The 72,089-nt window shown below is 39.4% G+C and overlaps 1 protein-coding gene and 1 pseudogene across 1 annotated transcript; both read right to left on the bottom strand.

The window, feature by feature from the left end:
- Positions 1 to 4,093: 4,093 nt before the first annotated feature.
- LOC135270149 (olfactory receptor 4A15-like) lies at positions 4,094 to 5,011 on the bottom strand. The gene has a single exon (XM_064365465.1). The coding sequence runs from the start codon at positions 5,009 to 5,011 to the stop codon at positions 4,094 to 4,096; it is 918 nt and encodes a 305-aa protein (XP_064221535.1).
- Positions 5,012 to 46,931: 41,920 nt separating this feature from the next.
- LOC105724358 (steroid transmembrane transporter SLC22A24-like) lies at positions 46,932 to 69,673 on the bottom strand (annotated as a pseudogene).
- Positions 69,674 to 72,089: the final 2,416 nt, after the last annotated feature.

Here is a 72,089-nt window from a genome sequence, read left to right as displayed (position 1 = left end):
TTTTTGTATTGTTTGAAATAGTTTCAGAAGAAATGGCACCAGCTCCTCTTTGTACATCTGGTAGAATTCAGCTGTAAACTCATCTGGTCCTGGACTTTATTTGGTTGGTAGGCTATTAATTGCTGCCTCAATTAATTCAGACCTTGCTATTGGTCTATTCAGGAATTCAACTTTTTCTTGGTTTGGTCTTGGGAGGATGTTAAGTGTCCAGGAATTCATCCATTTCTTCTAGATTTACTGATTTTCTGCATAGAGGTGTTTATAGTATTCTCTGATGGTAGTTTGTATTTCTGTGAGATCAGTGGTGATACCCCCTTTATCATATTTATTTTCTATTTGAATCTTCTCTCTTTTCTTTTTTATTAGTCTGGCTAGTGTTCTATCTATTTTGTTAACCTTTTCAAAAAACCAGCTACTGGATTTATTGATTTTTGAAGGGTTTTTTGTGTCTCTATCTCCTTCACTTCTGCTTTGATCTTAGTTATTTCTTGCCTTCTGCTAGCTTTTGAATTTGTTTGATCTTGCTCCTCTAGTTCTTTTAATCGTGACGTTAGGATGCCAATTTTATATCTTCCCTCGCTTCTCTGGTGGGCATTTAGACAAACCTGACAAAAACAATCAGTGGAGAAAGGATTCCTTATTTAATAAATGGTGTTGGGAAAACTGGCTAGCCATGTGCTGAAAGCTGAAACTGGATCCCTTCCTCACACATTATACTAAAATTAACTCTAGATGGATTAAAGATTTAAACATCAGGCCTAACACCATAAAAACTCTAGAAGAAAACCTAGGCAATACCATTCAGGACATAGGCATGGGCAGGACTTCATGACTAAAACACCAAAAGCGATGGTAACAAAAGCCAAAATAGACAAATGGGATCTAATTAAACTTAAGAGCTTCTGCACAGCAAAAGAAACTCTCAATAGAGTGAACCAGCAACTAACAGAATGGGAAAAAAATTTCTGCAAGCTATCCATCAGACAAAGGGCTAATATCCAGAATCTACAGAGAACTTAAACAAATTTACAAGAAAAAGACAAACAACCTCATCAAAAAGTGGGCAAAGGGTATGAACAGAAACTTTTCAAAAGAAGACATTTATGCAGCCAACAAACATATGAAAAAAGGGCTTATCATCACTGGTCATTAGAGAAAGGCAAATCAAAACCCCATTGAGATACCGTCTCACATAGTGAGAATGGCAATCATTAAAAAAGCAGGAGACAACAGATGCTGGAGAGGATGTGGAGAAATAGGAATGCTTTTACATTTTGGTGGGTGTGTAAATTAGTTCAACCATTTTGGAAGACAGTGTGGTGATTCCTCAAGGATCTAGAAATAGAAATACCATTTGACCCAGTAATCCCATTACTGGGTATATACCCAAAGGTTTATAAATCATTCTATTATAAAGACGCATGCACAGGTATGTTTCTTGTGTCACTGTTCACAATAGCAAAGATTTGAATCCAACCCAAATGCCCATCAATGATAGACTGGATAAAGAAAATGTGGCACATATACACCATGGAATGAATACTATGCAGCCATAAAAAAGTATGAGTTCATGTCCATTGCAGGGGCATGGATGAAACTGGAAATCATCTTTCAAGCAGACTGACACAAGAACAGAAAACCAAACACCACATGTTCTCACTCATAAGTAGGTGTTAAACAATGAGAATACATGGACACAAAGAAGGGAACATCACATACGGGGTCTGGGGGCTGGGGGGCTGGGGGAGAAATAGCAGAGGATGGGGAGATTGGGGAGTATTAGCATTAGGAGAAATACCTAATGTAGATGACCAGTGATGGATGCAGCAAACCACCATGGCACGTGTAAACCTATGTAACAAACCTGCACAATCTGCACATGTACCCCAGAACTTAAAGTATAATAATTAATTAAAATTAAAAGGTTAAAAAGATAAAACATTTGTATATAAAAACATCCATAATTGTAGCATCAGTAACAGAGTATGGTAAATATTTATAGCAAATATTAAAAAATGGTATGAACATATATGCATCTTTGACACAGAAAAAAGTTTATCAGAATATATCAGTAAAGATTCTGACTCCAAAAGATTAAGAATTCAATGATACAAATAATAATTGAAAAAGTTTATGTAGTGGGTTCTATGTGACAGACATTGTGCAAGGAACAGAGAGCACAAAGAGAAATGATTTTCCCTGACTTCAGGAAACTTTCAGACCAATAAACATAAGCAGACAATTAACCACAATTTTTTTTATTTCATCACTCAATAGAACCATACAAATTTGAAAATTAAATACATGCCAAAAAACGCAGGACCTAGGTATGTAAACTCTGGTACTACCAAATGCTTGATATTATTTGGAGAATAGTGCTATGTTTTGGAAAAGCTTGGATGAGATAAGAAATCTCCATGTAATAATAATAAAGATAAAAATAAATAATGCAAAATGAACTCATATAGTATGGTTTACCAGTGAAATTGACTTATTTTTTTCCCTAGCCTTAGTCCCTCATGAATCCAGACTACACAGAAGCAGGAACAATGAGTTTCTTTGACTACATGTTTTCTATGTGTAGTCAGGGGCAGATAAAATTTTATTTCAAGCCTGATTCAAAAGAAATTTTCACAAGGATTTTATAAATGAAGTTTCTTTCCAATGAAACAATATGTTTTAGTCCTTTTATTACCTAATAATCTGGATTCTATCAATAAAGAAAGTAAGAATAGAAGCACCATATATTGTCAGCATCTTTCTTTTCTTTTTCTTTCTTTTTTTTTTCTCAGCCTTGCTCTGTCACCCAGGTTAGAGTGCAGTAGCATGATCATGGCTCACTTCAGTCTTGACCTCCCAGGCTCAAGAGATCCTCCCACCTTAGCCTCCTGTGGAGATGAAACCAAGACATGCACCACCACGCCTGCCTATCTTTCTTGACAGTGATGTATTCCAAAATATTGCTAACAAGCTCTGCAATGCATATTTAAAGCTCACAGATTATAGATTATGCTATTTTTACATATGAAAAATAGAGCCTGGCTCTTTTTTAGAAGGCCATGAGATTATAAATTGTTCTATTATAAGGACACATGCACACAATGTTCACTGCAGCACTGTTTACAATAGCAAAACTTGGAACCAACCCAAATGTCCATCGATGATAGACTGGACAGGAAAAACGTGGCAGATAAACACCATGGAATACTATGTAGCCATAAAAAACTGTGAGTTCGTATCCTTTGTAGGGACATGGATGAACCTGGAAACCATCATTCTCAGCAAACTGACACAAGAACAGGAAATCAAACACTGCATGTTCTCACTCATAGGCGGGTGTTGAACAGTGAGAACACATGGACACAGGGAGGGGAGCATCACACACTGAGGAGATTAATAGATCATCTTTATAAAAATATGGCACCAAATCAAGCTGCTTCACCTGAGGACTTAATATGACTTCTCATTTGGAAAAATAAGATTTAGTTATTTTCCTGCATGTCTCCTTTTTTCATTCAGATTCTTTTTGTATACTCAGTCTCCTTATGATTAGCATTATACTTCATAATAAAAGCAGCATTATTCCTCTTCAACCTTAATATGCTAAAAACCATGAACAAAAGTATATATGTAAAGTATCTTACAAATACAAAAATAAAATATACACTTCAAATATTAATATGTTCTGTATTTTTGTGAGGAGGACTAAACAAAGTTTTTATGTCTTATTTCTTAATTCATTCTTCTGAAATCTCTAATGAGCACTATTAATTCTGAAGAAGGATTAACTTTACTTAAAAGATAAACATGAGAAAACCTTTCATAAACTAAAATAAATTTACAGTATTAATAACACATAAATTTATCTCAAGAGCCATTCTGCAGACAAAAAGTAAATACATATTTTCCTAATAAATTATGAAAATCTTCCAAATATATTTTGATCATTGCAAGTATTCACGTAATAAATGATTTTCACTGCATACAAGTTATTAAACCTGAGCAAAATTTTACTACAATTAAATAATCACACATGGCTTTCCTGAAGGGAGCAACTCTTCACTGAAAATAGATAATACATTTGTCTGTCACTTCATTTTCTTTTTCTAGTCCAGAGCTTCTTCATAGCATTTTTCATCTCTGCATTTCTTAAAGTATAGATTAGAGGGTTCAACATAGGGGTGATAACAGTGTAAAACACAGTCAAGGATTTATCAATGGGTAAGGTCAAAGGGGGTCTCACATACATGAAAATACAAGGGACAAAGAAGAGGATCACCACAGTGATGTGGGAGCCACAGGTAGATAAAGCTTTGCGCCTCCCTTCCTGACTAAGGTTCTTCAAGGAGTGCAGAATGATCCCATAGGAGATGAGTAAGAGCATAAAGATGACCACACAGATTGCCCCATCATTGGCAACCACGGTGAGGCCAATAACGTAGGTGTCAGTGCAGGCAAGTTTTAATAAAGGGTACATGTCACAGATGAAATGGTCAATGACATTGGGGCCACAGAAGGGAAGGTTGTAGACAAAAAGAAGTTGAACCACAGCATGCAAGAAACCTCCAACCCAGGCCAACAGCAGCAGTAAAATGCACACTCTTTGGTTCATAATGGTCAAATAATGCAGGGGTTTGCAAATGGCCACATAGCGGTCATAGGCCATCACAACCAGGAGTAAAATCTCAGCACCACCAAACAAGTGTCCTATAAAAAGCTGGGTCATGCAAGCTTGGAACGAAATGGTTTTCTTCTCATAGAGTAAGTCTATAATCATATTTGGGGTAACCGTAGTAGAATAAACAGCATCCATAAATGATAAGTAGCCAAGGAAGAAGTACATAGGGGCATCCAAAGTTGGGCTGACCACCACGGTCACAACGATGAGTGTATTGCCTACCATTGTCACAATGTAGATGAGCAAGAACACAACAAATAATATTTTCTGTCCCTGGGGGTTCTGAGTGAGTCCCACAAGCACAAACTCAGTCACATTGTTCCTTTGTTCCATATGTCTTTCTCTATGTCATTTATTTCAATGTTCAGGACAAAATCACCTGCAAATACAATTATTCCTGGTAACTTCATGAAATTTTAGGATAATCTGTTTGTTTATTCAACATATAGGTGCTACGAGTTATTATGTTCCAGAATTGCAAGACATTATAAGAATACAAGGCTGATTAAAGTATGGTCCCTAACCTCAGCAATCTTACAGATTAATGGAGAGAGAAATAAGTAATTTGAGATGTATATGAAAAAAAGATTGTTAAATAAATGAGTTTGCCAAAACTAGTTTTCCATCTGGAAGATCATGAAACTATACATATAGCTAATACCAATAAAAAAAATTTTTAATGAATTAAAGGTTTAATATAAAACTAAAGCTAGATTTACTTTATATTTACTTTCCAGTTAATAAAGGAGATGATTTTCTACATTCTGTGGATGGGAGAATCTTATTAACTAATAATTGAAATCCAAAGTAAACACATTTGACTACTCCAAAATTGTTTAAGAAATTGCAAAAAGATACCATTTAAAAAGATTTACATTTTTGAGGACATAGACAGAGTTAATATTTAAAATAGACAAAGTGCTCTAAGCAATTAATAAATAAAACACAAACAAACCAATAGCAAAGTGGGAAAATGATAGAAACCAGCAATTTAAAAAAAAACAGTACATCCAAATGGCCAAAATATAATATAATAGGATGCTGGGGTTCACCTATAAACAGAAAAATGCAAAATAAAAAACAAATGTCACCTTATATTTATCAAACTGACAAAAACATTTTAAAAGCAATAGTAGCTAGATAGTAAAAATAAAAAAGAGTATTTTCTTACACTGATAGTGAAAATGCGAATTTTATAATATTTTTGGAATGAAAGTTAGCAATCTCTAATGAAAGTAAAAATAATTTTCAACACAATTGCTGCCTTCAAAAGCTATCCCACAGAAATTAAAGCCCTAGTACCTAAGGAAAGACGCATGGCACGTTTTTGTGACATTATTTATAATCGCATTAAACAAACAGAAAAATAAAACATGAAATACAGACAGTTAAAAGAATTAATTACAACCATTTCAGTATAATAATATGATTCATCAAACAAAATAAAATACTATACATGTATCCATTTATAAATGTTTCTGTATGATTATATAAGCATGGGAAAATAAGGAAGGATATATGTTTTTTGTTGTAAGCAGAATTTACATTTGCATTGTTGATGTCGGGAGAGGTGAGAAGTTGTGTGTGAAAGAATAAAAATAACAGAGAGGAAGGAAGGGTGGAAGGGAGGGAGGAAGGAAGGGAGGGAGGGAGGGAGGGAGGGAGAGAGGGGAAGGGAGGGAGGGAGAGGGGAAGGAAGGGGAGGGGAAGGGAGGGAGGGAGGGAGGGGAAGGAAGGAAGGGAGGGAGGGAGGGAGGGAGGAGATGGAGGAAGCTAGAAGAAGAGAGGAAGGGAAAGAAATAGGGTAGAAGGAAGGGTGGGAAGAAAGAAGAGAGAGAGACAGGAAAAGAAGCCTTCACATACACACCAAAAAAAAACTACTTCATATCTAGTATCAATATTCACTAGTCCAGCTATCTTTTAAAATAATCCTAGTAATGACAACTAGTCACTCTCTAAGTCTCTGCTGACCTTTACTTCAATCTGACCTCATAGTGTCTCATCTGCTCTTCAAATACACAATTGTCTGTGTTGCTAACTATGGCCAACTTCTATTAATGCACTAGGTCGCATGCTCTTTACCACTCTTAAGAACAGTACTCCTGCAATTTTCTCCTCTACTTCCAACAACAACAAGTTTCCTCCATATATTGCATCATTCTTCCAGCATATTTGTATGATCTATCCCCATGTTAGGAAAAGAAAATCCATCCTTTGACCCCATATCTCTTTCAAGCAACCACCTCATCTTGATTATCTGTTATTCTTTCTAAATGACACCTTCACTTTACTAAGTCCAATGGTCAATTTCAGTTCTCTTCTTACTTGACCTATCATTCTTATGAATTGAAGTAACACCTTACTTACTTAAGTCTTACCTAGGTTTCTTGAAAGTCACTTATTCAACTTCTACAGATACTATATCATCTAATTTTTAGCATATTAATCAATGCTTAGAGAACACATTGTTTGATACTATAAAGAGATTTATAAATACCTGCCCATTAAAATATCTCCCAAATGTTTACACTTGAAATTAGTTTCTAAAAACACTGATTTAGAGAAAGTAAATTTATTATGAGTTTTCATAATTTTAAAATATCCAAAATGTGAATTGAGTCAATTCACATTTAGTTTATCAATCATGAAGAACCACTAATGTGGCTTATTATCAGAATCACTTAGGAAAACTATTGAAAGACAGAATTCTCACATCATCAGTGTTATTGCATAATGTAAACCCTAGTTCAGAATCTTATGTATAAATACACTTCCTGAGTTACCTGCATAAGAAGACAGTCATTCAGTCCAAGTTCTGATGGTGATATCTTTTCTCTTGTCCTAAAAAAAAATAACAGTTGTGTACATTGACACCATCTCTGTGAGCACAGAGAGCAAAATAACATATGAACCATCACTGGACCTTGAAATGCTTCCATGTGACCAACACTTTCCATGCTTGCAGGAAGTCTGATTTATCTCAGACTTTCATAGAGAAAAAAAAAAGTTACCTTTTAAATTGTTGGGATTTTCAAAATGAGTATCAAGAATGTTCTGTAACTTAAAGAAATCTGAATCTTGATTGTGAACTGACACCCAAAATCTTCATTGCTGCCAAAATTTGTCCTAATAACAAACACATTTTAAATAAATATTTTTTATTTATATGTACACATTAAATTGTACATATTTATGGGGTACACATGATATTTTGACAAAAGCTCACAATGTGTAATGATCAAATCTGGATAACTGGGATAGCCATCACCTCAAACATTTATCATTTCCTTATGATGAGAAAATCTCTTCTAGCTGTTTTGAAATATACAGTTAACTCTATTCACTACTGCCATGAGGTCAATTTTTTTATCTCCCACATAAGTGAACACATGCAATATTTGTCTTTCTGTGTCTGCCACATTTTACTTGATATCCTCTAGTTCCATCCACATTGCTGCAAATGGCAGAATTTTATCCTTTTTATTACATTACCAACTCACTCCCGTTAAAATGGCTATTATGAAAATAACAGAAAATAAATACTGATGAGGATGTAGAGAAAGGGGAATGATCATCTTCTGTTGGTAGGAATGTAAATTAGTACAGCCACTATGGAAAACAGTATGGAGGTTCCTCAGAAAATTAAAAATAGAACTAGCATATATCTAGCAATCCCACTGGTAATTACATATCCAAAAGAAATGAAAGCAGTATATCAAAGAGATATCTACATTCCCATAACTTTTGGAGCACTATTCACAATAGCCAAGATATGGAATCAACCCAACTGTTCATCAAAAGATGAATAGGTTAAATAAGCATTTTGAAGTTAAAAAAAAAACTCAAATTTGTGGGAGAGAGAATTGAGACTTTTTAATATAAATATTTGTATTTTATGCCAATAAAAATAAAATAATGAAATAGCCTTTACAACATATTGATTCTCAATCAGTTATACAAACCTGTATTCATGCTGCATAGTTGGACCTTGGGTAATCTGAAGGATGAAGAATAATTTAAATCCATATTTTATCATGTTTTGAGCCTATCATTTTAATTCCTAAAAAAAATCAGCCATGTTAATACTGATATAGACAATGCTCTTCAAAGTAAGGGCAGAAGTCTGTGGATGCTTTATCTGCATTTGAACAACAGCACATATTGTTAAGTCATTCAACTGGTGCATTTCCAAAAGTGATTCTTCTCTAATTAAATTCATTGGGACCTTTATCATAATTCTGAGGGTAGACTCTGTATCTCCAGAGATGCCACAAGGATAATAACTATGTATAACAAGATTTATAGAACCATGTCCTCTAGGGAAAAAATTACAAAAGAATAACTTGAGGTCAAATCACCAAAAGGAAAAAGTCCAGTCTGAGCATAATGAAATCTACAAAACCTATTATTTACATCATGACCTGCAAAATAGGCAACCCTGTTCAGTGTATAGTCACAGACAAGCTTCACTAAGGAGTACATGTCACAGATAAAATGACCAACAACATTGGGGTCATAAGATGGGAGCCCATACATAAGACCAACTTGAATTACTATGTGCAAAAGTCCTCCAGCCCAGGACACCACAAGCAGCACAACACACAGCCATTGCTTCGTGACAATCAAATACTGCAAGGACTTGCAGATGGCCCTACAGTGATCATAGACCATCACCAACAGAAGAAAAGCCTGTGACCCACCAAGAAAAATATGTGCTGTAAAAAGCTGGGTGCTGGGTCACCCAAGATTGTAGAGAGATGATATTTTTCCCAAAGAACAAGTCTGAAATCAATTGGGGGAAAATGGTTGAGAAATAAGTGACATTCATAAATGATAGGCTAGCAAGAAAGAAGCACATCAGCAAACCCAGGGTCTCACTGACAGTTACAGTCATGATGATGAACAGGTGTCTCCCTGAATCAAAATTTAGAAGAGCAAGAATACAACAAAAAGTACTTTCTGTTCCTTTGGATTCTGGGTAAGCCCAAGAGCACAAAGTAAAGTTACACTGTTTCTTACTTCTGTCTATTCATTACAGGTGCTAACTCCAGATCATGGAAGCGCTTTATCCACAAAACAAGGAGAAAAACTTTAAGTGTATTACTATTTTAATCTTTTATTTACTCATTCAATTTTAAAAGCGTGTATGAAGTGTCTATTTATGTCAGATTTGTCATAGACTTTGGAATTGCCAAGTTGAAAAAGATACTGTTCCCTACCTTCAATGATTTGATACATAATGCTGGGATCAAACAGTTACAGACCAAAGTCATCAGTGCCATTTTAAAAATATTCACAAGATACTAAGGGTCATAATGCGGGAATATATAACTGAAACTGTAATCAGAGAAGTTTTCCCAGAGGAAGAAATACATTAGCTGAGTTTTAAACAGAAAGGGAAAGAATAAGAGACAATGGAAAGGGAATTCCATTATAAGGTGTACCATTTATAAAATCACAAAAGTGTAATACTTGAGATTCATTTAAGATAATTTACATACTCAAAGTCAGTAGAACAAATTACAAATGAAAGACTACTGTCTTGGTTTGCCTCCTACCTCACTGGGATCTCTCTTAAGCTCTTTAGTCAAATCTTGCTTTTCCTGACCAATAAATAAATGCTGACGCACTCCAATTTTATGTATCCAACTCCTATATTTCTCCTAATTTTCAAACTTATATAGGCAATATCTCCAATGAAGAACATCTCTAACTATGTATCAATTTATCATTTATAAAACTAAGTGTTTAATTTTCCACAAGACACCTAGGTATTCCCAATCCATTAAATAAGACTATCTCCATGTTATTGTTTGGGGTAAAAAAACATATTTCTCACATTACCCTTCACTCTTTTTGTGCTCTCATATTATATTACTGTTCTGTGCAGGAGACACATGAGGGGAGAAGAAAAAACACACACACACACACACCACCTTTAAGGGTAAACAACCTTTATCCCATGTAAATGACAATGCAGATGTAATAAGGAAATTGCAATGGGAAGGGGAGAAGGGAAAGATATATATATATTTACACTCACCAGACTATGGAGTATTCACCATCAGACTAGGAAGCAACAGCCTGGGCTCCAGAGTTGGCCACTGCACAGATTAGGAGAGGTCTCATGAAGCTTCAGCACAGTCTGGGACCCTAGCTCTTTTTGTGATGAGTTGTTTGACATAAGACCCAGTCACGAGGGGCCTTCGTGACTGGGCTCAAGGAGCACAAAAATGTCAACTTGTTTTTTGCAACTGTCTATTGTTTTTCAATAACTAATATATAGGAATGGATTGAAACAGAGAGTTCTCCAAAACAGCACTGGAAACACCTCAAGGGGCTCACACAACCTGTTCTAGGACTTGGTGACCGTTGTTCGTGTCCATGTTTAATTGAGTTCAAATTAAATATTTAACTTTTTCTCCACAATTACTTATTGGTATCTTTAATAATTCCTACTGAATCTACTTTCAAAATACATCACAAATTTTATATTTTCACTAAAAGGGTGCATTCTTGTTACCTTTTGGTCCACAACAATAGCCTACTACCAAGTCTCTCTGCTTTTATTCTAGCCTCCAACAATCTGTTCTCATAAGCAGCCCAAGTGATCCTTTTAAAATCTTATTTCTGATGTTCTTTCCATGAATCATTGTGGTGGTATAGATGGAGTTTTGTAATGGGAATAAAACAGTTCTTTCTGAAAAGGAGGTATCTAGCAATGGATAGATATTACTGAATGAAATTAAAAGTTGATTACAAACTGATTTAAGGCTTAAAAAATATTTTATTAGCAGCAAGATTGCTTTAACTTTTAAAATAAAGCTTTGGTTGTCTGATTTGTAATGAGTACCTGGATATGTCAATCAAAATGCCCATTTGTGATGCTTACTCAATAAAACTTTAAATCATCAAAAAATAATCTTATTCCATTTATATCACTCTTCCATTCAAAACCCCTAGGATAAATTCCAATTACATTCCCACGTTTAATTTCTCACATTTAAATTTTCCCATAAAAAGTACTGTAATCCCCATTTCAGAGCTGAAGAAACTGAGAATCAGAAGAACTAATTAATTATTACCAGGTCACACATCTTTTCATTATAACACAGGAAATGGAATCTAAGTTTGGTTTATTTCAAAACTAATATGTAATAAAGAAATTTGCACAATTGTGAAACCTGACTCCTACTGTCTTCTGTCAAAATCTTAGACTTTGAAGGCATGTTCATGATCTGAAGGACGATTTTATTCACTTGTAAAAACGTGGAATTCCTCTTCCATCCAGTGTGACAATAGGGGACAAGAAATGCATTACTTTTTGAGGATATAGTTGATTTGATTCAGTTATGTCTGCCCATTTTCTCCATAGAGTCTTCAGAATGTCCTATTATTCAGAAGATTGTTTTTATCCGGACTGTAAATTATAAAGAGAATTCCATAATGCAACAGAAAACAAAATTTAACAGGTCTGAGGGCAAGAATGAGGTCAATGCAGCTGGAGCACAGTGAACAAGGGAGGAGTAGTGCCAGATAAGGTCAAAGAAATGCATGTTTGAGTATGGAGTGGTTGTACGTAGTCTTACAGTCCATGAAAAGGCCAATTAGCTTTAGTGTAAATTTGGTTAATCAGATATCTTACTTTATACCAGTCAATTTAATAAGAGTACTAATTAGGTTTAACCTAGCTTTTCTTCTGAAATCAGAGATTGGGTGTGTTTAGCATGGTAGGCCATAGACAAATGAAAAGGTATTTCATGTTCATGGATAGAAAAAAAATCAATATTGTTAAAATGTCCATGCCATCCAAAGTGATATACAGATTCAATGTAATCTGTTTCATTGTAATCATGTAAAAATTCCAGTGACATTTTAGAAAGTTTAGACATTTTTTAATAAATAAATAAAATTCAAATGGAACCACAAAAGAGCTCATATAGCCAAAGCAATCTTGAGGAAAAAGAAGTTGGAGGCATCATACTTCCTGATTAACAACTATGTCACAAAGCAGCTGGGTGTGATGGCTCACACCTATAATCCTAGCACTTTGGAAGGCTGAAGCAGGTGCATCACTTGAGGCCAGGAGTTTGAGACTAGCCCGGCTAATATGGCAAAACCTCTTCTCTACTAAAAATATAACAATTACCCAGGCATGGTGGTACACACCTGTAATCCTAGCTACTCGTGAGGCTGAGACACAAGAATCTCTTGAACCTGTGTGGCAGAGGCTACAGTGAGCCATGATTACATCACTGTACTCCAGCCTGGGTGACAGAAAGAGACTGTTTCAAAAAAATTAAATAAAGCAAATAAAAAATAAAAATTATGTCACAAAACTATTATAATCAAAACAATGTGATTATAAAAACAGTATGAACATAAAAACAGACACATAGACCAAAGGAACAGAATAGAAAGCCCAGAAATAAGGCCACACATATACTTTTTTTCTTGAACTCCTGACCTCAGGTGATCAACCCGCCTCAGCCTCCCAAAGTGCTGGGATTACAGGCATGAGCCACTGCACCTGGCACCAGGGATACACTTTTTTTTTTTTTTTTTTTGAGACGGAGTTTCACTCTTGTTACCCAGGCTGGAGTGCAATGGCATGATCTCGGCTCACCGCAACCTCCGCCTCCTGGGTTCAGGCAATTCTCCTGCCTCAGCCTCCCGAGTAGCTGGGACTACAGGCGCGTGCCACCATGCCCAGCTAATTTTTGTATTTTTAGTAGAGACGGGGTTTCACCTTGTTGGCCAGGATGGTCTCGATCTCTTGACCTCGTGATCCACCCGCCTCGGCCTCCCAAAGTGCTGGGATTACAGGCGTGAGCCACCGCGCCCGGCAGCATATACTATTAATTGATCTTTGACAAAAGCACCAAGAAGAAAACTTAGCAAAAAAGATACTTTTAAATTAATGGTGTTGGGAAAACTAGATATCCACATACAAAAGAATAAAACTGGACCCTTATCTTATACCATAAACAAAAATCAAATCAAAATGAATTAAAGAACTAAACACAAGACTATAACTATAATACTATTTCTCCTGGGAGAAAACAGTGTAAAGCTTCATGAAATTGGTCTTCCCAATGATTTTTTGGATAGGACACCAAAGACACAAGAAATAAAAGCAAAAACTAAAAGTGGGATTACATCAAGCCTAAAAGCTCTGCATATCAAACAGAATTAAAAGACAGCCTAGAAATTGAGAGAAAATATTTGTAAACCATAAATCTGTTAACAGATTAATATCCAAAATATATAAGGAATTCACATAACCCAACAGCAAAAAAATTAATAACTCAAATATTAGCAAAGAACCTGAATGGATATTTCTCCAAAAAAACAAAAACTTGGCCAATAGATAAAAGAAAAGATTATCAATATTACTAATCATCAGATAAATGCAAATTAACATCACAATGAGACATCACCTCACACTTGTTAGGATGGATTTGTCAATAAGACAAGATAGTAAGTGTTTCTGAGGACATGGAGATGAGACAACACTGGAATACTGTTGGTGGAAATGTAAATTGGAACAGCCGTTATGGAATACAGTATGAGGGTTCCTTGAAAAATTAAAAAAAGAACTACCATATGGATCAGCAATGCCTCTTCTGGGTATATACCCAAAGGAAATGAAAGTAGTACCTTGCAGATATATCTGCACTCACATGGTCATTGCAGCATTATTCACAATAACCACCATATAAAAAAAAGCTAATGTTCCTCAACAGATGACTAGATTTTTAAAAAGAATAATAAAATATGAATAATGTGAATATTAAAATGAATTATATTAATATAGTATATTAATATAATGATAATGTAATAACATGTTGGTTGTAATATATTAATAATGTAATGGTATATTAATTATATATTAATATAAGAGGAATATAAGTAATAATTTTTATATTAAAATATAGTATATGTCATATTATTCATATAAAAATGAATAATATTCATGTATACAAATATTATATCGATTTTAAAAGTAAGGAGATTCTGCCATTTGCAACAATATGAATGAATCTGGAGGACATTATGTTGAGTGAAATAAGCCAGCCTTAGAAAAATACTGCATAATTGCTCTTATATGTGGAATCTAAAAAAATATAAATAAATAGCTGAATATGTAGAAACAGAAAACAGAACAACAGTGGTTACCAGAGGCAGAGGGTGGGGGAAATGGAAAGATATGTGGATGAATAAATCTAAGTATCTAAATAAAGTACACTATGAAGACTATAGTTAATAATATTGCATTGTATACTGTAAATTTTCTGAGAGAGTAGGTTTTGGATCCTCTTACCAAAAAAAAATTTTAAGACAAAAAAAGATAACTATGTGAGATGATAGATACGTTAAAGTGCATACCTGTAGTAATAGTTTCAACATGTACATGTATATCAAAACATTATGTTGCATACCTTAAATGTATACAATAAAAAATAGATATATTGTGTAAAAATGAAAGTAAGAGAATCATTTTTTCAACTGAGGGAATTTTCCATTAATAAACATATCAGAGGGGGAGGATCCAAGATGGCCGCTTAGGAGGAAGTCAGAATTGCAGCTCCGAGAGAAGGCGCAGAGGGTGAGTGGACGCCGCATTTCCAGACGGATTTTTACTGCCCACAGACCAGGAGATTCACAGGAGTAGAAGCCCCACGGGTCGCCAGCACCGCTGGTTTGAGCTGAGTGGCCGCTCAGCCTACACCCTGGGGCGGGGGGCAGTGGCTTCTTATGCAGAGCGAGAGAGACAGAGTTCCCTCTGAGCCAGCAAGGGGAGCTGAAGCAGGGAGCCAAGCCAGGAGACCCCCGGGCAAGGACGCACCACGAATCTCAGAGCCGCTGCTTCGGCTGACGCAGCGGCACACAGGGCAGAGGATTTTAACTGCCCACAGACCAGGAGATTCACAGGCGGAGAAGCTCCATGGGTTCCCAGTGCCGCTGGTTGGACCAGAGCAGCCGCTCAGCCTGCACCGGGGGCGGGGAGCAGCGGCGCCTTGAGCAAAGTGAACGAGACTGTGTCCCCTCTGGGCCAGCAAGGGGAGCTGAGGCAAGGAGGCAAGCCAAGAGATTCCCGGGCAAAGAGGGCCCCTCTGGAAACACAGCTGAACCAGGGACGGTCCAGCTCTGTGGGGGAGGGGCGTCCTCCATCGGGAAACACCCTGCAGTTCCCGGGGCAATTTGCCGTAACCAAGACAACCCGCCACTACAGAGACTCCGTCACTACAGGGGCGGGCCAGCATAGCGGAAGCAGTTCTAACTACACCCATATAAACAGGACTGCAAGGAAGCTCACACGGAAGCTGGGCGGAGCCCACAGCAGCTCAGCGAAGCCTCTGCAGGCTGAGTGTGACTAGACTGTCACCTTGTGGGCAGGGAAAACGGTAGCAACACAGTTGAAAAGCATAAAGTGCTAACCCCCTGGGTCAGAACACCTGGGGGGAAGAAAAGGGGGTTTATGAGTTCAGCTGCTGCAGACTTAAAATTACCAAAATCAGAAAGACAGCAACTACAAAGTCAATAGGTGGATAAATCCACAAAGATGGGAAGAAACCAGCGCAAAAAGGATGAAAACACCCAAAACCAGAACACCTCTCCCCCTACAAGGCAGCATAACTCCTCACCAGCACAGGAACAAGACTGGACAGAGAATGAGTGTGATGAAATGACAGAATCAGCTTTCAGAAAATGGATAATAAGAAACTTCTGTGAGCTAAAAGAACATGTTCTAACCCAATGCAAAGAAACTAAGAACCTTGAAAAAAGACTTGATGAAATGCTAACGAGAATGGACAACTTAGAGAGGAATATGAGTGAATTGATGGAGCTGAAAAACACAACACGAGAACTTCGCGAAGCATGCACAAGTTTCAACAGCCGAATTGACCAAGCAGAAGAAAGGATATCAGAAGTCGAAGATCAACTCAATGAAATAAAACGAGAAGGCAAGATTAGAGAAAACAAGGTAAAAAGGAATGAACAGAGTCAACAAGAAATATGGGACTACGTGAAAAGACCTAATCTATGTTTGATAGGTGTACCTGAATGTGACGAAGAGAATGCATCCAAGCTGGAAAATACTCTTAGGGATATTATCCAGGAAAACTTCCCCAACCTAGCAAGGCAGGCCAATATTCAAGTCCAGGAAATACAGAGAACACCACAAAGATATTCCTCTAGAAGAGCAACCCCAAGGCACATAATCATCAGATTCGCCAGGGTTGAAATGAAGGAGAAAATACTAAGGGCAGCCAGAGAGAAAGGTCGGGTTACCCACAAAGGGAAACCCATCAGACTCACAGCAGATCTCTCAGCAGAAACCCTACAGGCCAGAAGAGAGTGGGGGCCGATATTCAACATCCTTAAAGAAAAGAACTTTCAACCCAGAATTTCATATCCAGACAAACTAAGCTTCATAAGTGAAGGAAAAATAAAATCCTTTGTGAACAAGCAAGTACTCACAGATTTCATCACCACCAGACCAGCTTTACAAGAGCTTCTGAAGGAGACACTACACATAGAAAAAAACAACCAGCACCAGTCACTCCAAAAACGCACGAAACTGTAAAGAGCAGCAACACAATGAAGAATCTGCATCAACCAATGGGCAAAACAGCCAGCTAGCATCAAAATGACAGGATCAAACTCACACATAACAATAGTAACCCTAAATGTAAATGGACTAAATGCCCCAATCAAAAGAAACAGACTGGCAAATTGGATAAAAAGCCAAAACCCATCAGTGTGCTATATCCAGGAAACCCACCTCAAATGCAAGGATACACAAAGGCTCAAAATAAAGGGATGGAGGAAGATTTACCAAGCAAATGGAGAGCAAAAAAAAGCAGGAGTTGCAATTCTCATCTCTGATAAAATAGACTTTAAAGCAACAAAGATCAAAAGAGACAAAGAAGGACATTACATAATGGTAAAAGGATCAATGCAACAAGAAGAGCTAACGATCCTAAATATATATGCACCTAACACAGGAGCACCCAGATACATAAGGCAAGTTCTTAAAGACTTACAAAGAGACTTAGACTCCCACACATTAATAGTGGGAGACTTCAACACACCATTGTCAATATTAGACAGATCAACAAGACAGAAAATTAATAAGGATATCCAGGACTTGAACTCAGACCTGGAACAAGCAAATCTAATAGACATTTACAGAACTCTCCAGCCCAAATCCACAGAATATACATTCTTCTCAGCACCACATCACACCTACTCTAAAATTGACCACATAATTGGAAGTAAATCACTCCTCAGCAAATGCAAAAGAACAGAAACCATAACAAACAGTCTCTCAGACCCCACAGTGCAATCAAGTTAGAACTCAGAATTCAGAAGCCAACCCAGAACCGCACAGCCTCATGGAAATTGAACAACGTTCTCCTGAATGTTGACTGGATAAACACTGAAATGAAGGCAGAAATAAAGATGTTCTTCGAAACCAACGAGAATGAAGACACCACGTACCAGAATCTCTGGGACACATTTAAAGCAGTCTCTAGAGGAAAATATATAGCAATAAGTGCCCACATGAGAAGAAAGGAGAGAACTAAAATTGACACCCTATCATCAAAATTGAAAGAGCTAGAGGAGCAAGATCAAAAAAACTCAAAACCTAGCAGAAGACAAGAAATAACTAAGATCAAAGCAGAATTGAAGGAGATAGAGACACGAAAAACCCTACAAAAAATCAATAAATCCAGGAGCTGGTTTTTTGAAAAGATCAACAAAATAGACAGACCACTAGCCAAACTAATAAAAAAGAAAAGAGAGAATAACCAAATAGATGCAATAAAAAATGATAAAGGGTATATCACCACAGATGCCACAGAAATTCAAACCATCATCAGAGATTATTACAAACAACTCTATGCACATAAATTAGAAAACCTGGAAGAAATGGATAAATTCCTGGACAGTAGCCTCCTCCCATGCCTAAACCAGGAAGAAGTCGAAACCCTGAATAGACCAATAGCAAGGTCTGAAGTCGAGGCAGCAATTAAGAGCCTACCACCCAAAAAAAGCCCAGGCCCAGATGGTTTCACAGCCGAATTCTACCAGACATACAAAGAAGAACTGGTACCATTCCTACTGAAACTATTCCAAATAATCCAAAAAGAGGGAATCCTTCCCAAATCATTTTATGAGACCAACATCATCCTAATACCAAAACCCGGCAGAGACTCAACAAGAAAAGAAAACTACAGGCCAATATCCATGATGAACATAGATGCAAAAATTTTCAATAAAATACTGGCAAGCCGATTACAACAGCACATCAAAAAGCTTATCCACCATGATCAAGTAGGATTCATCCCGGGGATGCAAGGCTGGTTCAATATACGCAAGTCTATAAATGTAATTCACCGCATAAACAGAACCAAAGACAAAAACTACATGATTATCTCAATTGATGCAGAGAAGGCCTTCGACAAAATTCAACAGCCCTTTATGCTAAAAACTCTCAATAAACTAGGTATCGACGGAACGTATCTCAAAATAATAAAAGCTATTTATGACAAACCAACAGCCAATATCATACTGAATGGGCAAAAACTGGAAGCATTCCCTTTGAAATCGGGCACTAGACAAGGATGCCCTCTCTCACCACTCCTATTCAATATAGTACTGGAAGTTCTAGCCAGAGCAATCAGGCAAGAAAAAGAAATAAAGGGTATTCGATTAGGAAAGGAGGAAGTCAAATTGTCTCTATTTGCAGACGACATGATTGTATATCTAGAAGACCCTATCACCTCAGCTCAAAATCTCCTGAAACTGATAAGCAACTTCAGCAAAGTCTCAGGATACAAAATCAATGTGCAAAAATCACAAGCATTCCTATACACCAATAACAGACTTAAAGAGAGCCAAATCAAGAACGAACTGCCATTCACAATTGCTACAAAGAGAATAAAATACCTAGGAATACAACTAACAAGGAACGTAAAGGACCTCTTCCAGGAGAACTACAAATCACTGCTCAACGAAATAAGAGAGGATACAAACAGATGGAGAAACATTCCATGTTCATGGTTAGGAAGAATTAATATCGTGAAAATGGCCATACTGCCCAAAGTAATTTACAGATTCAATGCTATCCCCATCAAGCTACCAATGACCTTCCTCACAGAACTGGAAAAAACCACCTTAAACTTCATATGGAACCAAAAGAGAGCCCGCATAGCCAAGTCAATTCTAAGCAAAAAGAACAAAGCGGGAGGCATCACACTACCGGACATCAAACTCTACTACAAGGCTACAGTAATCAAAACAGCATGGTACTGGTACCAAAACGGAGATATAGACCAATGGAACAGAACAGAGGCATCGGAGGCGACACAACATATCTACAACCATCCGATCTTTGACAAACCTGAAAAAAACAAGCAATGGGGAAAGGATTCCCTGTTCAATAAGTGGTGTTGGGAAAACTGGCTAGCCATATGCAGAAAGCAGAAACTGGACCCCTTCCTGACACCTTATACCAAAATTAACTCCAGATGGATTAAAGACTTAAACATAAGACGTAACACCATAAAAACACTAGAAGGAAACCTAGGCAAAACCATTCAGGACATAGGCATAGGCAAGGACTTTATGACCAAAACACCAAAAGCATTGGCAACAAAAGCCAAAATAGACAAATGGGACCTAATCAAACTCCACAGCTTTTGCACGGCAAAAGAAACAGTCAATAGAGTGAATCGGCAACCAACAGAATGGGAAAAAATTTTTGCAGCCTACCCGTCTGACAAAGGGCTGATATCCAGAATTTACAACGAGCTAAAAAAGATTTACAAGAAAAAAACAAACAAGCCCATTCAAAAATGGGCAAAGGATATGAACAGATACTTTACAAAAGAAGACATACATGAGGCCAACAAACATATGAAAAAATGCTCATCATCACTGGTCATTAGAGAAATGCAAATCAAAACTACATTGAGACACCATCTCACGCCAGTTAGAATGGCGATCATTAAAAAATCTGGAGAAAACAGATGCTGGAGAGGATGTGGAGAAATAGGAACACTTTTACACTGTTGGTGGGAGTGTAAATTAGTTCAACCACTGTGGAAAACAGTGTGGCGATTCCTCAAGGACCTGGACATAGAAATTCCATTTGACCCAGCAATCCCATTACTGGGCATATATCCAAAGGATTATAAATCGTTCTACTATAAGGACACATGCACACGAATGTTCATTGCACCACAGTTTACAATAGCAAAGAACTGGAACCAGCCCAAATGCCCATCGATGATAGACTGGACAGGAAAAATGTGGCACATATACACCATGGAATATTATGCAGCCATTAAAAACGAGGAGTTCACATCCTTCGTAGGGACATGGATGAACCTGGAAACCATCATTCTCAGCAAACTGACACAAGAACACAAAATCAAACACCACATGTTCTCACTCATAGGTGGGTGTTGAACAAGGAGAACACATGGACACAAGGAGGGGAGCACTATACACGGGGGTCTGTTGTGGGGGAAGGGGGATAGCCGGTGGGGGTGGGGAGTTGGGGAGGGATAGCATGGGGAGAAATGCCAGATATAGGTGAAGGGGAGGGAGGCAACAAATCATACTGCCACGTATGCACCTATGCAACAACCTTGCATGTTTTTCACATGTACCCCAAAACCTAAAATGCAATAAAAAAATAAAAATAAATAAAATAAAATAAATAAACATATCAAAATTAAGTTAGAAGAGTTACTTGAGATTTGGTACCAAATTATATGCTTGTACTATGCTAGTCCCGGAAGGTTAAACATGTGACTTGAGTGATACAAATCAGGAGCCTCTATGCAAGTCTTTGAGTTGAAACTTAGTTATCGGAGGCTGGGTTCTGACTATGTCAACAGAGTTGGAGTGGTTCTGAGGTCAGAGAAGCAGCAGCATCTGTGGAGGTATGCCCATGGCAGCATAACATGGTGTCAGAAGCAGCGGCTCCTTTGGAGCACCTGTCGTAACAGATGTGCTTCTGAAAGTTATTCCTGGTCACCCATATCAGACAGTGTAATTGTAACCCTTCCAAAGGTTCTTTAAACAACTTAATTGCATATAACAAATCCCTTCTACTTAAACTAGCTACAGATAATTCTGTGTCATCACCTAAGAACCATGGCTGATATACCAAGCTGGTCTAAAATTCTCTATTTCAATTTATCACCAAGAATGGAAAGACATCAGTTGCAGAAGCATTCTGGTCAACAAGGGTCCCTTGGAAAACTGCATTTAATCATAAGAGCCCATTCTTGGTACAGAATAGGCTTGGCGCAGAATAAATTCTTGTGCTGGAAATGCAATCGTGAACAAAACAGCCAATACCTCTACTTGCATGGATTTTACATTCTAACCAGGAAAAATGAACAAAAAGAAATAAACCCAATAATCACATGGTGAAATGTTGTAGATAAAATGTAACAGAATAATGTGATAAAAGATAACTCAAAGAGATAGAGAATGGCTTTACATGGATGGTTAAAGAAGACTTCTAAGGAGGAGAAGTTGAGCTGAAAACTGAGTGATGACAAGGACCTAGCCTTGTGAAGATCTAGAAGATGAGCATTTGGGGAATAAAGAAGCAGCTAGTACAATGGCCCAAGAGCAAGTATGAGGCCACCGCAGCTGCAGCACACTGAACAAGCGAGAGAGCAGTGCTGGATCAGATCAAACAAATACATGTTTGAGTGGGGAACAGTTGTACAGACTCTGACAGGGTGTGAAAACATCAATTACAATTGGTTAAATATTTAGCTTTCTTTTTACCAATCAGCCTAGCTCAACTTCACTAAGTGAATTTTTTATATCGGGAAAAAAAGATAGAAATTAATTTTAAAACAATAGTCACACAGAGGCAAAATGGAGATCAATGTCATTGACAAAACCAGAAAGTCCATCAAAAAGAGCAAGTGCCAGGAGGTACACACAAAGGTTTCTGGGAAAAAGTGGTTGCTTGGATACATATGCTTCAGCCTGATTTTAATTAGAGATGAATTAATTATAATACGATAAATTTAGTTCATTATATTAGACTCAAAAGAGAAGACAGTAATTAAAGACAAGAGTTGCATCCCATCAGATAGAATTCCCCTTCTACATACATAAATTTCTCTCTACTGTTTTACTTATGACTTTCAGTTCATTGTGTAACCCTGGATAGGTTACACACTAAATTCTTGCACTTAAATCTTTTTCAACACCCAATCTGAAGTGACCCCCACACTTCTTTCTGAGTTGTTCTCTATCACACCACAGGTTTCAACTTTTTAAGCCCTTTTCACTCTGAATTTATCCTTCCTTAAAAATATGTTGATTTATTTATTGCCCAGCTCCCTGACTAGAAAATTTTTCTTTATTCCAATGTGTGTCACTTTTATGGTATATATCATAGTGTCTAAAAGTGTAAATTCTAAAGCAAAACTACTTGAGTTCAAATCCTACCTCAAGTATTTTCTACCTCTCTGACTAAAGTAACAATGAAATTTTTCGGGCTTCATCTAATTGTGTTGGAAATCAGGAAAAATAGTATTTCATAAGGCTCTGCAGATTAACAAGACAATGACTTTCTAGCATGAACCACATTGTAGTAAATAATAGTAAACTTTATTATAATTGATTATTATAACTTTCTTATTTGTCATAAGGAGTCTATTAAATTTTATGTCTTCTTTAGCCTGATTTTGATTTTGGAGATATTCAGACTTTTAAGGTGAATTGTTAAGACTTAATCTCATCCATCCTGTAAGGTGAATTGTTCAGACTTAATCTCATCCATCCTGCATTAATTTTGGGAGGTTGACTCTCAGAAATCAGAAAGTGTCTCATGATTTCCTAATATAATACCTACGCACAGTTGAATATCTATAAATCATGTAGTTTACAAAGCAGACAGAAATGAGATACTGTTGATGAAGTAAAGGCAACAAACACAGTGACATTTATTAAGCATCCACTGAATGACAAGCACTATTACAGATACTTTGCACATAGTGTCTCATCTAAGGCTTAAAATAACCCTATGAAATATGTGCTACCATTTCTTTGTACATATAAACAAAGGTTAAAATAAGATATTGACAGATGTGAAATACATACGACATTACATAAACTAGTAAGATAGAATTCCATCCTAGCTCTATTGACACCATGGCCAAATTATTCCACACCATCCAAAACTCTGCTGTTAACAGGACTTCCAGAGGCTAAATAATCACCCTACAAGTCAATCATGTTCTTGCCTGAAGTCCAAGGAAAAAGTTATATGACATAGTATTGGTCATACGGAAAGGCAAGATGAGGACCAGGGCAAGACTTATAGCGATCTTGATCCAGACATAACGAACATCCTGCTAGTTCTGGAAGAGATAAAAGGCAATATTGGCCCCAACTAGAAGTTGGGTCAGCACTAGTCAATATATTTGGCTTTTAAAAAACACTTTTAGGCTGATTCCTGTAATCCCAGCACTTTGGGAGGCCAAAGTGGACAGGTCACTTGAGCCCAGGAGTTTGAGACTAGCCTAGGCAAGATGGTGAAACCTCCTCTCTACTAAAAACACAAAAATTAGTCAGCTGTGGTGGCTCACACCTGTAGGCTGAGGTGGGAAAATGGCTTGAGCCTGGGAAGTCAAGGTTGCAGTGAGCTGAGATCATGCCACTGCACTCCAGCCTGGGTGACAGGGCAAGACCTTGTCTCAAAAAAACAAACAAAAAAATACTTTTATTATGTTTACCATTCATACTGTTACAAACACTTAACAAATACTAAGTCATTTTAAATGGCCCAACAAAATTTTGAGAGAGGTACTATCATTACCATTTTTACACATGAAGAAAATGTGAGAGTAGACTAGTTAAATAACTTTCCTAGATCACATTCAAACTCGGGAAACTGACTCTAGAATCTGTTCTTACCTCTGCACCATACTACCTTTTCTAAACAAATGCCTCACTTTATTTTGTCTATTCATATTCTACTTGCCTGCTTGGTTGACCTCAGATTTATAATAAAGTCACCCTTTGGTCCTTGAAACAGGGTTTGTCATGATAAAATTAGACTGACAAATGGATCAGCCTCAAGGACTAGGAGACAAAGGGCCAAAGGAGATCAGAAGACCAGGAGGAGAGAGATACAATAATGACCACATTAGGAGGTACTCCAGCCCCCAAAAATCCTACAGCCCCCAATCAGTTCAGAGTATTATATATCACAGCAGTGACAGAGAAATTACATATTAACCCTGAGCAACTTCATAGCATTTTTCACCTCTGCATTTCTAAGAGTGTAGATTAAAGGGTTTAACATAGGAGTTATCATGGTATAAAACACAGCTACTGCTTTGTCAATGGAGAAGGTGGTCGCTGGATGTAGATCCACAAATATGCAGAGTACAAAGAACAAGATGACTATGGTGATATGAGATACACAGGTGGAGAGGGCTTTGCGCCTCCCCTCCAAGCTGTGAGATTTCAGAGTATATAAGATGACCACATAAGAGACAATAAAGAGGAGAAAGTTTAACAGGCAGACAAACCCACTGTTGGCAGCAACAAAGAGACTAAAGGTATGAGTGCCCATGCAGATGAGTTTCAACAGAGGGATCAAGTCACACATGAAGTGGTCTATGACACTGGGGCCACAGAAGGGCAGCCAGACTGTGAAGAGGATCCGAATTGTTGTATGAACAAAGCCTCCAATCCAGACTGCTCCCACAAGGATTCTACACAGCTGTTGATTCATGATGGTCATGTAGTACAGGGGTTTACAGATGGCCACATAGCGGTCATAGGCCATCACCGTGAGAAGCATAACCTCAGCAGAACCAAAAAAGATGCCCAGCAAAGACTTGAGTCATGCATCCCCTAAAAGAAATGGTTTTTTTCACAGAAAGAGTAACCGCTAGCATTTTGGGGGTCATGCATGAAGAACAGCAGCCATCCATAAAGGATAAGTAAAACAGGAAAAAGTACATGGGGGATGCCAGGGACCTGCTGGTGCTAATGGTAAGGATGATGAGCAGGTTGCCTGCCAAGGTGACCAAGTAGACAATCAAAAACACAACAAATGAAAGTTTCTGAAGCTCCACATTTTGAGTCAAGCCCAGGAGAATAAACTCAGTCACATTATTCATCTTCATCAATTGTGTCCAGGTGACAGGTGACTGCTCTGAAAAATAAGTCATATTCATCCTCAAAAATAAGACTTTTACTTAGTGAATACATTCTTTGCTGTCTTGTTTGTCTACCTTTACAGGAAGTAAAAACAAACACAAAACCACGTCAATTTTTTTTATATTTGACATTTGACAATGTATTAATAGTATGTATTTTGTTCTTTATAATTTTCTGCGTTTTTTTTAAATTTCTACAGTAAAAGTGTATAATTTTTACAATCAGGAAATAAAAATAACAAACATCAAGTTTCAAGAGCCATTCCACAATATGGCCATATGTGTAACACATTTACAGATACACCAAGATGGATATACTTCACCTGAAAACAGGTGCACGCACTTACCAGAGAAAATTCTAACTTGCTCTGCTAATTTTAAGTCATACAAAATGACCAAGCACATAGAGAGATTCTTTCTTTCATGAGCCATCCCTTTTTCCATTTTGCCTATCTGGAAGCTTCCTGATGTTCTTGAGACTGAAAATGGTGTTGCTACACTTGTCCAGCCTCAGAGGCCATGTTGAACGGCCATTACAGTACATGCCACTTATGGTCATCTCTCTGTGTTCAATACTATGGGTTCTTGGAGCAAAAGTCTTGCTGTACTACAAATTAGTCATATTAATTTTTGTATCCCCAGTGCTAGCCAAAACATAAATACTTATAAAGCATTAACTGAGAGAGAAAGAAGGAAAAAAATAGAAGCAAAAGAAAAAAAGTGCAGGAGAGAAAAAGGAGAAGGGGAAATTAGAAAGTACAAAAGACCAAAGAAAGAGAAATGGACACGAAATCCAAAGACATTGTTTACAGTCCTGAATCTAACCACTTTTAACTAAGTAACATTAATGGGTTTTTTTGTTTTTTTTTTTTTTTTTGAGACGGAGTTTTGCTCTTGTTACCCAGGCTGGAGTGCAATGGCACGATCTCGGCTCACTGCAACCTCCGCCTCCTGGGTTCAGGCAATTCTCCTGCCTCAGCCTCCTGAGTAGCTGGGATTACAGGCACGCGCCACCATGCCCGGCTAATTTTTTGTATTTTTTAGTAGAGACGGGGTTTCACCATGTTGACCAGGATGGTCTCGATCTCTTGACCTCGTGATCCACCCGCCTTGGCCTCCCAAAGTGCTGGGATTACAGGCGTGAGCCACCGCGCCCGGCCTCATTAATGGGTTTTATGTCTCTGTGTTCCCGTGTTTTTCATCTGCTAAAAAGGAGGATTAAATATACCTTCTAGGATTGTTGTGAAAATTAAAACAATTTCAAACTTACTATTATTGTTGTCATATGATTTTATTGTTTCATGGAAGTATCACTGAAGAAAACGTTAAAATTTGTTTCTGAACATCTCCAAAAGTCAAAGATTCTGAAAACTTAAGCTAACCGATTGAAGACAAACAGAACAAGAAAAACAAGAATATTTTTAAAAGTCATCAAATTAAAAAAGAAAAATACAGCAAGCTATTAAAGAATATTTAATAAGATAATTTCATAATTATTTACTTTCCTGCTTGTTTGTGGGATTTGTTACCTATTTTTTCATTAATTAATTAGTTAAGTCCATTTTTCAATACATAGAAAACTTACTTCTTCCAGAATTGACTCTTATGACTGAGTGTGAGGATTTCCAGGAAATATTAAACCCATTTCACTATTAAAATAAATGCTTTGAGACTGCATTTTCATATCTACAAGGCTAACCAATATTAGGCATTATAAAGCATTTATAACGCTTTATTTAAAAAAGGCATGGGGAGAGGAAGTAAAAGGAAGAGGGAGAAGGGAAGAAGAAAAGGGAGAAGGAGACAGAGACAGAAACAGAGATGGAGAAGAAGAAGGAAGAGGAGAGGAAGAGGAGAGATGAAGAAGGAATAGGATGAGGAGAAAAGGTGAAACAGAAAAAAGGGGAAAGAACAAAATGAAAGAGGAGAAGCTGGGTACTCATGCCTGTAATCCCAACATTTTGGGAGGCCAAGGCAGGTGGATCAGTTGAGATCAGGAGTTTGAGACCAGCCTGACCAACATGGTGAAACCCTGTCCCTACTAAAAATACAGAAATTAGCTGGGCATGGTGGCACACACCTGTAAACCCAGCTACTCAGGAGGCTGAGGCAGGAGAGTCTCTTGAAACCAGGAGGCAGAGGTTGCAGTGAGCCGAGCTCATGCCACGGTGCTTCAGCCTGGGTGACACAGCAAGACTCTGTTTCAAAAAGAAAAAAGAAAGAAGAGAAAGATGGACATACACACAATCACCTAAGAAAGATTGTTTTTTGAATAGGTATGTTATAATATTTCAAACAAGTGCTGTACTTGAAATCTAAACTTTTTAGCAAACTCACTTGCTGACCGTGGCCCTTAGGATCAACAAGGGCCTACCTACAATTATATAAGTCACAAGTTGTTCTTACATACAAACTCGTCAGGAAAAGTTTGCACAACTACTATTAAGGGCTATAAACTATTGACTTGTCATCAGTTAATTTTTTGCAAACTCAACAATACTTAAACTCAATCAGAATTTTCTTCAATCTAGTGTGTGTGCAATTAGTGGTCATGTTAATTTACCATAAATTTACTGTAAATTCATATTTTAAAAAATTAAAGTGTTTCCAGAAAAAAAAAAAACCTGAAGTAAAATTTAAAAGGAGAAAAATTGTGCTTCTCCTACATATCAATTCTACGTGTGTCTAGGACTTCTCACCCTGGTGTGAACTTGTTTGGATAAAAAATTATCACAGATAGTAAACACATTCATGTTGTGTTTAAATGGAATTTGGATTCTGGAAAGAGTGGGATGATTGCAGTAGTAATTCCTGCCCCTTTGCATTTCTATGGGACTCACAGAAATCTTAGCGGCATCATAGAATTTTAGCTAATAGCCTTAGACTGCCATTTTTAAAGCTAGAAAAATGAATCCAATTACCAAGACAGCAGTTTATTAAAGGTCTCCTGGATGAGAAATCTCCTGAAGCCAATCCTTCCAAGTATTTTTTCAGAGCATCAATTCTCAGAGCTGAGCCACACAGTTCATTCCTTGAGATTCAGCCTCCCTTCTCCCCAAATTTCAGTAGAACCCATCTCAAGACCCAGAGTATGTCAGGGAGAGGCAATGACTTTGTGATTAGCTCTGCCCAGAAATCTTCACAGCTACTACCTCCTCAACTTCCTTCAGTTCTCACAATATAGAGACACCAGCATCATTCAAGTGGGAAACTCCCATCTGTGCTGTTTACTCAAGGAAAGAGCAATTAATTTCAGTGGCCTTTGCCAAAATAGCAACTACACACTTATCCCTTCTTTCAACTATACTTCTTGCCAGTCAAACATTTCTGACAAGGGTTAGAATTCATCTAAGATTATCATCTGGCTTCATTCAGAACACAAATGCTTTCTTTTTTTTGTTTTTCAACAAATGTCCATTCAAAATCAAAAATGTACAAGGCACAATGTTGTTCATTAATAATGACAGTAACCGATTCTTGAGTGCCAAATATCAACCCCTATATTAGACACATTATATGGGGTATGCTTTGTGATGAGTACTATTATTATTCCTATTTTACATATGAGGAAATTGAGGCAATATGAGTTTAAGTAAAAATACAAGAGCAAAAAGAATAGGTGGCACAACTGATGTTTAAATTAAATGTGTATATCTCAGCAACCCAGAAATTGTGTCTGTCCTCACAATGCAAGAATATAACTATTTTTAAAAAAAAGAATGGTAAGGACTATCAAAAAGGACACAGCACTATACATCTGTGTAATGGGGATATGGTTTAAACTGGGGTGAGGTGGAGCAGTCAAAGATTTTCTTCAGGAAGTAATATTGAATTTGAAACAAAAACTACTGTTGAAAGCCTACATTAGCTAGGAAAGTAAGGGCTTTTGATGGCTAATATATTTAAGAATTAAGCTCGACTATATCATTTGAACAAGGAGCAGGGAATCTATGTGAGTCCACCATTTACACTGTAGTTCATGCATTTGTAGTTCCACCCTGTGTTGAGCTAAATCTAATCAATTGCAGTTTTCCCAAGGCAGCTTCAAGTGCACAAGAGTGACTTCATTGTTACTCTCACCAGACTTTTGGCATTATGTCTGAATAAGAGCTAGCAGCTCCAACTTACCGAGGCTGCTCACTCTTCAGCAGTCCCCTACCCACTCTTTCACTGGATACTTGTATTGGAATACTCCTTGCATCCATCACTCAGCCAGGGTCTGCAGGACAGACCTGGCACAATCAGGTATGAGAAAGAAATAAGGACATTCAAATAGGAAGAGAGGAAGTCAAACTATGCTTGTTTGCAGATAACATAGTACTATATCTAGAAAATCTCATCATTTCAGTCTAAAAGCACACCCAGTAATGGGATTGCTGTGTAAACAACATACACAAATCAATAAGCTGATAAATAACTTCAGCAAAGTCTCAGGATACAAAATCAATATGCAAAGCCAGGCACAATTGCTCACACCTGTAATCCCAGCACTTTGGGAGGCCAAGGAGGGCAGATCACCTGAAGTCAGGAGTTGAAGACCAGCATGGACAACAAGGTGAAACCCCTTCTCTACTAATAATCAAAATTAGGTGGGCATGGTGATGGGTGTCTGTAATTCCAGTTACTTGGGAAGCTGAGGCAGGAGAATTGCTTGAACCTGGAAGGCAGAGGTTGCAGTGAGCCAAGATCACACCAGTGCACTCCAGCTTGGGCAACAGAGTGAGACTCTGTCTCAAAAAAAAAAAAAATCAATGTGAAAAAATCACTAGCATTCCTATACATCAACAGTCAAGCTGAAAGCCAAATCATGAAAAAACTCTGATTCACCCAATTGTCACAAAAAGAATAAAATACCTAAGAATATAGCTAACTAGGGAGGTAAAAGATCTCTACCTGGAGAACTACAAACCACTGCTCAAAGAAATCAAACATGACAAAACAAATGGAAAAACATTCCATGCTCATGGACAGAAATAATTAATATCATTAAAATGGTCATACTGCCCAAAGCAATTTATAGATTCAATGCTATTTTAAACTACCATTGACATTGTTCATAGAAATAGAAAAAAAACTATTTTAAAATAACCAAAAAAGAGCCCAAATACCCAAGGCAATTCTAAGCAAAAAGAACAAAGCTGGAGATATCACAATTCCCAACTTCAAACTATACTAGAAGGCTACAGTAACCAAAATAGCATGGTACTGGTACAAAACAGATACATGGACCAATGGAAGAGAACAGAGAGCCCAGGAATAAGACTGCACACCTACAACTATCTGATCTTCAACAAACCTGACACAGACAACAAAGACAAGCAATGGGGAAAGGGTTCCCTAATCAATAAATGGTGCAGGGATAACTGGCTATCCATATGCTAAAGATTGAAACTGGAGCCCTTCCTTATACCATATACAAAAATTAATTCAAATGGATTAAAGACTTAAATATAAAATCAAAAACTATAAAAACCGTGAAAGACAATCTAGGCAATATCATTCAGGACATGGGCATGGGATAAGATTTCATGAAAAAGATGCCAAAAACAATTGCACCAAAAGCAAAAATTGACAAACTGGATCTAATTAAACCAAAGAGCTTCTGCACAGCAAAAGAAACTAGCAACAGAGTAAACAGACAATCTACAGAACAAGAGAAAATTTTTGTGAACTATGCATCCAACAAAGGTCTAATATTCAGCATCTGTAAGAAACTGTATTAGTCAGGGTTCTCTAGAGGGACAAAACTAATAGGATGTATATAGGGAAGTTTATTAAGTATTAAATCACATGATCACAAGGTCCCACAACAGGCTGCCTGCAAGCTGAGGAGGAAGGAGAGCCGTCCAAGTCCCAAAAGGCAGGAAGCATCCAGCACAGGAGAAAGATGTAGGCAGGGAGTCTATCCCAGTCTGGTCTTTTCATGTTTTTCTGCCTGCTTTACATTCTAGCCATGCTTACAACTAATGGCATGGTGCCCACTCAGATTAAGGGTAGGTCTGCCTTTCCCAGCCCACTGACTCAAATGTCAATCTCCTTTGGCAACACTCTCACAGACACACCAAGGATCAATACTTTGCATTATTCAGCCCAATCAAGTTGACACTCAGTATTAACCATAAAAGAAACTTAAACAAGTTTACAAGAAAAAAAATCCCCATTAAAAAGTGGGTAAAGGTCATGAACAGACACTTTTCAAAAGAAGACATACATGTGGCTAATGAATGCATAGAACAAAGCTCAAAATCATTGATCATTAGAGAAATGCAAATCAAAACCATAATGAGATACCATCTCACACCAGTCAGAATGGCTATTAGTAAGAAGTCAAAAAATAACAGATGCTGGTGAGGTTGTGGAGAAAAGGGGATGCTTATACACTGTTGGTGGAGGTGTAAATTAATTCAGTCATTTTGAAAGCAGTGTGGCCATTCCTTAAAGACCTAAAGACAGAAATACCAGCAACCCAACTACCTCATTACTGGTTATATTCCCAGGACTATAAATCATTCCATTATAAAGATACATGCATGCATAGGTTCGATGCAGCACTATTCACAATAGCTAAGATACAGAATCAACCTAAATGTCCATCAGTGATAGACTGGATAAACAAAATGTGGTACATATATACCATAGAATACTATGCTGCCATAAAAAAAAATGAGACAATGTCCTTTGCAAGGACATGGATGGAGCTGGAAGCCATCATCCTTAGCAAACGAATGCAGGAACAGAAAACCAAAAACCACGTTTCCACTTGTAAGTGGGAGCTAACCAATGTGAACACACAGACACAGGGAGAGGAACAACACATACTGGGTTCTGTCTTGGGGGCAATGGGGAGGGAGAGCATCCGGTAAAATAGCTAATGTATTCTGGGCTTAATAGCTAGGTGATAGGTTGATAGGTGAAGCAAATCACCATAGCACACGTTTACCTATGTAACAAACCTGCACATCCTGCACATGTATTTGGAAACTTAAAATAAAATAAAAATAAATACATGAAAGCAAAAAAGAAAATGTGGTACATATACAACATGAAATCCTATGCAGCCATAAAAAAGAATGAGATCATGTCCTTTGCAGGAACATGGATGGAGCTGGAGGCCATTATCATTAGCAAACTAAGGCAGAAACAGAAAAATACCACGTCCTTACTTATAAGTGGGAGCTGAATGATGAGAAAATATGGACACATAGAAAGGAATAACACACACTGGGGCCTTTCAGAGGGTGAAGGGTGGAAGGAGGGAGAGGATCAGGAAAAATAACTAATGGGTACTAAGCTTAATACCTGGGTAATGTAATAATCAGTACAACTGTCCCCCATGACACAAGTTTACCTGTGTAACAAACCTGCACCTGTACCCCTGAACTTAAAATAAAAGTTTAAAAAACTTACTTTTATTCAAAGTGGTATATCTTCACTAGTATATAAATGCTATTAGTGCTGGCACTTTAGTGCTGGGTACAAGATCAACATCATACAAAAAACAGTAGTATTTCTATACACTAGCAATGAACAATGTGAAGATGAAATAAAACAATTCCACTTTGGGAGGCCGAGGCAGGTGGATCACGAGGTCAAGAGATTGAGACCATCCTGGTCAACACAGTGAAACCCTGTCTCTACTAAAAATACAAAAAATTAGCTGGGCATGGTGGCGCGTGCCTGTAATCCCAGCTACTGGGGAGGCTGAGGCAGGAGAATTGCCTGAACCCAGGAGGCAGACGTTGCGGTGAGCCAAGATCGCGCCATTGCACTCCAGCCTGGGTAACGAGAGCGAAACTCCGTCTCAAAAAAAAAAAAAAAAAAAAAATTCCATTTGAATTAGCATCAGAAAGAATAAAATACATAAGAACTGATAAATAAGGGGTTGATATAGTTTGAATGTTTTTTTCCTCCAAAATTCAGGTTGAAAATTCTGAATGCAATAGTATTAAGAGGTAGGACTTTTAGGTGATTAGGTTATAAGAGTTTTGCCCTTGTGAGTGGGATTTATACCCTTATAAAAGAGTGTTTACATGGTGTTCTTCTCTTTTTTGCTCTCTGCTATGTAAACACAAAGCAACAAAGCACTATCTTGGAAGCAGAGACTGGGCCTTCACCAGACACCAAATCTTCTGCTACCTAGATCTTCGACTTCCCAATTTTTAGAACTGTGAGACATAAATTTCTGTTTTTTATAAATTAGTCTGTGGTATTTTGTTATAGCAGCACAAATGAAGTAAGACAAAGACAAAAATAAACAGACACTCATCCACTGTTCACAGATGGAAGACTTAATATAATTAAGGTGACAATAGTAGTAGTCAAGAACATTCAGCATAAAATGAATTATTATCTCTTCAGATTGTTGATGCTGGGACAACTGGATACTCAAATACAAAAGAATGAATTTGGGGGAGTGGTTTTCAAGATGGCCGATTAGGAGGAAGTCAGGATCGCAGCTCCGAAAGAAGGCGCAGAGGGTGAGTGGACGCCGCATTTCCAGACAGATTTTTACTGACCACAGACCAGGGGATTAACAGGAGGAGGAGCCGCACGGGTCACCAGCGCCGCTGGTTTGAGCGGAGCGGCGCGCCGCTCGGCCTACGCCCTGAGGTGGGGGGTGGCGGATCCACATACAGAGCGAGAGAGACTGAATCACCTCTGAGCCAGCAAGGGGAGCTGAAGCAGGGATTCAAGCCAGGACACTCCCGGGCAAGGGCGCGCCACGAATCTCAGAGCCGCTGCTTTGGCTGATGCAGCGGCTCACAGGGCAGCGGATTTTTACTGCCCACAGACCAGGAGATTCACAGGTGGAGAAGCTCCACGGGTTGCCAGCGCCGCTGGTTGGACTGGCGCGGCTGCTCTGCCTGCACCTGAGGCAGGGAGCAGCGGCCCCTTGTGCAGAGTGAGCGAGACCGGATCCCCTCTGGGCCAGCAAGGGGAGCTGAGGCAGGGACTCAACCCAAGAGTTTCCTGGGCAAAGAGGACGCCTCCGGAAACACGGCTGAACACGGGACGGTCCAGCTCTGTGGAGGAGGGGCGTCACCCACCGGGAAACACCCTGCAGTTCCCAGGACAATTTGCCCACAGCAGCTCAACGAAGCCTCTGCAGGCTGAGTGTGACTAGGCTGCCACCTTGTGGGCAGGGAAAACCATTGCAACAGCGGAAAATCATAACGCCCTAATTCCCTGGGACAGACCACCTAGGGGAAGAAAAGGGGGTTTATGAGTTCAGCTACTACAGACTTAAAATTACCAAAATCAGAAAGACAGCAACTACAAAGTCGATAGGTGGATAAATCCACAAAGATGGGAAGAAACCAGTGCAAAAAGGATGAAAACACCCAAAACCAGAACACCTCTCCTCCTACAAGGGAGCACAACTCCTCACCAGCAAGGGAACAAGACTGGATGGAGAATGAGCGTGATGAAATGACAGAATCAGCTTTCAGAAAGTGGATAATAAGAAACTTCCGTGAGGTAAAAGAACATGTTCTAACCCAATGCAAAGAAACTAAGAACCTTGAAAAAAGACTTGACGAAATGTTAACGAGAATGGACAACTTAGAGAGGAATATGAGCGAATTGATGGAGCTGAAAAACACAACACGAGAACTTCGCGAAGCATGCACAAGTTTCAACAGCCGAATTGACCAAGCAGAAGAAAGGATATCAGAGGTCGAAGATCAACTCAATGAAATAAAACGAGAAGGCAAGATTAGAGAAAACAGGGTAAAAAGGAATGAACAGAGTCAACAAGAAATATGGGACTATGTGAAAAGACCTAATCTACGTTTGATAGGTGTACCTGAATGTGACGAAGAGAATGCATCCAAGCTGGAAAATACTCTTCAGGATATTATCCAGGAAAACTTCCCCAACCTAGCAAGGCAGGCCAATATTCAAGTCCAGGAAATACAGAGAACACCACAAAGATATTCCTCTAGAAGAGCAACCCCAAGGCACATAATCGTCAGATTCGCCAGGGTTGAAATGAAGGAGAAAATACTAAGGGCAGCCAGAGAGAAAGGTCGGGTTACCCACAAAGGGAAGCCCATCAGACTTACAGCAGATCTCTCAGCAGAAACCCTACAGGCCAGAAGGGAGTGGGGGCCGATATTCAACATCCTTAAAGAAAAGAACTTTCAACCCAGAATTTCATATCCAGCCAAACTAAGCTTCATAAGTGCAGGAAAAATAAAATCCTTTGAGAACAAGCAAGCACTCAGAGATTTCATCACCACCAGAGCAGCTTTACAAGAACTCCTGAAGGAGGCACTACACATAGAAAAAAACAACCAGTACCAGCCACTCCAAAAATGCACGAAATGGTAAAGAGCATCAACACAATGAAGAATCTGCATCAACCAATGGGAAAAACAGCCAGCTAGCATCAAAATGACAGGATCAAATTCACACATAACAATATTAACCCTAAATGTAAACGGACTAAATGCCCCAATCAAAAGACACAGATTGGCAAATTGGATAAAAAGCCAAAACCCATCAGTGTGCTGTATCCAGGAAACCCACCTCACAAGCAAGGATACACAAAGGCTCAAAATAAAGGGATGGAGGAAGATTTACCAAGCAAATGGAGAACAAAAAAAAGCAGGAGTTGCAATTCTCATCTCTGATAAAATAGACTTTAAAGCAACAAAGATCAAAAGAGACAAAGAAGGACATTACATAATGGTAAAAGGATCAATGCAACAAGAAGAGCTAACGATCCTAAATATATATGCACCTAATACAGGAGCACCTAGATACATAAGGCAAGTTCTTAAAGACTTACAAAGAGACCTAGACTCCCACACAATAATAGTGGGAGACTTCAACACCCCATTGTCAATATTAGACAGATCAACGAGACAGAAAATTAACAAGGATATCTAGGACTTGAACTCAGACCTGGACCAAGCAAACCTAATAGACATTTGCAGAACTCTCTACCCCAAATCCACAGAATATACATTCTTCTCAGCACCACATCACACCTACTCTAAAATTGACCACATAATTGGAAGTAAATCACTCCTCAGCAAATGCAAAAGAACGGAAACCATAACAAACAGTCTCTCAGACCACAGTGCAATCAAGTTAGAACTCAGAATTCAGAAGCCAACCCAGAACCACACAGCCTCACGGAAACTGAACAACTTTCTCCTGAATGTTGACTGGATAAACACTGAAATGAAGACAGAAATAAAGATGTTCTTCGAAACCAACGAGAACGAAGACACCACATACCAGAATCTCTGGGACACATTTAAAGCAGTCTCTAGAGGAAAATATATAGCAATAGGTGCCCACATGAGAAGAAAGGAGAGATCTAAAATTGACACTCTATCATCAAAATTGAAAGAGCTAGAGGAGCAAGATCAAAAAAACTCAACACCTAGCAGAAGACAAGAAATAACTAAGATCAAAGCAGAATTGAAGGAGATAGAGACACGAAAAACCCTTCAAAAAATCAATAAATCCAGGAGCTGGTTTTTTGAAAAGATCAACAAAATAGACAGACCACTAGCCAGACTAATAAAAAAGAAAAGAGAGAATAACCAAATAGATGCAGTAAAAAATGATAAAGGGGATATCATCACAGATGCCAGAGAAATTCAAACCATCATCAGAGATTATTACAAACAACTCTATGCACATAAACTAGAAAACCTGGAAGAAATGGATAAATTCCTGGACAGTTGCCTCCTCCCAAGCCTAAACCAGGAAGAAGTCGAAACCCTGAATAGACCAATAACAAGGGCATAAGTTGAGGCAGAAATTAAGAGCCTACCACCCAAAAAAAGCCCAGGTCCAGACGGGTTCACAGCCAAATTCTACCAGACATACAAAGAGGAGCTGGTACCATTCCTTCTGAAACTATTTCAAACAATCCCAAAAGAGGGAATCCTTCCCAAATCATGTTTATGAGATCAACATCATCCTGATACCAAAACCCAGCAGAGACTCAGCAAGAAAAGAAAACTTCAGGCCAATATCCATGATGAACATAGATGAAAAAATCTTGAATAAAATACTGGCAAACCGATTACAACAGTACATCAAAAAGCTTATCCACCATGATCAAGTAGGATTCATCCCGGGGATGCAAGGCTGGTTCAACATACACAAGTCTATAAACATAATTCACCATGTAAACAGAACCAAAGACAAAAACCACATGATTATCTCAATTGAGGCAGAGAAGGCCTTTGACAAAATTCAACAGCCCTCTATGATAAAAACCCTCAATAAATTAGGTATTGATGGAACGTATCTCAAAATAATAAAAGCTATTTATGACAAACCAACAGCCAATATCATACTGAATGGGCAAAAACTGAAAGGATTCCCTTTGAAATCTGGCACTAGACAAGGATGCCCTCTCTCACCACTCCTATTCAATATAGTATTGGAAGTTCTAGCCAGAGCAATCAGGCAAGAAAAAGAAATAAAGGGTTTTCGAATAGGAAAGGAGGAAGTCAAATTGTTTCTATTCAGACAACATGATTGTATATCTAGAAGACCCAATCATCTCAGCTGAAAATCTCCTGAAACTGATAAGCAACTTCAGCAAAGTCTCAAGATACAAAATCAATGTGCAAAAATCACAGGCATTCCTATACACCAATAACAGACTTAAAGAGAGCCAAATCAAGAACGAACTGCCATTCACAATTGCTACAAAGAGAATAAAATGCCTAGGAATACAACTAACAAGGAAAGTAAAGGACCTCTTCAAGGAGAACTACAAACCACTGCTCAACGAAATAGGAGGACACAAACAGATGGAGAAACATTCCATGCTCATGGTTAGAAAGAATCAATATCGTGAAAATGGCCATACTGCCCAAAGTAATTTACAGATTCAACACTATCCCCATCAAGCTACCAATGACCTTCTTCACAGAACTGGAGAAAACCACCTTAAACTTCATATGGAACCAAAAGAGAGCCCGCATAGCCAAGTCAATTCTAAGCAAAAAGAACAAAGCGGGAGGCATCACACTACCGGACATCAAACAATACTACAAGCCTACAGTAATCAAAACAGCATGGTACTGACACCAAAACAGAGATATAGACCAATGGAACAGAACAGAGGCTTCAGAGGCAACACAACATATCTACAACCATCCGATCTTTGACAAACCTGACAAAAACAAGCAATGGGGAAAGGATTCCCTGTTTAATAAATGGTGTTGGGAAAACTGGTTAGCCATGTGCAGAAAGCAGAAACTGGACCCCTTCCTGACACCTTACACCAAAATTAACTCCAGATGGATTAAAGACTTAAACATAAGACCTAACACCATAAAAACCCTAGAAGAAAATCTAGTCAAAACCATTCAGGACATAGGTGTAGGCAAGGACTTCATGACCAAAACACCAAAAGCATTGGCAACAAAAGCCAAAATAGACAAATGGGACCTAATCAAACTCTGCAGCTTCTGAACAGCAAAAGAAACAGTCATTAGAGTGAATTGGCAACCAACAGAATGGGAAAAATTTTTTGCAATCTACCCATCTGACAAAGGGCTAATATCCAGAATCTACAAAGAACTAAAACAGATTTACAAGAAAAAAACAAACAACCCATTCAAAATTGGGTGAAGGATATGAACAGACACTTTACAAAAGAAGACATACATGAGGCCAACAAACATATGAAAAAAAATGCTCATTATCACTGGTCATTAGAGAAATGCAAATCAAAACTACATTGAGATAACATCTCACACCAGTTAGAACGGCAATCATTAAAAAATCTGGAGACAACAGATGCTGGAAAGGATGTGGAGAAAGAGGAACAACTTTTACACTGTTGGTGGGAGTGTAACTTAGTTCAACCATTGTGGAAGACAGTGTGGCGATTCCTCAAGGACCTAGAAATAGAAATTCCATTTGACTCAGCAGTCCCATTACTGGGTATATATCCAAAGGATTACAAATCGTTCTACTATAAGGACACATGCACACGAATGTTCATTGCAGCACAGTTTACAATAGCAAAGACCTGGAACCAACCCAAATACCCATCGATGATAGACTGGACAGGGAAAATGTGGCACATATACACCATGGAATATTATGCAGCCATCAAAAACGATGAGTTCGCGTCCTTTGTAGGGACATGGATGAACCTGGAAACCATCATTCTCAGCAAACTGACATAAGAATAGAAAAATCAAACACTACATGTTCTTACTCATAGTCGGTTGTTGAAATAGGGGGAATAGGGGAGGGACAGCAGAGGGTGGGGAGTTGGGGAGAGATAGCATGGGGAGAAATGCCAGATATAGGTGAAGGGGAGGAAGGCAGCGAATCACACTGCTATGTATGCACACTATGCAACAATCTTGCATGTTCTTCACATGTACACCAAAACCTAAAATGCAATAAAAAGAAAAAGAAAAAGAAAAAATAGTAGACATCTTTTGAGGCTGTGCATGCACCTTCCGTTGCAAGTCAGTCACTCACTTAATAGGGGCTTGTGTCTGTTTTTCCACAATTTCAGCTCTTTCTCTACAGGAGATAATGCTCTCACTCAGGGCAATCTTAGTATATATGAGACTCAGGATCTGCCTCTGTAGCTGAGAGATAGAATCTCTCCGTTCATCATTTCTTTCATCACTTTGTCTATTGAACTTAGGAGCAATCAACCAGCTTCATTATGTTTCTCAGTTCTCCACATATGGTCAAAGGTATTATGTATAGAATCACTAAACTTCTTGCCTCTCACAAGTGATGATATCAGATGTGTCAAATGCATTTATTTTGCTTAACTCTCTAAGAAGTTCATGCCAAGGACCATCAGTGTTCTCCATACTATTAGGAGTAGAGTCTTTACCATTTTGGGGATCATATTAAGCAGCCAACTCCAGAAACCCCAAAACCAATGAAAGAACTCCATCCTCAGTATTCTGTTCCTCTATAACCACTCCTGGTTCCAAAATTTGTATTAGTCAGGATTTTCTAGAGGGACAGAAATAACCTCCTTTGGCAACACTCTCACAGACACACCCTCAAGATGGATTAAAAGACTTAAATGCAAGACCTAAAGCCATAAAAATCCTAGAGGAAAACTTGGGCAATTACCATTCAGGACATAGGCATGGGCAAGGACTTCATGACTAAAACACCAAATGTGATGGCAACAAAAGACAAAATAACAAATGGGATTTAATTAAACTAAAGAGCTTCTGCACAGCAAAATAAACTATCATCACAGTGAACAGGCAACCTACAGAATGGGAAAAATTTTTTCAATCTTTTTATCTGACAAAGGTCTAATATCCAGATTCTATAAGAAACGTAAATAAATTTACAAGAAAAAAACTAACAATCCCATCATAAAGTGAGCAAACGATATGAACAGACATTTCTCAAAAGAAGACATTTATGTGGCCAACAAACATATGAAAAACAGCACATCATCACTGGTCATTAAAAAAATGCAAATCAAAACCACAATGAGATATCTCTAACTCATGCCAGTTGGAATGCCAATCATTAAAAAGTCAGGAAACAACAGATGTTGGTGAGGATGTTGAGAAATAGGAATGCTTTTACACTGTTGGGAGTGTAAATTAGTTCAACCACTGTGGAAGATGCTGTGCTGATTCTTCAATGTTGTAGAATCAGAAATCCCATATGAGCCAACAATCCCATTACTGGATATATACCCAAAGGATTATAAATCATTCTACTATGAAGACACATGCACACATATGTTTATTGAAGCACTATTTACAATAGCAAAGACTTGGAAACAACCCAAAGGCCCACCAATGATAGACTGGATAAAGAAAATGTGGCACATATACACCACGGAATAGTATGCAGTCATTAAAAAGGATGAGTTCATGTCCTTTGCAGGGACATGGATGAAATTGGAAACCCCAACCTCAGCAAACTAACACAGGAACAGAAAATCAAACACTGCATGTTCTCACTCCTAAGTCAGAGTTGAACAATGAGAACACCTGGACATAGGGAGGGAAACATCGCACATTGGGGCCTGTGGGCATTGCGGGGGAAGGGGAGAAAGAGCATTAGAAGAAATATCTAATGGATGTGGAGCTTAAAACCTAGATGAAAGGTTGATAGGTGCAGCAAACCACCTGGCCCGTGTAGAGCTGTGCAACAGATTTGCATGTTCAGCACATGTATCCCAGAACTTAAAGTAAAATAAAAATTTTAAAAATTCACAATGTAAATTTTAAAAGAAATATCTATTTTACTGTCATCTATGAGAAAAGTTCTGAAATAAATATACAAATATGAAAACTAGCTCATCATCACTGGTCATTAGAGACATGTATATCAAAACCACAATGAGAAACCATCTCATGCCAGTTAGATTGGCAATCATTAAAAAATCAGGAACCAACTGATGCTGGTGAGGCTGTGGAGAAATAGGAATGCTTTTACACTATTGGGAGTATAAATTAGTTCAACCATTGTGGAAGACAGTGTGGTGATTCCTCAGGGGTCTAGAACCAGAAATAACCATTTGACCTAGCAATCCCATTACTGAGTATACGCCCAAATGATTATAAATCATTCTACTGTAAAGACACATGCACACATATGTTTATTGCAGCGCTATTCACAACAGCAAAGACTTGGAACCAATCCATATGCCCATCAATGATAGACTGGATAAAGAAAATGTGGCACATATATATGCCATGGAATACTGTGCAGCCATAAAAAAGAATGAGTTTCTGTTCTCTGCAGGGACATGAATGAAGCTGGAAGCTATTACTCTCAGCAAACTAACACAGGAACAGAAATCAAACACTGCATGTTCTCACTCATAAGTGGGAGCTGAACAATAAGAACACATGGACATAGAGAGGGGAATATCACAAACCGGGGCCTATCAGGGGATGGGGAACATTAGGACAAATGTCTAATGCAAGCAGGGCGTAATACCTAGATGATGGGTTGTGGGTACAGTGAACCAGCATGGCACATGTATACCTATGTAGCAAGCCTGCACGTTCTGCCCATGTATCCTGGAACTTAAAATAAAATTTTAAAAAAACATTTAAAAATAGGCAAAGACATGAATAGACACTTCTCAAAAGAAGACATATAAGCAGCCATAAAACATGCTCATTGTTACTAATAGAGAAATATAAATCAAAACCACAATGTGATTCCGTCTTGCACCAGTCAGAATGCCTAGTATTATAAAGTGAAAAAGTAACGGATCCTGGTGAGGTTGTGTAGAAAAGGGAACACTAGTCTGGGTGTGATGGCTATAATTCCAGCATTTTGAGAGTCCAAGGCAGGAGGATTGCTTGAGTCTGGGGGTTTGAGACAAACCTGGGCAACATGGTAAGACTATGTCTCTACAAAAACTAAAAACATTAGCTGGACATAGTGGTGCATGTCTGTGGACCTGGTTCCTTGGGAAGCTGAAGTGGAAGGATCACTTGAGCCTGGGAGGTTGAGGCTATAGTGAGCTGGGATTGTGCCACTGCACTGCAGCCTGAGCGACAGAGTCAGACTCTGCCTTAAAAACATGAAAATGTGGCTGGGTGAGGTGTCTTATGCCTGTAATCCTAGCGCTTTGGGAGACCGGGGTGGGTGGATCACCTGAGGTCAGGAGTTTGAAAGCAGTCTGAGCAAAATGGTGAAAAAACATCTCTACTAAAAATATAAAAATCAGCCAGGTGTGGTGGCACATGCTTGTAATTCCAGCTACTCAGAAGGCTGAGGCAGGAGAATCACCTGAACCCTGGAGGCAGAAATTGCAGTGATCCCAGATTGCAACATTGATCTCCAGCCTGGGCAACAAGAGCAAAACTGTCTCAGAAAACAAAGACAAACAAACAAACAAAAACCACATAAAGGAAACAAAACGGTAATGCTTATACACTGCTGGTGGGAATGTAAATTAGTTCAGCCACATGGAAAGCTGTTTGGAGATTTCTCAAATAACTTAAAACAGAGCTACCATTTGACCCAGCAATCCCATTACTCAATATTTATACAAAAGAAAACAAATTGACCTACCAGAATGACACATGCACATGTATGTTCATCATAGACATATTTATAACAGCAGAGACATGGAATCAACCTATGTGCCCATCAACGGGGTACTGGATGATGAAAATGTGGTACATATACACCATGGAATCCTACACAGCCATAAAAAGGAATGAAATCATGTCCCTTGGAGCAACATAGATGCAGCTGGAGGTCATAATTCTTCTTTCTTTCTTTCTTTTTTTTTATTTTTTTGAGACAGAGTCTCATTCTGTTGTGCAGGCTGGAGTACAATGGCATGATCTCAGCTCACTGAAACCTCTGCCTTCTGGATTCAAGTGATTCTTGTGCCTCAGTCTCCCGAGTAGCTGAGATTACAGGTGCACACCACCATGCCCAGCTAATTTTTTGTATTTTTAGTAGAGATGGGGGTTCTCCACATTGCCCAGACTGGTCTTGAACTCCTGAGCTCAGGAAATCCGCCTGCCTTGACCTCCCAAAATGTAAAGATTATAGGAGTGAGTCACCACGCCCAGCCTGGAGGTCATAATTCTAAGTGAATTAATGCAGGAATAGAAAATCATATGTTCTCACTTATAACAAATACCACATATTCTGACTTATAAGTTGAATCTAAATTTTGAGTACATCCGGACATAAAGATGGGAATGATACACACTGTAAACTACTGTAGGTGGGCGGGAAGAATGGCAGCATAGGTTGAAAAACTACCTTTTGGGTACTATGCTCACTACCCAAACCCCAAACCTCAGCATCCTGCAATATACCCATGTAACAAATCTGCACACGCACCCCAGATATCAAAAATAAAAGTTATAATTATTTTAAACAAAAAATTACTTGGAAGTTTATATTTTCAAGAAAATACATGCTTCCTTCTCTTGTGAGCTAAAGTCTAGTGTGTGATGGTACAACATTTCTTAAGGTACCAGAAAGATCGATACAGGATAATATAACATCCCAGAAAGATGTTATATTATTGAGAGACAAAGGACCTTTATAAAGATTAAGGATATGCCCCTCAATCAAACAACAGAGCCTCTAGGATACTTAGGTACATTGTTTCTTCACCATCTCAGCAGAAACCCAAGCTGAAGAGTTTATCTCAAATATATTTGTTGGGGTGTATTTTCCCTAATAAGATAAACCACAAAGAGATTCACAGAACATCTGCAATGTTTTTGAGAAAACTTTATCAGAAAAATGTTGCCAATTTGACTGCAAGGGGCAAAGACAGTACAAAAGTAGAAATGGCTGTGTAGTCTCCAAAATACTCCCGGTGGGAAAGTGGCTGTTAATACTATTCACTTACAAGCATGTTCTGTTTTTTAAAAAAAATATTGGATCCCAGTGGCAAGAGGTTGTGGCTGAGAGCCAAATTGCTTTCATTTTTCATGCCTCCAGACCTATTCAAGAAACTTCTGATATTTGCCTAGCTGCACTTCACAATTGCTCTGAACACCGTGTGTCTCATGTCTCCTCCATTTTGAACAGGAATGTCTATAGTAGTTATTGCATGCTTGTATTATTATTGTGTGTTGGGTGTGTTGGGGATAAGTGTCTTGCCTCTTCAGTTTCATAGATTTACAAATATAAAGATTGGGGGAGGCAAGGCAGGGACAGTAGCAGGGTGGGGAGGTAGGAGAGGGATAACATGCAGAGAAACCCCAGATGTAGGTGACAGAGGGATGAAGGCAGCAAACCACATTGCCATGTGTACCTATGCAACAATCCTGCATGATCTGCACGTGAACCTAAAGTACGATAAAAAAAAAAAAAAAAAGCTAGAGAACTCCATGTAAGTAGTCTCACTTACACTTGAACCTCATTTAAATGTTAAGATTCTGAAATTTGAGCATATGCTATGATGAAATAATAATTTTCTGGACATTTCACATGTGACAATTCAGCACATCAGAGGGATGGAATTATTTGGGGCCAGAGGGTTGAGGCTTTGTGTTTTCCTTCACTAATATATTCTTCTATAGGGCATCTGTTCTCTCTCAGGACTTATATGGAGTATTTATCAGTTATGCCTCCACCAACCAGTTCATGTGATCTCTGAAATATCTTTCTTCTTCCTTTTAACTAGCTAACCCCTAATCCTTTTCTGACTCATTAAAGCTAGAGTTGATACCTCCTCTGTGTTCTCTCCAAAATACTCTGCATATATCCCTGTAATGGCATCCATTCTATATTATAATGATGGCTCAATTTTTGTGTCCCATAGTAAAATATAAGTTCACCGAGGTCAGAGACTCTGATTTATTCTCTTATTAATATCTATTACCACATAGGCACACAGTTCGTACATAAGTAGTTTTAAATAAATGAGTGAGAGAGTGCTTGAATGAACCACATCAGGATCTGGCTTCCAGTCATGAGGAAAAAACCTTTAAAGAATATTCAAAGAAAGAAACATTTCTAGGCAATTTTCCTATGCAGACACAGTATTATTATAGCACCCTCTAATAAGAGCAATGTAAATGCCAAAAGGACTGTTATGTACTTTACTGCCATGTCCACACTGTGCAGAATAGCATTTGGCTTATATTTGATGATCAATGAATGTTTATTGAATTATTAAGTAAATGCATGAAAGTTAAAATCATACTTTTAAATCTATCTTCTGCATGGTTAATGATAATTGCTTTTATTAGCTTTCTTGTTTTCCAAGGGGATCATGCATTAGTGAAGAGTGAGAAATGAATTATGTTTTGAATTCTTTCCTCTACATGTCTAGGGTAAGAGCATGGAAACTTCACAATCAACTTAATCAAACAATTACGTGCACTTCATCCAGTGAACTGCAATGTCTATGTCCAATTCCTTGACAAAAGTAAAGTTTTTTTCTTTGCCATAACCACAGTTCCCTTTTGCCCCACAATGATGAATCCATGGGGAATCAGGTTAGGAATGTAAGCCCTCACTTATAGAATTCTAATTCTGGAACTGTTAGTCACCCCAGGAACTCAGACTAGTCTAAGCATGAGGTCATGTTTTCATTTCATCCTAGCAACCATTTCCCCTTTCCAGATAACCTCAATGGTGAGCATCTCTTCAGTTATCTTTTTTTCCATTTATGTCTGCAACTCCTCTAAGTTCCTTTAAACCCTCATCTAGCTGACTATTGATAATTAGCCACTGAGCAGACTCCACCATCCTCCTGATTAAAGAAGACAATGCAGGTACAATAAACACTCAAATACTTATTTGCCACATGACCTTTAACCTGATGTTTCTCTCCTTTTCCATTTAATATAGGGGTCATAAATTGTAGTACAGTCATTTCTAACCAAACCAGCCTCCTCCACTGGACTCCTGAGAGGAAGGATGGATCTGGCCATCAATAAATTTTTGTTGAAGTAATTATACATAACAGTGAGTAATGAAAAAATTGTATAAATCACTTGAATTCCAATTCTTGTTATTGATATATCTTATATACCATACAATTAACCCTTTTAAAGGGTAATTCCTTTATTTTACAGATACAAGGATGTTTGAAGACAAACATCACCACTATCTAATTTAGAACATTTTCATCAACCCCTAAAAAAATTCCATACCTGTTAGTATTCGGTTCTGTTGGAAATAAGAGCTTGGAGTCACAAAGAAAACGAGTACTGGAACAAATGTTTCTTGGCAAGGCAAATTTGCTTCTGCAGAAGGGTGCTGCTCACTCTTCTAGCCACTGTGAGAGCACACCAAACAAAGGAGGAAGCGGTTTTGATCTCCAATGCAGTCAGTCCCTGCTACTGTGTCTGGTCCCCATTGGCTGGAGTCTGACGGCACAATCTAAGCTGATCCCAATGGGCTATTTCAGTTGGAGCAGGGGTCGGGCTACGGTAGCAGGAAGAACAGTTTCGGAACTAAGGGTGCCAAATAAGGAACAGATGTGGGTTACAGATTGGGAATTGATGTGGGTTACAGATTGGGAACGGCTGGAAGCTTGTTTACCAAAACTAGGGGCAGGGAGGCAAGGAAGTTAGGAACAAAGAACAAGGAAGCTGAACAAGCAGAAACTTTGAAGAGGAACTCACTGTATCCAGCAATTTCCCATTACTTTTGTCTCCCAGCCCATGGCAACAATTTTCCTATCCTGGATACTTTATATAAACGGAATCATTTAGTATATGACCTTTAGTGTTATTCTATGAAGCAAGCATTACCCTGATACCAAAGCCTGACAAAGACACAAGGAAATAAAACGACAGAACAATATCTTTTATCATGCATGCAAAGATTTGCAACAAAAGACTAGCAAAAAAAAAAAAAAAAAGCAACAGCATATTAAAAGGATTATGCCACATGTGTTGTCCGCCAGAGTCATGGCAAATAGGTGGTGGGGCCAGGGCAGTGACAGGGAGTGGTACAGCACTCAGGTGCCCGGACGCTAGCTCTGCCCTGCGCTCTGGATGATACCACCACTGGAGCAGCAAAAAGTCACGCCTAGCCCAGCAATGGCGGCGGCCGCTCTATGCTCCGCTCCGGTGAGTTCCAGTGACTTCCACCTGCCGCGCCCAAGCGCTCCTACCCTGCGGGGGGCAGGGACAGCGGCTCAGCGCCAACCTCTGCTGAAACCACTCTTCTCTGATATGGTGGAGCGGAACGTGGGGGGCCAGGTGTACTTGACCCACGTTGCACAGGATGTCGGTGTTCTACTCACCGCTCTGGCGCATGTGCACGCAGCAGCAGTCACAGGAGACGGCCCAGGACGGCAAAGGCACCTCTTTCTGGACCAGAACGGCTTCCTCTTCCACTACACCATGGATTACCCGCAGGGCGTGCAGCTAATGCTTCCGCACTACTTCCTTGAGCGCAGCTGGCTGCAGCGCAATGCAGAACACTTGGAGTTGCCAGAGTTTATTATTAGTCTCCAGGCGCCCTAGCGGCTGGCCCGGGGTGTGCCCACACTGGCTGCGTGGGGTCCAGACAAAGGGCTCGCTGGGCCAGGTGCTGCTGCGCTCTGTAGCTGGAGCAGTAGGAGGGCACCTCTGCCGGGACCCATGGCCCACGCTCTGCCCCAGAGGGGCACCGACCTGATACTGGCTGGAATACTCCTGTATAAGGTGTCTGGCGACCCCCGTTGTATGTGGGGTGTCTCACCCTGTCAGGAGGGAGAGGATCAATGACTTGCTTCGTGAAGCACTCTGCCACTTGGCTGAGCTGGTCTACTGTGCTGGGGGGAATCCCCTTGTCTGCACTTCTTGGATTCTTCGGAGCTCGCAGGCAGGAAAGTCTAATTCGACTAAACCACGAAGACCGTGGCTGCCCCTCCCACCAGGGCCTCCGTTCCAGGGAGATCAGAGTTCTGTCCTAAGCCCCTGACCAGAGGTGCTGAAATTCTGGCAGGGAGACCCCGGCAGTGAGGAGTGATAGATCCAGGTCCCACCTAAAGAAGCAGTCTGGCCACGATCTGCCACAGCCGCTGTTCTGTGCTGTGTGGAGAATTCCTGCTGGTCCAAACTGCCCAGTCATCCTGGCACCAGCAGGGGAGAACAGCGGACTGGAGCCACAGTGATGGTGGTCATCTTAGGCAGTCTCCATCCTGCTGCTGCTGGTTGTTGCATCCTGAGCTGCCACTGAGAGCCTGCACTGCTCTGTGCTTGGGTCCAAGGCCCTGGTGGCATGGGCTTATGAGGAGATCTCCTGATCCATGGGTTGCACAGATCCATGGAAAGAGCGTTGTTTCTCAGGCAGGGTAACGCAAACACTCACTGCCTCCCTTGGCTGGGAGTGGGGGCTCCCCTTACTCCATGCAGCTCCTGGGTGGGCCTTCCTTCCACCTTGCTTTTTCTTGCTTTCAGTGGGTAATGCCAACCACCTAATCAGTCCCAGTGAGAGAACCTGGATACCTCAGTTGAAGGCACAGGATTCACTCCCCATTTTCACTCTTCTTGGTGGTAGCTACCAACTGCAGCTGCTTCTAATAGGCCTTCTGGGCCCTCTCTGCCTATCATCCTATTGTTAATGAATATTAACTTGGACCTATGAACTGAGAAAACTTATTTATTCACTTTTTAAATTCATTTGTTTAATTAATTCTGCTATTTGAATTAATGGTACAGAGGCCTAAGTCTGAACACAAGGAGAAAATGAACTCTCTGACCCGGAAACCTATACAGGTAGTATGTAAGTGGGATAGACTCAAAGGTCACAAGTTTTAACTAAGACTGTCAGACATCATTGAGCATCTAAACTCCCCTCAGTGTCCTTGTGGGTGACATGCTTGAGTGACAGCCATGGTTGACTGCCTCCTCCAGAACTAGCTCTGCCAGGACACAGGAAGCCCCAAACATCTCATCCTCAAGCCAAGTCATCCTAGGTTCTTAATTTATTTACCTTATGTGGTTACAAAAATTACCTATTAAAGCCATCCGCAGGATCAGCATCAAGGATAGAGGTGCAGTGTCTTCCCATCCTGTGAGCACCACAGTGCTGCACAACCCTCAGACTTTATTTTATTATTTATTTATTTATTTATTTATTTTGAGATGGAGTCTCACTCTTTCACCCAGGCTGGAGTGCAATGGCACTATCTTGGCTCACCACAACCTCCGCTTCCTGGGTTCAAGCGATTCTCCTACCCCAGCCTCCCGAAGAACTGGGATTACAGGCATGCGCCACAACACCCGGCTAATTTTTGTATATTTTTAGTAGACACAGGGTTCCACCATCTTGGCCAGGCTGGTCTTGAACTCCTGACTTCGTGATTCACTCACCTCGGCCTCCCAAAGTGCTGGGATTACAGGCGTGAGCTACAGGGCCTGGCCAACCCTCAGATTTTATAGTGATGACCACCCACTGCACATGAGCACTTACACTGCAGGTATGAAAATATGGCCACTCAAAAAGTGTCTGTAATAATTTATCTCACAAGGTCTAGGTGGTTCAGAACATTGTCAAGGCCCATAACACTGTTTCACAAATTTGTGCTTTCAAACAGGAAGGCACGTTCTGCCTCAAACCCCTTTCTTCTCCCTGTATTGAACTAACTTCTACATGTAAACCTAAAATCCTGTGATCGACTCTAAAAATCCCTTCCTGAAACTTCTTTGAATCTGATTTGGATGTCTTTTTCTGTCCTCATTTATGTGGTACAATGATTAGATCATATCCAACTATAATTTCTAATTCAAATACCAAATATTCTTAATCAACTGTAGCTTCCTGCAGCAGGAAAGAGAGATCAGCACATAGCACATGCAAAGCGTAGTTAGAGCTCACTAAATATTTCTAAAATAAAGAAATGAACATATAATCTGATAAATAGCCCCAAATAAGGTGAGATGACACTCACCTGTCTGAAAGATGGCAGTAAATCAGACTTCCCAGCAGTGACCCAGCCATAAATAGGGAATGAACCATTATTATTACTATCATTATTTGAGAGAGGGTCTCAGTCTATTGCCTAGACTGGAGTGCAGTGGTGCCATCTCGGATTACCATAATCTCTGCCTCCCAGGCTCGAGTAATTCTCCTGCCTCAGCCTCCCAAGTAGCTGGGATTACATGAGTGAGCCACTACCACCTGGTTAATTTTAGTCACTGAGATTCATACGCCAGGTACTACTGGAAGAGAAGGAAATCAGCACAGCAGAGCTTGAGGAGTTTCATCGCTTTAATGGAAACTGACTCCAGACTCCAATATATGATGTACATAACCCTCTGCTATGCGGGTCCTGCCTCCCTCTACAGACACTGTGCTCTGGTTGCCCAAACTCTAAAACTAAACAAATGCCAGCCTTTCAAATGCAGCTGCCTCTCTCTTTCAAGTCCCAGCCTTCCAACAGTCTGTATTCACGTGTCTACATGTCTTTATTAATTTTCTCCTCAGACAACCCACTCCTTTTATTGGGTTAAATTATATACATGCTTTGGGTATTATAATTAAAAACATATAAGCACATATATTTTTTAAAATATCAATTTTCAGCTACCAAAATTTTAAAAATATGTTAGAAACCCATAATTTTACAGGAAGACTTTTTCATCATGTAGGACACATGAGGGCCTTGCCTTTGACTTCACTTAGCTGTTTATAATTCAACTACTATAATAACTATCTTCTTTGCTTACACACTGAATCACTTGAAGAGCTTCAAAAATACTGATGCCTGGATCCTGTACCCAAAGGTTACTTGTTGTGGTTATCAGTCTTGCAATGAGTATTGAGAACACTGACCTAGCATAATATTTGTCAAAGAGTATTTTAATTACTTTAAACACTATAGGTCTTTCTCACTAGATTAGATGATATAATAGCAGGTTCATGTTTAGTGTGTTCAGTTCATTCATTCAATACTAACACACTTGACCATATTGTAGAGTAGGTAAGCAATTGCTGCTACCTGCTGAAAAAGTGAAGGAAGAGTTGACTACAGTAACCATCTGAAGACTAAAGGTACAAAGCAAGTCTATTCTTTGTGTTAACTCCAAACATCTCAATCATATAAACAGAAGATCTAAACATGTCCCTTTACCTCAGTCACAATGGTGGAGACGAAGGAGCTTCGGTGGTACACCCAGCCATTTACACAGGGCTCCATGTTTGGTTCACTCTGTTTAAGAAGGTCACATTCAAGTGAAGGAGATGCCACGAGGATGGGTGAAACAATGACACTTCTCTTGCCTCAGATTTGAGTTCAGCGAGATGGAAATTCTCAGGAGGGCAACCTGGCTGAGAGTCCCAGTGTCATTGTCAGAGACAGTGTCATGGTCCATGATGTGAACCTAGTAGTGATGACCAGGGGTGAATGCAATGAAATTCTCCAATTGAAGACAAGGATAAAGTATAATGATGGAGATCGAAATGAAAACCATCTAAAAGATCTGGAATCTCCCTAGGCCACCCACTTGATCCAGGAGGATATCAAAACCCAATGAGACAGAACAGGTGACTCCCAAGAGGAAGCACAATGACCTTGTAGAGATAAGTTCAGAAGGAGAAAATGTTCCCTTTCACAAAGTAACAGTGGTGTTGTATGGATCCTTATACCTGTCGCACCACCATGGAAGAGCAGTGGAAGGACTTTCATCAAGTCCTTTGAGTTTAGGCAGCTAGACGGTTTCAGCAAAGTACAGATATAATTATTTGGCAAAAAAGAAACAAAAAATAATTACTATTTGGCAAACAGACATCTATCTTTTGACAACGGAATCTTCTTAAAAGACTACTCTGTGAAAGATTGTGATATCTGAACTTCCAGAGAAGTCAACAGTGGACTTTGAGGTGGATATAATTTCCGCACAACCTAAACTACCCCTAAAATTATGCCTGATCAATGGTATGCCATTCTTTTCGGAAAAAGTATATTGGATACTTAAAAGTGAACTGCTTTGTGATATTTTGTGCAAACAGAATGGCTTTTTCTTGCTGAGGACTGACTTTTGACTAAAAGTTAATGAAAACTATTTCTAATTAAAGCAAATGGAATGTTAAGTATAAACATTGACTTTTGGTAACTGAAGTTCTGTTTCAGTTCAAATCATACCAGGGACAGTGGTGTTAAGATTTTTGAAATAGGGAAATAAAGATAAGAGGTAGAGAGGAAGGGAACAGTATCTTTACGTGATAGTTTATTTCACCAAATTGGTTGATTTTTTTCAAATAGCATTTTGAACTTTCTGCTGCTATTGCTGTAAATAAAGTAATGGTATTTATTTGTATACTTATAAATCTATTTTTACATTTATAAGTAAACATGACATCAGTGTTATAAAGTCTCATATTCCAGTTAATAAGTGATAGGTACATAAATGATTATACTGTAATGTCATAAGATAACTATAAAGAAGATAGTGTCCTATAGAAGAATTAAAAAGAAACTGTTCAATGATGCCTGGGTAAATGCCATGAGACAGACAAGTCATCACTGTACAAATTAGCTTTACTCTGCACCCAGGCAGGAGTACAATGGTATGATTTTGGTTCACTCCAACCTCCGCCTCCTGGGTTCCAGCAATTCTCCTGCCTCAGCCTCCCAAGTAGCTGGGTTACAGACACCTGCCACCACACCCAGCTAATTTTTGTATTTTTAGGAGGGACAGAGTTTCACCATGTTGGCCAGGCTGTTCTCGAATGCCTGACCTCATGATCCTCCTGCCTTGGCCTCTCAAAGTGCTAGGATTATAGTTGTGAGCCACTATGCCCAGCCAACTTTTACCTATTCTTTTTTTTTTTTAATATACCTAAAATTCTTCTTCTTCTTCTTTTTTTTTTTCAACTTAAGGTTCTGTGGTAAGTGTGCAGATCATGCAGGGTTGTTGAATAAGTACTTACGTGGCAAGATGGTTTGCTGCCTCTGTCACCTATATCTGGCATTTCTCCCCATGTTATACCTCCCCAATCTCCACAACCCCACTGTCCCTCCTCTGGTCACCCCCCACAGACCTCAGTGTGTGATGCTCCCCTCCCTGTGTCCATGTGTTCTCATTTTTCAACACTCACCTATGAGTGAGAACATGTGGTGTTTGATTTTCTGTTCTTGTGTCAGTTTACTGAGAATGATGGTTTCCAGGTTCATTCATGTCCCTACAAAGGACATGAACTCACTGTTTTTTATGGCTGCATAGTATTCCATGGTGTATATGTGCCACATTTTCCCTGTCCAGTCTATCATCGATGGGCATTTGGATTGGTTCCATGTCTTTGCTATTATAAACAGTGCTGCAATGAACATTCGTGTGCATGTATCCTTAAATAAAACGATTTAAAATCCTTTGGCTATATACCCAGTAATGGGATTGCTGGGTCAAATGGAATTTCTGTTTCTAGGTCCTTGAGGAATCACCACACTGTCTTCCACAATGGTTGAACTAGTTTACACTCCCACCAACAGTGTAAAAGTGTTCCTATTTCTCCACATCCTCTCCAGCATCTGTTGTCTCCAGATTTTTTAATGATCGCCATTCTAACTGGCGTGAGATGGTATCTCAATGTAGTTTTGATTTGCATTTCTCTAATGACCAGTGATGATAAGTATTTTCTCATATGTTTGTTGGCCTCATATATGTCTTCTTTTGTCAAGTGTCTGTTCATATCCTTCGCCCACTTTTGAATGGGTTCATTTGTTTTTTTCTTGTAAATCTGTTTTACTTCTTTGTAGATTTTGGATATAAGTCCTTTGTCAGATAGGTAGATTGCAAAAATTTTTTCCCATTCTGTTGGTTGCTGGTTCACACTAATGATTTTTTTTTTCTGTGCAGAAGCTCTGGAGTTTAATTTGATCCCATTTGTCTATTTTGGCTTTTGTTGCCAATGCTTTCGGTGTTTTGGTCATGAAGTCCATGCCTATACCTATGTCCTGAATGGTTTTGCATAGGTTTTCTTCTAAGGTTTTTATGGTGTTAGGTCTTATGTTTAAGTCTTTAATCCACTTGGAGTTAATTTTTGTATAAGGTGTCCGGAATGGGTCCAGTTTCTGCTTTCTGCATATAGCTAGCCAGTTTTCCCAACACCATTTATTAAACAGGGAATCCTTTCTCCATTACTTGTTTTTGTCAGGTTTGTCAAAGATCAGATGGTTGTAGATCTGTGGTACTGCCTCTGAGGCCTCTGTTCTGTTCCATTGATCTATGTCTCTGTTTTGGTACCAGTACCATGCTGTTTTGATTACTGTGGCCTTGTAATATAGTTTGAAGTCAGGCAGCATGATGCCCCCAGCTTTGTTCTTTTTGCTTAGGATTGTTTTGGCTGTGTGGGCTCTCTTTTGGTTCCATATGAAGTTTGAAGTTGTTTTTTACAGTTCTGTTAATAAGGTCATTGGTAGCTTGATGGGGATAGTGTTGAATCTATAAATTACTTTGGGCAGTTTGGCCATTTTCATGATGTTGATTCTTCCCAACCATGAGCGTGAAATGTTTCTCCATCTGTTTGTGTCCTCTCTTATTTCGTTGAGCAGTGGTTTGTAGTTCTCCTTGAAGAGGTCCTTTACATCTCCTTGAAGAGGTCCTTTATTGAGGGTGCATAAAGGACTATTGAATTTTGTCAAAGGCCTTCTCTGCATCTATTGAGATAATCATATGGTTTTTGTCTTTGGTTCTATTTATGTGATGGATTATGTTTATAGACTTACGTATGTTGAACCAGTCTTGCATCCCCATGATGAAGCCTACTTGATCATGATGAATAAGCTTTTTGATGTGCTGTTGCATTCTGTTTGCCAGCATTTTATTGAAGATTTTTGTATCAATGTTCATCATGGATATTGGTCTGAAGTTTTCTTTTTTTGTTGTGTCTCTGCCCAGTTCTGGTATTAGGATGATGTTGGTCTCATAAAATGAGTTGGGGAGGATTCCCGCTTTTTGAAACTATTCCAAACAATACAAAAAGAGGGAATCAGCTCCTCTTTTTATGTCTGGTAGAATTTGGCTATAAACCCATCTGGACCTGGGCTTTTTTTAGTTGGTAGGCTATTAATTGCTGCCTCAACTTCAGCCCTTGTTATTGGTCTATTCAGGGTTTCAACTTCTTCTTCGTTTAGTCTTGGGAGAGTGAAAATGTCCAGAAATTTATCCATTTCTTCCAGATTTACTGGTTTGTGTGCATAGAGTTGTTTGTAGCAATCTCTGATGGCAGTTTGTATTTCTGTGGAATCGGTGGTGATGTCCCCTTTATCATTTTTTTGTTGCATCTATTTGAATCTTCTCTCTTTTCTTGTTTATTAGTCTGGCTACTGGTCTGTCTATTCTGTTGATCTTTTCAAAAAACCAACTCCTGGATTTGTTGATTTTTTGAAGGTTTTTTTTTTTTAATGTGTCTCTATCTCCTTCAGTTCTGCTCTGATCTTAGTTATTTATCTTCTGCTTGCTTTTGAGTTTTTTTGATCTTGCTCCTCTACCTCTTTCAATTTTGATGACAGGATGTCAACTTTACACCTTTCCTTGCTCCTCATGTGGGCATTTATTGCTATAAATTTCCCTCTAGACCCTGCTTTAAATGTGTCCCAGTGATTCTGGTACATTGTATCTTCATTCTCGTTGGTTTCAAAGAACATCTTTATTTCTGCCTCCATTTCATTGTTTGTCCCGTCAACATTCAAGAGCCAGTTGTTCAATTTCCATGAAGTTGTGCAGTTTTGAGTTAGTTTCTTAATCCTGAATACTAATTTGATTGCACTGTGGTCTGAGAGACTGTTTGTTATGATTTCCATTCTTTTGCATTTGCTAAGGACTGATTTGCTTCCAATTATGTGGTTGACTTTATAGTAAGTGCAATGTGGTGCTGAGAAGAATGTATATTCTGTGGATTTGGGGTGGAGAGTTCTGTAAATGTCTATTAAGTTTGCTTGGTCCAGATCTGCATTCAAGTCCTGGAGTTCCTTATTGATTTTCTGTCTCATTGATCTGTCTAATATTGACAGTTGATTGTTAAAGTCTCCCATTATTATTGTGTGGGAGTCTAAGGCTTTTTGTAGGTCATTAAGAACTTGCTTTATGTATCTGGTTGCTCCTGTATTGGGTGCATATATATTTAGGATCATTAGCTCTTCTTGTTGCATTGATCCTTTTATCATTAGGTAATGCCCTTCTTTGTCTCTTTTGATCTTTGTTGGTTAAAGTCTATTTTATCAGAGACTAGAATTGCAACTCCTGCTTTTTTTTTTTTTTTTTGCTCTCCATTTGCTTGGTAAATCTTCTTCTATCCCTTTATTTTGAATCTATATGTGTCTTTGCATGTGGATGAGTCTCCTGAATACAGCACACTGATGGTTCTTGGCTTTTTATCCAATTTGCCATTCTGTGTCTTTTGATTGGGGCATTTAGTCCATTTACATTTAACATTAATATTGTTATGCGTGAATTTGATCCTGCCATTTTACTACTGGTTGGTTGTTTTGCCCTTTGGTTGGCATAATTTCTTCATTGTGTCATTGGTCTTTACCATTTGGTTTTTTCTGCAGTGGCTGGTACTGGTTTTTCCTTTCTGTGTTTAGTGCTTCCTTCAGGAGCTCTTGTAGAGCAGATTTGGTAATGACAAACTCTCTCAGCAATTGCTTGTCCATAAAGGATTTTATTTCTCCATCACTTATGAAGCTTGGTTTGGCTGGATATGAAATTCTGGGTTGAAATTCTTTTCTTTAAGGATGTTGAATACTGGCCCCAACTCTCTTCTGGTTTGTAGGGTTTCTGCCAAGAGATCTGCTTTGAGTCTGATGTGCTTCCCTTTGTGGGTGACCCAACCTTTCTCTCTGGCTGCCCTTAGTATTTTTTCCTTCAATTCAACCCCGATGAATCTGACGATTATGAGCCTTGGGGTTGCTCTTCTAGAGGAGTACTGTTGTTGTGTTCTCTGTATTTCCTGTATTTGACTGTTGGCCTGCCTTGCTAGGTTGGGGAAGTTCTCCTGGATAATATCCTGAAGAGTGTTTTCCAGCTTGGATTCATTCACTCTGTCACATTCAGGTACACCTATCAAACACAGATTAGGTCTTTTCACATAATTCCATATTTCTTGTAGGCTTTGTTCATTTCTTTTCACTCTTCTTTCTCTAATATTGCTTTCTCATTTTATTTCATTGAGTTTATCTTCAATCTCTGATATCCTTTCTTCTTGGTCAATTCGGCTATTGAAACTTGTGTATGCTTTGAGAAGCTGTTTTTCAGTTCCATCAAGTCATTTATATTCTTCTCTAAGCTGTTTATTCTAGTTGGCATTTTTTCTAACCTTTTTTCAAGGTTTTTAGTTTCTTTGCATTGGGTAGGAACATGTTCTTTTAGCTCAGATAAGTTTTTTTATTACCTGCCTTCTGAAGCCTGTTTCTGTCAGTTTGTCAGACTCGTTCTCCATCCACCTTTGTTCCCTTGCTGGTGAGGAGTTGTGATCCCTTGGAAGAGGAGAGGCATTCTGGTTTTTGGTGTTTTCATCCTTTTTGCACTGTTTTCTTCCCATCTTAGTGGATTTATCTACCTGTCGTCTTTGTAGTTGGTGACTTTCGGATGGGGTCTCTGAGTGGACATCCTTTTTGTTGATGTTGAAGTTATTACTTTCTGGTTTTTAGTTTTCCTTCTAACAGGCCCCTCTGCTGCAGGACTGCTGGAAGTCCACTCCAGACTTTGCTTGCCTGGGGATCACCCGTGGGGGCTGCAGAACAGTAAGGGGTGCTGCTGATTTCCTCTTCTGCTATCTTCATCCCAGAAGGGTACCTGCCAGATGTCAGCCTGAGCTGTCCTTTATGAGGTGTCTCTTTGGGTATACGGAGTTCAGGGAGCTGCTTGAGGAGATGGTCTGACCCTTATAGGAGCTCAAGTGCTGTGCTGGGAGCTCCATTGTTCCATGCAGAGCTGCTGGGCAGGTATGTTTAAGTCTGCTGCAGCAGAACTCATAACCACCTTTTTCCTCAGGTGCTCTGTCCTGGGAAGGTGGAGCTTTATTTATAAGTTCCTGGCATACTGCTGCCTTTTTTCAGAGAAGCCCTGCCCAGCAAGGAGGTAGTCTAGTCACAGTCTGCCAGCAGAGGCATTGCTCAGCTGCTGTGGGCTCTGCCCAGCTGCTGTGCAAACTTCCATGTGGTTTTGTTTACAGAGGTACAGTTAGAACTGCCTCAGTAATGGTGATCTGCCTCATTAATGGCCTGCTTTTGGTTTTTTTGATCCTGCATATGGAATTTTGGTCTGAATTTCATTCATTTCCACTCTGATTTTGGTATTTATTTTTTTCTGCTCAATTTGGGATTAGTTTATTCTTGATTTTCTGGTTCCTCCAGGAGCGATGTTATATTGTTTGCTTGGGATCTTTATAACTTCTTGATGTAGATGCTTAGCACTGTACATCAAGTGCATTAGCTGAGTCCTAGATTTGGTATGCTATGTCCCTGTTATTATCTATTTCAAATATATTTTTAAATTTCAGCCTTAATTTTGTTGTTTATCCAGAAGCCATACAGGAGCAAGTTGTTTAATTTTCATGTAATCGTGTGTTTTTGAGACCTTCTTTTTTAAATTTTATTTCACTGAGGTCCAAAAGTGTGATTGGTATTATTTTAATTTAAAAAAAAAATTTTTGAGACTTGTTTTATACCTTAGCATGTGGTCTATCTTACAGCATGTCCCTTGTGGAGATATGAAGAATGTATATTCTGTGGTTGAAGGGTGGAGTATTCTGCAGATATCTATTAGGTTCAATTGGTCAATTGAAATTTATGTTCAGAATTTCTTTATTAATTTTCTGCCTTGGTGATCTGTTCAACATTGTCAGTAGAATTTTGAAGTCTCCTCTATTATTGTGTGTTTATCGAAGTCTTTTCATAGGTCTAGGAGTACTTGTTTTGTGAATTTGAGTGCTCCAAATGTAGGTCCATATATATTTAGGATATTTAAAACTTACTTTTGGATTGAACCCTTTATTATTTTGCACTGCTGTTTTTTCTCATTTTTTAGGGTTATTGGTTGAAAGTGTATTTTATCGAGGAGATCCAAGATGGCCGCTTAGGAGGAACTCGGGAATGCAGCTCCGAGAGAAAGCACAGAGGGTGAGTGGACGCTGTATTTCCAGACTGATTTTTACTGCCCACAGACCAGGAGATTCACACGCAGAGAAGCCACACGGGTCACCAGCGCCGCTGGCTTGAACGGTGCAGCCGCTGGGCCGGCACCCTGAGGCAACGGCTCACTGTACAAAGTGAGAGAGTCTGAGTCCCCTATAAGCCAGCAAGGGGAGCTGAAACGGGGAGCCAGGCCAGCGCCACGAATCTCAGAGCCGCGGCTTTAGCCAACGCAGCGGCTCCGGAGGCAGATCAGATGAGACAGTGTCCCCTCTTACCCAGCAAGAAGACCTGAAACACAACTGAAACCGGGACGGTCCAGCTCTGTGGAGGAGGGGCGTTCTCCATAGGCACCCTGCTGTTCTCTACCAAGGCAATCCGCCACTACAGAGACTCCGTCACTACAGGGGCGGGCCAACATATCGGAAGCAGTTCTAACTACACCCAGAAGTTCACACGGAAGCTGGGTGGAGCCCACAGCAGCTTAGCGAAGCCTCTGCAACCTGAGTGTGACTAGGCTGCCACCTTGTGGGCAGGGAAAACAGCAACCGCACAGGGGAACATCATAAAACCGTAACTCCCTGGGACAGAACACCTGGGGGGAAGAGCAGGGGGTTTATGAGTTCTGCCACAGCAGACTTAAAATTACCAAAATCAGAAAGACAACAACTACAAAGTCAACAGGTGGATAAATCCACAAAGATGGGAAGAAACCAGGGCAAAAAGGATGAAAACACCCAAAACCAGAACACTTCTCCTCCTACAAGGGATCACAACTTCTCACCAGCAAGGGAACAAGACTGGATGGAGAATGAGTGTGATGAAATGACAGAATCAGCTTTCAGAAAGTGGATAATAAGAAACTTCCGTGAGCTAAAAGAACATGTTCTAACCCAATGCAAAGAAACTAAGAACCTTGAAAAAAGACTTGACGAAATGCTAACAAGAATGGACAACTTAGAGAGGAATATGAGCGAAATGATGGAGCTGAAAAACACAACACGAGAACTTCGTGAAGCATGCACAAGTTTCAACAGCCGAATTGACCAAGCAGAAGAAAGGATATCAGAGGTCGAAGATCAACTCAATGAAATAAAACGAGAAGGCAAGATTAGAGAAAACAGGGTAAAAAGGAATGAACAAAGTCAACAAGAAATATGGGACTATGTGAAAAGACCTAATCTACGTTTGATAGGTGTACCTGAATGTGACGAAGAGAATGCATCCAAGCTGGAAAATACTCTTCAGGATATTATCCAGGAAAACTTCCCCAACCTAACAAGGCAGGCCGAGATTCAAGTCCAGGAAATACAGAGAACACCACAAAGATACTCCTCTAGAAGAGCAACCCCAAGACACATAATCATCAGATTCACCAGGGTTGAAATGAAGGAGAAAATACAAAGGGCAGCCAGAGAGAAAGGTCGGGTTACCCACAAAGGGAAACCCATCAGACTCACTGCAGATCTCTCAGCAGAAACCCTACAGGCCAGAAGAGAGTGGGGGCCGATATTCAACATCCTTAAGGAAAAGAACTTTCAACCCAGAATTTCGTATCCAGCCAAACTAAGCTTCATAAGTGAAGGAAAAATAAAATCCTTTGTGAACAAGCAAGAACTCAGAGAGTTCATCACCACCAGACCAGCTCTACAAGAGCTCCTGAAGGAGGCACTACACATAGAAAAGAACAACCAGTACCAGCCACTCCAAAAACACACGAAAAGGTAAAGAGCATCAACACAATGAAGAATCTGCATCAACCAAAGGGCAAAACAGCCACCTAGCACCAAAATGACAGGATCGAATTCACACATAACAATATTAACCCTAAATGTAAACGGACTAAATGCCCCAATCAAAAGACACAGACTGGCAAATTGGATAAAAAGCCAAAACCCATCAGTGTGCTGTATCCAGGAAACCCATCTCGCATGCAAGGATACACAAAGGCTCAAAATAAAGGGATGGAGGAAGATTTACCAAGCAAATGGAGAGCAAAAAAAAGCAGGAGTTGCAATTCTCATCTCTGATAAAATAGACTTTAAAGCAACAAAGATCAAAAGAGACAAAGAAGGACATTACATAATGGTAAAAGGATCAATGCAGCAAGAAGAGCTAACGATCCTAAATATATATGCACCTAATACAGGAGCACCCAGATACATAAGGCAAGTTCTTAAAGACTTACAAAGAGACTTAGACTCCCACACAATAATAGTGGGAGACTTCAACACACCATTGTCAATATTAGACAGATCAACGAGACAGAAAATTAACAAGGATATCCAGGACTTGAACTCAGACCTGGAACAAGCAAACCTAATAGACATTTACAGAACTCTCCACCCCAAATCCACAGAATATACATTCTTCTCAGCACCACATCACACCTACTCTAAAATTGACCACATAATTGGAAGTAAATCACTCCTCAGCAAATGCAAAAGAACAGAAACCATAACAAACAGTCTCTCAGACCACAGTGCAATCAAGTTAGAACTCAGAATTCAGAAACCAACCCAGAACCGCACAGCCTCATGGAAAATGAACAACTTTCTCCTGAATGTTGACTGGATAAACAATGAAATGAAGGCAGAAATAAAGACGTTCTTCGAAACCAATGAGAATGAAGACACCACATACCAGAATCTCTGGGACACATTTAAAGCAGTCTCTAGAGGAAAATATATAGCAATAAGTGCCCACATGAGAAGAAAGGAGAGATCTAAAATTGACACCCTATCGTCAAAATTGAAAGAGCTAGAGGAGCAAGATCAAAAAAACTCAAAACCTAGCAGAAGACAAGAAATAACTAAGATCAAAGCAGAATTGAAGGAGATAGAGACACGAAAAACCCTTCAAAAAATCAATAAATCCAGGAGCTGGTTTTTTGAAAAGATCAACAAAATAGAAAGACCACTAGCCAGACTAATAAAAAAGAAAAGAGAGAATAATCAAATAGATGCAATAAAAAATGACAAAGGGGATATCACCACAGATTCCACAGAAATTCAAACCATCATCAGAGATTATTACAAACAACTCTATGCACATAAATTAGAAAACCTGGAGGAAATGGATAAATTCCTGGACAGCTGCCTCCTCCGAAGCCTAAACCAGGAAGAAGTCGAAACCCTGAATAGACCAATAACAAGGTCTGAAGTCGAGGCAGCAATTAAGAGCCTACCACCCAAAAAAAGCCCAGGTCCAGATGGGTTCACAGCCGAATTCTACCAGACATACAAAGAGGAACTGATACCATTCCTACTGAAACTATTCCAAATAATCCAAAAAGAGGGAATCCTTCCCAAATCATTTTATGAGACCAACATCATCCTAATACCAAAACCTGGCAGAGACTCAACAAGAAAAGAAAACTACAGGCCAATATCCATGATGAACATAGATGCAAAAATCTTCAATAAAATAATGGCAAGCCGATTACAACAGCACATCAAAAAGCTTATCCACCATGATCAAGTAGGATTCATCCCGGGGATGCAAGGCTGGTTCAATATACGCAAGTCTATAAATGTAATTCACCACATAAACAGAACCAAAGACAAAAACCACATGATTATCTCAATTGATGCAGAGAAGGCCTTCGACAAAATTCAACAGCCCTTTATGCTAAAAACCCTCAATAAACTAGGTATCGATGGAACGTATCTCAAAATAATAAAAGCTATTTACGACAAACCGACAGCCAATATCATACTGAACGGGCAAAAACTGGAAGCATTCCCTTTGAAATCTGGCACTAGACAAGGATGCCCTCTCTCACCACTCCTATTCAATATAGTACTGGAAGTTCTAGCCAGAGCAATCAGGCAAGAAAAAGAAATAAAGGGTATTCAATTAGGAAAGGAGGAAGTCAAATTGTCTCTATTTGCAGACGACATGATTGTATATCTAGACGACCCCCTCATCTCAGCCCAAAAGCTCCTGAAACTGATAAGCAACTTCAGCAAAGTCTCAGGATACAAAATCAATGTGCAAAAATCACAAGCATTCCTATACACCAATAACAGACTTAAAGAGAGCCAAATCAAGAACGAACTGCCATTCACAATTGCTACAAAGAGAATAAAATACCTAGGAATACAACTAACAAGGAATGTAAAGGACCTCTTCAAGGAGAACTACAAATCACTGCTCAACGAAATAAGAGAGGACACAAACAGATGGAGAAACATTCCATGTTCATGGTTAGGAAGAATTAATATCGTGAAAATGGCCATACTGCCCAAAGTAATATACAGATTCAATGCTATCCCCATCAAGCTACCAATGACCTTCTTCACAGAACTGGAAAAAACCACCTTAAACTTCATATGGAACCAAAAGAGAGCCCGCATAGCCAAGTCAATTCTAAGCAAAAAGAACAAAGCGGGAGGCATCACACTACCAGACATCAAACTCTACTACAAGGCTACAGTAATCAAAACAGCATGGTACTGGTACCAAAACAGAGATATAGACCAATGGAACAGAACAGAGGCGTCGGAGGCAACACAACATATCTACAACCACCTGATCTTTGACAAACCTGATAAAAACAAGCAATGGGGAAAGGATTCCCTGTTCAATAAGTGGTGTTGGGAAAACTGGCTAGCCATATGCAGAAAGCAGAAAATGGACCCCTTCCTGACACCTTACACTAAAATTGACTCCAGATGGATTAAAGACTTAAACATAAGACCTAACACCATAAAAACACTAGAAGGAAACCTAGGCAAAACCATTCAGGACATAGGCGTAGGCAAGGACTTCATGACCAAAACACCAAAAGCATTGGCAACAAAAGCCAAAATAGACAAATGGGACCTAATCAAACTCCACAGCTTCTGCACAGCAAAAGAAACAGTCAATAGAGTGAATCGGCAACCAACAGAATGGGAAAAAATTTTTGCAGCCTACCCATCTGACAAAGGGCTGATATCCAGAATTTACAACGAGCTAAAAAAGATTTACAAGAAAAAAACAAACAAGCCCATTCAAAAGTGGGCGAAGGACATGAACAGATACTTTACAAAAGAAGACATACATGAGGCCAACAAGCATATGAAAAAATGCTCATCATCACTGGCCATTAGAGAAATGCAAATCAAAACTACATTGAGATACCATCTCACACCAGTTAGAATGGCAATCATTAAAAAATCTGGAGACAACAGATGCTGGAGAGGATGTGGAGAAATAGGAACACTTTTACACTGTTGGTGGGAGTGTAAATTAGTTCAACCATTGTGGAAAACAGTGTGGCGATTCCTCAAGGACCTAGAAATAGAAATTCCATTTGACCCAGCAATCCCATTACTGGGCATATATCCAAAGGATTATAAATCGTTCTACTATAAGGACACATGCACACGAATGTTCATTGCAGCACAGTTTACAATAGCAAAGACCTGGAACCAACCCAAATGCCCATCGATGATAGACTGGACAGGAAAAATGTGGCACATATACACCATGGAATATTATGCAGCCATTAAAAACGAGGAGTTCGCGTCCTTTGTAGGGACATGGATGAACCTGGAAACCATCATTCTCAGCAAACTGACACAAGAACACAAAATCAAACACCACATGTTCTCACTCATAGGCGGGTGTTGAACAAGGAGAACACATGGACACAGGGAGGGGAGCACTATACATGGGGGTCTGTTGTGGGGGAGTGGGGGGGACAGCGGGGGGGGTGGGGAATTGGGGAGGGATAGCATGGGGAGAAATGCCAGATATGGGTGAAGGGGAGGAAGGCAGCAAATCACACTGCCACGTATGCACCTAAGCAACAACCTTGCATGTTTTTCACATGTACCCCAAAACCTAAAATGCAATAAAAAAAAAATAAATAATAAAAAATAAAAATAAAAATAAAAAGAAAGTGTATTTTATCTGATATAAGAATAGCAACTCCTGCTCTTTCTTGTTTTTTGTTTATGTGATCTTTCCTTTTAACTTGAGTATATGCATGTCTGTATAAGATAAGTCTCTTGGAGACCAGGCAGATGGGTCTTGTTCTTGAATCCAACTTGCCACCCTACCTTTTAACTGGAGTATTAAGACCATTTACATTCAAGGTTAATGCTGACATGTGAGGTTTTGATTTTATTGTAAAGTTGTTAGCTGTTTGTTTCATAGTTCCTACTGTGAAGTTGCTTTAAAGGGATTATGGGTTATGTACTTAAATGTCATTTTGTGGTAGCAGATATTCTTCTGTCATCTCCATGTTCAGAACTCCTTTATGGATCTTTTCTGCGACTGGTCTAACAGCAGTGAATTCTCTGAAGGATGCTTGTCTGGAAAAGATTTTATTTCTCCTTCCCTTATTAAGCTTGATTTGGTGGCATGGCATGTGAAATTCTTGGTTAGACTTTCTTTTCTTTGAGAATGCTGACAATATACCTCCTGTCTATTCTGGCTTGCAGAGTTTCTGCTGAGAAGTCCACTGTTAGCCTGGTAGGGCTTCCTTTGTATGTGATCTAACCTTTTTCTCTAGCAGCCTTTAAAATTTTTTCTTTAGCATTGACTTTAGGCAGTCTGATAACTATATGCCTTGGTGATATTCATTTTGTATAACATCTGATAGGTGACCTCTGGATTTCTTTTATCTGATTTGTCTACCTGTCTAGCAAAATTAGGAAAATTTTATTGAATTATTTCCTCAAATACAGTTTCTAGGTTGTTTGCTTCTTCTCTCTCAAGAATGCCAGTGATTTCTATGTTTGGTTGCTTTACATAATCTCATATTTCTCAGAGACTTTGTTCATTCATTAAAATTATTTTTTAAATTTTTGTTTGACTACCTTAGTTCAAAAGACCAATCTTCATGCTCTGAAATTCTTTCCTCCACTTGTTTTATTCTACTGATAAAGCTTTCAATTATATTTTGAAAATTTTAAGTGAGTTTTTCAGTTTCATTAGCTCTGATTGCTTTCTGTTTAAGATGTCTACATTTTTATTTTTTGGGTTGCTCTACAGATTTATTTGTGCTAATTTTCAACCTTACCTTGGATCTCATTAGATCTCCCTGCAATCTATGCTTTGCATTCTCCATCTGTCATCTCTGTGCCCCCATTTTAGCTAGAGACCATTGCTCTAGAGCTAGAGCAATATTTTGTGGAGTCAAAACATCCAAATTATTCATGTTGGCAAAATTATGCTTTTTTATTATCTGGTGATGATAGTGTTGTTTTGGTTCTGCTTCTATATTACTATGCATTTCTGTATTTTATTTTACTTTTTATTATACTTTAAGTTCTGGGGTACATGTGCAGATCGTGATCATGCAGGATTGTTACCTAGGTATACACATGCCATAGTGGTTTGCTACATCCATCCCCCACTTCATCTACATTAGGTATTTCTCCTAATGTTATCTCTTCCCAATCTTATGCATTTCTATCAGTGGGTTTTGTATTGGTCTGTGCAGTTTGACACACAGGCCAGTAGATGGTGTTTGCAGGTTAAGAGGCAGCTGCTGCACAAGCAGGTGGGTATGAATCTGTTTTTTGTTTACTGTGAGGTGCTTTCTGTTATTTCAAGTGAAGAACTGAACAGTGGTGTACATGGTGTCCTAAGCTTCCTGTTCCATGGGGTTGATGTGACACAGTTGGGCAAAGCTGGGGTTCCTGGCTTGTGCACAAATACCCCAATGGCAAGTAAAGACACCAGCCCTGATGAGGATGCTTGGGAAGAGCTCCTGGTAAAGTACCCTGAAGTCTCCAGGGGGAAGATTGACAGGACTGCACCTGCTCTGTCTTAGATAGGCAGGAATATGATCTGTTTCCCCATCAGACCCCTGTTTCAGGAATCATGACTCCTAGTCAGGAAAACACTGTCTCTTGGCTGCAATGTTGTTGAGAGTCAAGGGAAATGCCTGTTTTGTGACTCTCTGTGGGAGTGATTTTGGTGTACATTCTCACCACTTAATCTTATACAGATAGCATTTAGGCTCGCCTCTTCTCTGATGTGGCAGTACTGCTGCTTCTTGTAAAATGGGGGCTTCACCTTTGGGCCCTTGTGAATGAGTGAATGTTGGTTATGGTGGTGTCAGCTGGGTTGGCCTGACCTGAGGTCTTAAGGGAAGATGTTAAGTGAAAGCAGAGTTGGACTGGGTTAGGTAGTTCTCCTGTTCCCAGGACCCTAGATAGCCTTCTGGACAGCATGTATAAGTCCTGAAGGGGTTGGTCCATGGTCAGGCTAGCCCAGAGTTTAGGTGGTAGCTGTGTTGTGTAGTGGGTAGGTTCCTGGATCACCAGCCAAACTCTCAGGCAGGGGCAGGCAGAATGCTTAGGTGCTGGGAGACTGAGGAAATATCACAGGCCTGTTGGGGTTGGCCTTTTAGAAGGGCTGTGGGCTGCAGATGAAATGTTGATGTTGAGGCAGGGTGGCTTTGCTGTGAGCCATTCACTGGAAATGGCTGGAACCCTCCAGTTCTGGGAGCTGTAACTGGGGCAATGAAGACTGGTGGCTGTCAGGTATATGACATGCTTGTCCTTTCCTCCCACTCAAATGATGCTGAACTTCACTGTCAGGGGCACACAAAAGTGCTAAGTATTGTCTGTTACCTCTGGGAGTTTTGCAGAGCTGCAACCCACTGCAACGTTGAGGCAGGGGTGGCGTCACTGCAGTGGAAGCCCAAGCTGAGCCTTGCCTGGCTCAGATCAGTAGGGCATGAGTCACATAATCTGCCATTCAGGCGGTTCATGGAAGAATGCTGGTAAGAGTTGGAACTGGTTGGGGAATTCTCCAGTTCTACCTCTAGTTGCCCACCCACACAATTCAAGCAAGGGCTGGGCTGCTGTGCTGGCAGCCCAAGCCAGCTATCTTTGTCTGTCTCAGAACAGTGTGGGCAGGGGTTACACATTTTGCCATACAGGTTGTTTCTGGGGAAATGCTGAGCTGTGCCCAGCCGCAGAGTTCAGACAAGCTTGGAGTGGTTGTACTAGAAGCCTAAGCCAAGCCTTGCCTAGCAAGGAGGAGTGGGGTAGCCTGACTGCTCCTGCACACTGTGAGTTTGGCCTCTACTGAGAATATGGCAGCTGATGCAGGACTGCTCAGGGATCTAGGGCCTGTAGGTCTCTATGTGGCCTTGAGTGATGTCTCTGCAAAAATGCCAGGAGGATCTCAGTGTTAGGCTAGAGGCCTGATGGGTGGGGTCTGAGGGATTCATGCATGTTCGGGATTGTGAAGGCTTGTGTGGAAAGTGTGGATTCCCTTGTGACTCTCATTCACTCACCCTTTCCCCATGTTAGGGGGCTTCTTCTAGCTCCATACCAGTCCTAGGTTGACAGCTGCCCAGTTTTGCTCCTTTTTTTTTTTCTCTCTCTCTCTCTCTGTGGGTCCCTTCTCTTCCTCAGTGAAATCCAATATGGTCTCTCAGATGATCCTCTTGAAGATCTGCTATTACTTGCCACTTTGTCTCCTCTCTGTGAGAGCAGCACACACTAGCTGCTTCTAGCCAGCCATCCTGAAGTACACCTTGTTCTTTGAATGTTAAAAATTTGTCAGTGAAACCATCTAGTCCTAAATTTTGCTTTATTGGGAGAATTCTTATTACTGATTCAAAATTTTGACTCTTTATTGATCTATTCCAGTTTTTGTTTCCTCCTGATTTAATCTTGGTAGATTGTAGGTGACTAGATATTTATTCACTTCCTCTAGGTTTTCCAGTTTCTTAGTGTACGGTTGTTCATAATAGTCTCTAACAAGCTCTGGTACTTCTGTGGTCTCTGTTGTAAGGTTTCCTTTTTCATTTCTAATTTTATTTATTTGGATTTTCTATCTTTTTTCTCTTCGTTAGTGTAGTTAGCAGTTTGTCCATTTTATTTGTCATTCCAAAACACCAACTTTTCATTTCAATATGCTTTGTGCTTTTTTAAAAGTCTCTATATTGTTTGGTTATTTTCCAATCTTTATTATTTCTTTCTTGCTATTAATTTCGTTGTTTGACTTGTTCCTCCTTTTCAGGATCCCTGAGGTACACTATGAGATTGTTTATCTAAAACCGTTCCATTCTCTTTTTTTTTTAATTGCATTTTAGGTTTGGGGGTACATGTGAAGCACATGCAAGATTGTTGCATAGGTACACACATGGCAGTGTGATTTGCTGCCTTCCTCCCCTTGACCTATATCTGGCATTTCTCCCCATGTTATCTCTCCCCAACTCCCCACCCCTCGCTGTCCCTCCCCTATTTCCCCCCAACAGACCCCAGTGTGTGATGCTCCCCTCCCTGTGTCCATGTGTTCTCATTGTTCAACACCCACCTATGAGTGAGAACATGTGGTGTTTGATTTTGTGTTCTTGTGTCAGTTTGCTGAGAATGATGGTTTCCAGGTTCATTCATGTCCCTACAAAGGACATGAACTCATCGTTTTTGATGGCTGCATAATATTCCATGGTGTATATGTCCCACATTTTCCCTGTCCAGTCTATCATCGATGGGCATTTGGGTTGGTTCCAGGTCTTTGCTATTGTAAACTGTGCTGCAATGAACATTCGTGTGCATGTGTCCTTATAGCAGAACGATTTATTATCCTTTGGATATATACCCAGTAATGGGATTGCTGGGTCAAATGGAATTTCTATTTCTAGGTCCACACTGTCTTCCACAATGGTTGAACTAATTTACACTCCCACCAACAGTGTAAAAGTGTTCCTATTTCTCCACATCCTCTCCAGCATCTGTTGTCTCCAGATTTTTTAATGATCGCCATTCTAACTGGCGTGAGATGGTATCTCAATGTATTTTGATTTGCATTTCTCTAATGACCAATGATGATGAGCATTTTTTCATATGTTTCTTGGCCTCATGTATATCTTCTTTTGTGAAGTGTCTGTTCATATCCTTCCCCCACTTTTGAATGGGCTTGTTTTTTCTTGTAAATCTGTTTTAGTTCTTTGTAAATTCTGGATATCAGCCCTTTGTCAGATGGGTAGACTGCAAAAAATTTTTCCCATTCTGTTGGTTGCCGATTCACTCTAATGACTGTTTCTTTTGCTGTGCAGAAGCTGTGGAGTTTGATTAGGTCCCATTTGCCTATTTTGGCTTTTGTTGCCAATATTTTTGGTGTTTTGGTCATGAAGTCCTTGCCTACGCCTATGTCCTGAATGGTTTTGACTAGATTTTCTTCTAGGGTTTTTGTTAGGTCTTATGTTTAAGTCTTTAATGCATCTGGAGTTAATTTTAGTGTAAGGTGTCAGAAGGAGTCCAGTTTCTGCTTTCTGCACATGGGTAGCCAGTTTTCCCAACACCATTTATTAAACAGGGAATCCTTTCCCCATTGCTTGTTTTTGTCAGATTTGTCAAAGATCGGATGGTTGTAGATATGTTGTGTTGCCTCCGATGCCTCTGTTCTGTTCCATTGGTCTATTTCTCTGTTTTGGTACCAGTACCATGCTGTTTTGATTACTGTAGCCTTGTAGTATAGTTTGAAGTCCGGTAGTGTGATGTCTCCTGCTTTGTTCTTTTTGCTTAGAATTGACTTGGCTATGCGGGCTCTCTTTTGGTTCCATATGAAGTTTAAGGTGGCTTTTTCCAGTTCTGTGAAGAAGGTCATTGGTAGCTTGATGGGGATAGCATTGAATCTGTAAATTACTTTGGGCAGTATGGCCATTTTCACGATATTGATTCTTCCTAACCATGAACATGTAATGTTTCTCCAT

The sequence above is a fragment of the Aotus nancymaae genome, unplaced genomic scaffold (genome assembly GCF_030222135.1).
Source record: "Aotus nancymaae isolate 86718 unplaced genomic scaffold, 86718_ANA_hifiasm-v0.15.2.pri h1tg000059l, whole genome shotgun sequence".
In the NCBI taxonomy this organism is placed as follows: Eukaryota; Metazoa; Chordata; class Mammalia; order Primates; family Aotidae; genus Aotus; species Aotus nancymaae.
The sequence above is the reverse complement of the archived record's forward strand: the minus strand, read 5'-3'. Positions and strand labels throughout refer to the sequence as shown.

Excerpts from the sequence above, each read along its gene's own strand:
- LOC135270149 (XM_064365465.1), bottom strand. The coding sequence starts at position 5,011 with ATGGAACAAAGGAACAATGTGACTGAGTTTGTGCTTGTGGGACTCACT.